Source organism: Pholis gunnellus (genome assembly GCF_910591455.1).
Source record: "Pholis gunnellus genome assembly, chromosome: 2".
Taxonomy (NCBI): domain Eukaryota; kingdom Metazoa; phylum Chordata; class Actinopteri; order Perciformes; family Pholidae; genus Pholis; species Pholis gunnellus.
The window spans coordinates 15,265,388-15,326,335 of NC_136536.1; the positions used below are offsets into that span (position 1 = coordinate 15,265,388).

Below are 60,948 nucleotides of genomic sequence, written 5' to 3' on the forward strand. Positions count from 1 at the left end.
GGGGGGGGGTGAAAGGGAGAACTTTAATACACTGGAAAAAGTGCTTGAAGCTGAGAGGAAAACGCACCTGGCCAATGTGGCCACGGATTGTATAAATAAAAAGGTAAATTCATTTGATCTGCGTGAGAGAGAAAGCGAGTGATTTTGAGAGGAAGTCCTAATGAAGATTAACATATTCTTCAACCTGCAGTACGTTTCTTCATATTCCCCGACCTCTTTAAGTTTCTCCGCCATCAAAACAAGGTATAACCAAGTTCCCTCGCTTTCTCCTTTATTGAGGTGTAGGCCCACTGGGAGTGGAATTGAACAATTGATACACAAAAGGAAGCGAGGATCCTTCCATATTCTCCTTTCACTCAGGCAATCTGTTAGTGACATTAACCCCTGAGCACATTTCCCAGGCTCATGAATAGGGTTTAAGACTTCTTAAAGCTCCCGCTGCATACAGGATGAGACCCCTTTCAAACTTTTAATTACCTTTATAGCAATAGGAAAATACACCCCCATTGTCCGCTGGACCATTCTCCAGCGGGCCAGATGTAAGGAGCTACCGCCAAACTGGTGACAAGGTGGCCACTTATACCTTGGTAGATTAATTGATAGGAGTTCATATTGGGATTATAATCAAAAGATTGCAGCTTCGATTTGGCCTTAGCTATTACTGCTGTGAGTATATTTAAATGTTATATTCCCTAATTTCACCTGTGCCTTTTACGCATGAAATGTGCCTTTTACGCATGGCTTCACAAACTACTAAATTACCCATAATACTCTTAAATAGTATGAATATGGAGATGATAGAAACAGGCTGTAGACAATACATTAATTTCTGAAAAGTAATTTATTTAAACAATGGGCCATCACCCAACTTCATTTTTTCTTTTCAACACAAAACAACAAAGAATATAAAACACAGCTTTGGTATAACAATCAATAACAAATCTGTACAAAACTAAAACCTTTTCATAAAAAGTACTTCATAACAAACAAAATCGTATAAATCTTCCACAAGTACAGCATATTTATCACCGACATCCAAATGTTGGAATCAGATAACAAATTAGAACAAAAAAACTTGTGCCAAGTAAGGCAACCGTTGTTCCATAAAACGAAACAATGAGAACTACTGGGGGGGCATTAAGTGGTTAGAGTTACCGTCCCGTAGCGAAAAAGTCACAGGTTCAACCCCCGCAACAGTTGTCTGTGCAGTCAGTTAAATGTATAAACTGGAAAAGTAATGCAAACATGAGTCTCTTGTCCCTTGCGCTACCAAGGCCTCCACACAGGCTCGTTGCCCTCCGAGCCGGTGCTGACTCCGACCGGACTGACCGCCTGGGACCCCACGGAGAAGGTCGTCATGCCGTGGACCGGAGAAGCTGCAGTCGATGCCGAGCCTCCGTGCACCGGACTGGCGTTGACCGTAACAGGCACTCCTGCGTTTGCGTAAAGGGGGATGACGGGGGCCGTGGTGGAGGCGAAGGCCGGGTTAGGGATTAAAAACGCAAACTGTCCATCGGTTGCAGGCACAAGCTGAAACCCACCAAAGACCTTGGGGGAGATGGCATCGGAAGGACTGAGTTTGCAGCCCATAGCGTTGAGGGGCAGAGTGGATGGGAGCTGCACGTGGAGCGGTTGAGCCAGGTGCGCCTGCTGGGACGCGACTTGCTGCGTGTAGTTCATGGACATCATCTGGCCCATGCAGCTGGACAGGTGGTTGAGGAGCCTCGACCTCACCTCCGTGTTCACCCCCTCGGAGGTGGACAGGAAGCGGGTGACCTCGTTCATGCACTCGTTGAATCCGGCTCTGTATTTGCTCAGGACTGTGGCATCTGCTGAAAGTGCTGCTGGGGGAAAGAGAGAGAGAGAGAGCAGGATATTAGAGACGCATTTGTGACTCTTTCAACAGCTTCCTAAAGCTTTCATAAGTGTTTTAAAAATCCACTTATTTGACTGAACTTACCGCTCATCTGTACACGCTGCAGGTTCCTCAAGTGCTTCACTGTCATTTCCAGGATATCTGCTTTCTCCAACTTGGAGTGTCTGGAGCTCTGCATAGGACAAAACAGGAAAAGTTGAGTCTGTATTCAATTGAAAACGAAATGATCTTTGAAAACAGAATGGAAGTTAAAGGCAGCAAGATGATCTCAACTTACATCTTTTTTAAGTGCGTCCAGGATGAGAGTCTTGAGCTGCCCAAGGCTTTCGTTTATTCTTGCTCTCCGTCGTTTTTCCATGATGGGTTTGGATGACTGCAAAGAATAAACAATTCTACATGAATTTCTTGCTCTCCATTTACACATATCAACTTGCACACTGCACGTCATGTTATAACACACTTGTTAAATGCAATACTAAGAATACATATTGTAAAGTTCTCACTTGAGAATTTAAAAAAAACGTACTTTTCTATGCTCGCTGGCATTTTTCGGTTTGTCCGGTGTGTGTGTTCCGTTTGCAGGGGCACCGGCAATAGGGGATGCCGTCTGCTTTTCCATAGTGTCAGCTGGCATTGTTGACCAAACCAAGGTAAAAGCGTAAAAGAAGTAAATCCTCTTTGGAAGCTCCGGGGGAAATAAAAACGTTGAACGTATACGTTAAGCAGCTGCAGGACATATACGAGATGCCTGGCAGTCCCACCGGTTAGTTTGCGTCACGTCGCTTGTTATCACTGAGCTGTCATCTGAGTTCAGGAGCGTGCGTTGCACCGTACGTGGCGAGTCTCCGCTTCTGCCGCCGACACACGCCGCTGCGGTACTTATAGACGGCTCGCGTGCTCCCAGTTCGTGTGAAACCCTCTCTGCATTCTTTCCCACACTCGCCTCAGCCAATAGCAGAGAGGACTCACCCATTGGGCGCGGGGCAGACCGCTGATTGGACAACACCCCCGCGGGCCGTCAGTCACGCGCTGCTCAATCAGCCCTGCAGGGACAAACAACAAAGCGGAGCGAGCAGCAGCGGCCGGGCTGTGAAGTGATAAGGGAGGGGAATGCGCTGGATGTTTGCTTCTAACTTTGCTCCGTGCACGTCAAAAATGTTATAGGCTACACAGCCTTGTGTGTGTGTGTGTGTGTGTGTGTGTGTGTGTGTGTGTGTGTGTGTGCGTGTGTGTGTATACGGGAAGAATGTAGAGTCTGTATTGACTAAGTCACAGTGCAGCCAGTAGCCTACTTGTGTTTGTAAAGCTTAATTATTTCACTGTTTTATGGCTGCAAATAGATTCATGCTTCTGACAAAATAATTGGTAAAGTGAATGTTTAAGTGTGAATGGTGTAATGTGTGTATGTGTTGCAGGTGCCAAAACCCAGAGTAAATCAAACACATCATTTTTGTTCTCCTATAAATTGTATGTTCTCTTTTCTAAGTTTGTCTGCTGCGACTAATAGCAACAATGTTTATTTATTTGAAGCATAAACATTTTCTTCGCCTTGCATGAAAACAAATACGCATTATCTATTTTTAAGACTCCTCGTGCGCCTCCAAGGAGAAGACCTCGGTAATGGCACGCGAGGCAGTTTGCAGTAGCACGCACCAAGCCAATGACATGCGGCATCTCTATGCAAATAAGCAGACCGCACTCTGATTGGCTGTGTGAACAGCTCCATGTCAATCATCCTGGCGCGGAAGCCGCTCAAAGGGGAAGTGGAGGAGGAGGAAGAGAAGGGGGCACATCTGTCCGCGTGCCATTCGCGCAAAGTCTTCTCCGGTCTACGCGGAGCACGTGCCAAAACTTGCAGATTACAGCATGGAGACCAAGGAGCATGATTTCGAACCTGCGGATCTGGAAATTTAAGTAGAATACAGTGATGGTAATAGCTGACTTGAATACAGTAGAATATGCTCATGTAGGCTAATTCACTACCCTGGATGACATTTAGGTTGTATTATAAATATTTTTGGGTCGCAGGATCTCAGTTTCCTATGAAGAAAAGGCAGGTGTTCCGTAATCCTATAATAACATTTATGGAAAGGAAAATCACCGAAAGATGTCTGTATATATATACAAATAAGATACAACTAAATAATAAAAAACCAACAATGTCATGATGCATGATGCATATTTAAGAAAAAAAAGTTGATGATGCATGTGTAATTATAAAAACATAAAGATATTTCCCCAAACATTTAAGGTAATTATCATTAGAGTTATGTGCGAGTGTTTGAAACGTGGTTTGAGTGACAATGTTTGAAGGAGAAGAGCACCACCTAGCGACTGATGTGTAAAACGTTAATCAATTTAACGTGATGTATCTCATTTAACAAAGTACATCAAGACAGACATTCAAGGTCTAAGCTTTGATACAATAGTTTTAAATGAAGCCTACATCAACAGTAGCCTAATGGAATGGATGTATATGAATGTTTTACATGGGATGTAATGATTATCTTGTCTGTGCTTTGCAAATAATTTCCCTATTCACAGAAGTTATTGTCCTTACAATTTTTAAAACATCTTTTTTGGGGGTGTTTGCTGTGGCATATAAACAAGGAAAAACTGAAACACTTTTTTGGAAGGAACAAAAGTCTTGTATGAGCATTGTATTGAGATGACCACAAGGTGGCACATCTGTGTCCAAATACATGTAGGAAATTAGTAATAAACAAAAACATTTATATATTATTTTATATAGTAATAGTATATATTGCACCTAATGTTATAATCTGGTGAATTTATATTTCTTCTTATATCTGACTAATGGTTATTTAGTCAGACACAAATCAAAGATTGGTCAAATGTGTTTAACCAACAGTTAAAGTTAATATATGAGAAAAGAAAAGGTCATCAAAATGAAAAAAGGAACCACAGAAGGAAACTTTTGGATATACAGTATATTATTTATGTAGACGTTTTATATAAACTATATATCCGAAAAATCTAATGTTTAGCAAACAACAAATGTTTTATTTATATCTATCATGCATTTATTGCATATGTGTGCAAACACTCATACATACACATAAACCCTGTACTCAACCAGCAGGATCTGCATTTGCCTCCAGTTGAAATCTATGTGAATACAAACATACATAAATACACATACATATAAAACTACATCATCAACTATTCAGACATACATACCAATACTTGCATGCCATTTCTAATCAACTTATATATTAAATAAAGTTTATAATGTATGTATGTACTTTATAAGTATCATTTGTAATGCAGCAAGCATCGATTCTGTTACAAACATAAAAGCAGACATGATGTTTACTGTGAGGTATTAACTAACTTAAGCCAGTTTTACAGTTTAGCTTTGAATACATGTAATATGAAGTCTGTGTTTTTCCCAATAATGCAAAAACATATGATATGGTTATTAAACCAAAAGAAGATAAAGTAACACATGAAGTGGCTGATGTGCTTCGTAAAACACAATAGGCCAGTTTCCGGTGACCTTTCATAAGTTTGCAACCATAACACAGATGAAGCCTTTATGTGAGAGAGCAGCAGATTTCCATGTTAAATCAGTGGGTGTACTGCAACAATAGGAGCATTACGAAGTCTAAGGAGGCGTAGATGTCATAGTAATCTTAAAACTGATGACAAAGTCTGTGATCCTCTTTTGGTCAGCAGTCTATTGAAACAGGCCAAATGTAATAAAATTTTGCTAAGCCCTGCTTCAGTCCAGTCTCTAGTAGAGTATCAGTCATTGTTCAGTGGCTCATGTGTGCCCCCCTTCCCCCATGGGTGAGCTGTGCTGAGGCATGCTGGACCCTTGTTTACCCAGGATCCTGAGTCTCAAGAGCCAGCTGTGTGTGCTTGGGCTCACATCGCTTTTATTTGCTTTCGGATCGGCCCAAATGATGCAGATCTAATTCTACAGAGCTCCGCGCAGATTACACAACTGCTCCCCGCAGCAGTGGAGTTAAAGTGATTTGGGTTTCATAATTCTGTATAGGTGAAGCGGCACCTGCTGAACCTGATCTGAAGTCAGAACAAGTCTGACAACTCTCGGTATTATCCATCAATAATTCCCCCCTCTTCATTCCTAAGTTTCAAAGATCTCGGGCTCAGACAACAAAGAAAGGAGGAATTCCCCTTCAACTGAAAGAAACTTTTTGAGTGACTCCATCATTAGAGCACCATTAAAGCTGATGCCGACATCGCTGGGAATGTAAAATCACCGCTGTGGTATAAGAGACAATCAACATTCACCACAAGAGCCAAAAGTACTTGCTTTTTGACTTAGCTTTATGAGGTGCCGGTCTGCAGGAGGAGATGAAAGGGCCAAAAAGGAGGGAGAAGCTGTGTTTGCAGAGTTCAGTAGTCTGTTGTCCAGATCCGGTGAATGCTGAGCAGCTCCTTTTGAATGCCGCCTTCTTAATTTGTTGTTGTACAATGAGCCTGTGCACTTCTCCAAATCCATGTGCAGAATGCAGAAGGAGAGTCAATTATATCTGTATTAGCTGGTGTCGGCTGGACAATCCCTTTATACACACTCCCCAATCAAGTGCTAGTAGATGTGTTTACCACGATCCCAGACACCAAGCAGTCACAATGCCTGTTTGGGTGGCTTTTGCTTTGTTTCAGATACTGTGGCTATTTCAAAGAGGCGAAGCAGAAAAGTGACCAATCTGGATTCTGCTAAACCTGAGAAAACTGCACTTTGGTGCATACATCTTATTTAAAAAGCTGTCGAATGTGGGTGACACACAGTGGTGGAATACATGTACATTTACTCAAGTACTGTACTTTACTTGAGTATTTCCATAGTTACTGGTTACTTTGTGGATACAAAATAGTTAAATTAAATCCACCTCTACCAACTACAACTGTAAAATACAGCGTACATATTGATGCATCATTAATAATATTCCAATACTATAATATATTGTATTTCTTTTTAGTTCAAATAACTTTTCTTACTCAACAGTAAGGTCTAAATGCCATTTCAAAGCTCAAAATCCAGGTGGAGCAATGCTGGATTATTTATTTATTTACTCAATGATCTAAAACTAGTCAACTTTAAATATGCTAATACATATTTCGTCTAAGTTTCTAATTGTACAATGGTATCTCAGAAAATATAGGACATAACCTCAGTGTCCTCACGGGTAGCTAATAACACATATGTACTCTAAGAAACCTTTTGATTGCTGGTCTTGAACTCATAATGGAGTATAGAGTGATATTTCTTTATCTTTCTTAAGTGAAGAATCTGAATACTTCCTCCACCACTGGTGACACAAAGTAAAATCCAGATACATGATGACGATCAGGACACAACCATGTGATGTTCTGTTTCCACATCAGAGATGATAACAGGACTTCAAAGGTCCAGTTAGTACCAGTTAGTGCTGCGAGGTGTCTGAAACAAGTAAGGCCAGAAACCCAACACCAGCAGATCTAAGCTTCTGAGTGAAAGGCCACCTGTGGCTGCTTCATTCACCTCCCACTTTAAGTAGAGGGATTTGCAGAATACCACAAACGCAGGGTTGATGGTTCATTATGGAATCTAATTAAACTAAATATTAACAAATATTTGGGTAAATATGTGTACTCTTTTCCTCACAGACATTGGCAAACGATCTGAAGGGATTTTCCCCTGCCAGGACGAGATATTTCATCTGCATTGTTGCTAGGGATTTCTTACATTTTGGGAGTGGCCAGATGTAATAAAAGGTTTTTTTTACACCCATCAATTGTGCTGGTATTAAAACAGCTATTTTCCTGTTCAACTATTCCGTGTTTGATGTATTACCAGGACTGCAGGGTGCTTTAAAAGAGGTCAGAATTTAAATAAATTAATATGAATTTGGAAATATTTCTCATGGTATTACAGGGGCGGGTGTGTTCAGTCAAAGGCTTCAAAGCTGCATGTTTGCACCACAAACGTGAGGGAAAGTGGTATTTTTCATGCACTTTCACTTTATTCTTCCTTAATCTCATTACTCCCTCGGCTGTTTTCATACCTGCAGAAAAAAACCCTGAGATCAATTATATTTGCCTCACTTTTCAAGCGGCTTGTTGTCATTTTGCCATCTGCAGACCAGCATGTCCAGTACAATGTGGTGTATTCACGGAGCCTCTTTGGCTTTCTGAACAGAGAGGGACCCTTTTCTCTTGCTTCTCGCCCCAATTCAGGGCTTTCTTCTCCCTTTTAAGTGGGCTGTTGATGAGGTTAGTCTAATCAGATTAAGTCAACTCACATTGGTCTCTGCAGTTTGTTTTCCTTCCAAAGGCGTCCTGACATCTCCTATACTATTTCTTTATCCTCCTCTTTGCACTTTTCATCCAGGCTTCCACCCAAAAAAACCCTTTCAGCAGAGGTCCCAATGGACTCCTTTATAAACCACAGATCCCCAATGATATAGGTTATTTAGAATGGGTCACTAGACTGCTATGCATGGGAAAAGGCCTTTAAAGTTGTGCAGTGACGCATTTGGACATTTCCACTGGTGTCTGTGTGAATGCAAGAGATTAGGTAAACACAAAGCACTAAATCAATTTTTGGAAATTGCTGGAACCTTTAATTTGATTCCTAAATAAATGTTTTCGGGAGGTTTTGTAAACTACAACGCTAATGCAATCTACACTTTTATCTAGAAACTTGGATGAGAGTAGAGTTTTCACGGGCAACATGTTAAATAGATTTTAAGTGGAATAAATACACTTTTATTGCTTAGATTTAATAAGATGTGAGTGTTACACACAGTGGCTAAAAAAACAGTAATTACCCGGTTAAATCATCAGATCCAATTAGTTGTTTTCCTTGAAAAAATCCTAAAAATCTCTACTGTCAAATGAAAAGATTACATGTTGTTGTGACCATATTTTCCATTCGCAACGAACTATGTTTTGGAGACAATATCCAGAAACGGTGGCATTAAAATATGAATATATATATTTTTTATTATATGGGGAGAGACGTGTGTAAAATTTTACAAGATGTCAATACATTTGAGTTGATTTTGTTATTACTATTCCCACACATCCCACACTCATCATTCAGATGATCAAAAACAACGTAGTGACACAAATTGATAACTACATTTAATTATAACTGCGTACTTCTTCAAAAATAACTTGAAAAAAATAACTTTTAAACAGATTTAATAATTGGAGGAAGTCATTAAAGGAGGAAAAAGTTTGGAGAGTTCTTGACCCCGTGGTGAAATCAATTATTTTTCTTCAAATTTGATTTGATTAATACGCACAGATGCCCAGTTAAGAATAAACCCCCCACCTGTAACTATAAAATCTCTGAAGTTCTCATCAGTGGTGTGCCGTAACTTGATTCCCCCACTAATAACAGGCTTACAAAGACAATGAGCACAATGAGTACAGAGGAGGTCTTTTCAGATGACTTCAGAGCCCCCCTTGAGAAAAGACATGGCAGCCCACTGACTGAATGGGAGCTGTAGAACCATTTCAAGCTAATGGATCTGAGAGACTGTCCACATAATTACATTACAGCATTTCAGCAGCCCTTTGAGCTCCACACTTGCAGCCTGGGCACACCACAGCACTTCATTCATATCATAGCTCCACAGTGGAATGTGCTATGACAGATATGGCCCTCTTGGGCACTCTTGAACAAGGTTGCGCTCCATGGGACTGGCAACCCCCTCATCCCTGTGCACACAAGTTCTTGGGTTTAAAACAGAGGGTGGGCACTGCGAAGACAAAGGATCAAACGTGGAGGGCAATGAAAATCTAAAAATCGACTTAGTGTCAAAGAAGTGATGTTTGAGTGCAACAATATGCATATGTTCCTGTTAACCTTAATTTGTCCTGTTCATTTTAATTCCGGGCTCGATTTACACACGACATTCAACAGATTTTACAGTTTGTTTTATAAGGTGAACATGTTTATGTTTTGTAAATGATATCATGGAGCCATAGTTTTAATAAAGACAAATGCAAGCTAACTTATATGCAGTGTACATACTATGAGTGTTTTTCATGATTTAACTCCAGAAACACCAACGCTGTGTCCATCCTTTATCGTTTGGTTTTTATTTAGCTGAATCTTTCTTTCCATGTCTTCGCAGCCTACTGAATAAAAAAAATTGTAACTTTGAAAACTACATGTATAAATACTTTTTAAGAAAGCTTCAATATGCTTTATTGAAGTTTTTCACTTCATACCAATTGTCACTGTGATGGAAAATAACCAATATAAACACAGAAAATCAGGCAGAAAATCAGCTTTTTTTCTCCTTTGGTTTAAACTGAATTTGTGTCTATTCCATTCCAGCCAAACCAAACACACGTAAAAGGAGAACAAGACTTTTCACGCGCTGTGGTGAATGCCGCTGAATAAGTCAAACAGACGAACACAGAGCAGAAAAAGACACATTTGTCGCCACATTAACACACCAACTCCTCAATCAGTTTTGATTTATAAAGAATCTCTCCAAGCCTTCACAGGCCTAAGACGGATGTTTTCTCAATTTGTTGCCAAAAGCGTAAATTCAACACAAAAGTCACAGTCTATGCCTGCAGACCAAGTGGAAAATCTCTCAAGCTAATACAACACAAAGCACCAATTTTGAGAATTCCCTCCTTGATAGCCATATTAAAAGATACCATTGATCTTTTTGTTCAATTTGTTGGTTGAAGAAATGCTTTGCTCTCTAGTTTTTCTGGACAAAAAATGACTCCTTTTGTGGAGGAGCAAAATCAATGCAAATTAATCCTTTATTCATTTCCCTGTGAATAACTCAAGTCTTTGCACTTTTGTTTGGAGCCCGTAAGCTAAACAAAATCATAAGAAAAGTGGAGAATGTGAACGTTTATTGGCCAGTGGAAGAGAGAGATGACCCCGCTCATCGGTGACAAAGACTCTTTTATGGCGTTGGTGTGAACCCATGACGCAAGGCTATTCCACTCTGACTGACCAGCACCACAGGAGCTCCAACATGTGCAAAAATGGTGCCCCAATAAAACAAACTCTTTTTACACCCATAATGGAGTTTAGAGAACCGAAAAAACGCTGAGGGACGAGGTGACAGGCCGCAGGCTGTGTGGCAGTCTGTCAGTCACACACAGATTTATTATCAACTTTTTTATTATCAGCTGAGGGAATGTTTCAAAAAGTGGTTAAATTCTTCCATTTGTATCTCTGTGCATAGATTAGTATTATGTATGGCTAACTTGTCTTAAAGGGGAACTCCACTGATTGTATACATAACAATCTGTTTGCAGATCTTGGGGAGTTAAAAAAGTTGTATGAAGCCTTTTGTGGCTCCAGAAGTAGCTGCATGAAATTTGATAGATTTGATAGATTAGAGGAGTTAAAAAGAAGTGATCTTACCAGACCAGACATACAGTATGTAGTCCACTCCTCATCTCTCCATGAGGCTAGCAGCTCAAAGATACATTTTTACTAGCATAACACACCTGAATCTCCAACTGAACTGCAGGCAGTTGAGTTGCTTTGTGGCTAATGTAGGCACCAGGTTTTGACCGTGCAGAACTACTGACCACAACACTTTTTGTAATAACGTTCTTAGATATAACTTTTTAAACCATTTGTACTGTTCAGAGAGTGTGTAGCCAAATCATTTCATTGTCAGCAGTGATTGTTGTTTGTTTGACAAATAAAGACGTTGACGTCTGTCCTCAGAGGCCTGTAATAGTTCCAGACTTTAACTTAACTCCTGATCTCTGGCACAGCCCTCCACTTAGCATCAGGTTGGTTTAAATCTAGTCTTATAACCCAGTTTCACCAAACAGTTAAACACCTAATACAGTTTTCCTTAATAACATAAGAACAGATTTTGCCATGAAAAAGCAGAGAAATCCCTCTTCACCACTTTGAGTGTATGAGATGCTGACTTTGCAAGACGCTGGCGGAGTGACGATCCCTGACTCGATCCTTTATGTCACGGTTTTCTTGCCGAGGCTGAGCTCAGCACATTCCAGAGGTAAAACAAAGGACACAGACTGGCAGGACAAGTTGTTGGGATTTTGTCCAGAGTAAAATGGCAGAGAAAACTATTAAGTCCGTTGGTCATTATAGATTAACCTGAATGTAGCCGTCATACACAACGGTTGAACCAAGGGCCAAAGGTTTCTGGGGTTTCCATGTTTCACCTCGAACATCATCCCATCATCAAAGTCCCCTCTAAACTCAAAACAACGCCACCCTTCCTTTCCCCTCTGATGTGGAGATTCACACACTTCACAGCGCGTACCCTCCCTTTAACTGTTATTTAGGGGCAAACATTGCAGAGGAGACGATTTGTGTCTCTGAAAACATCATGTATCAATCACATCAAAAGCCCAGGAAACAAAAGCGGAGGCTGGCAGCATCAGACAAACACTCCCATTAGTCACTGCAGTCTCTTTCACGTGTATCACATCGCGGACGAAGGAGGGGTTGTTTACTAGAGTATCTCACACTGTAAAGGCAAAGAGAACCTACCGCCTGGCCCATTCAACAAGCACAGAAACAAGAGGACTACTGTGTAGTCAATTACAATAAACACAGATCAAAGAGCACCAAATGGACTTCTGTTTCATAATGCACCATGTGCCACAACCTTTTTCTGTACAAGGCCCTCACACTCAATCTTCCCACACTCATATACAAACTCACCATTAATACGGTCTGAAACGTGTGACTTGTGTTTCTCTTCCTTGTCCCATCCCCAGCCCCCTGCCTGGTGCTGACCCAGCCAGCAGACCCCCTCTGCCCCCTCTGTGGCCCCTCCAACCCTGGGAAGAAGAGGCCCACGCTGGAGCTACGACTGGGGCTCATTAGCAGAGCCCACCTGGAGGCTGGCTGGGGGCTAACAGGGGACCACGGGGGCCGAGTCCTTGATCTGTTGGCTGTGAGCAGCAGTGTGACACACAGCGGGGACAGGGCTGCTGCAGCATAGTGTACAGCGTAGAGCACCATCAGATATACAGTATATGCTCCAACAGTCCTGAGTTGATCAAGCTTTATCTGTTTAATTGTTCCCTTGGCAAAGGCACACCTCTCTCTGTTAACCCACCAGGGGAACCCATTCACAGATCCCTTCTCGTAAAAGTCAGACAGAAAGTTTACAAGTGTTTGTGTTGATTGTATCACCACAGCAGAAACAGTCTGTAAAACAATTATAGTAACGAGTACCTTTGGTTGTACGCTTTCTTTGAAGTCTAGCCATCTAATGCAAATTCAATTCCTCATCTTCATTTTGACTAACAAATCCCACCCTTGTTTTATTTATTCATGGGGGTGATGCTGAGGCATGCTGGTGTGTCTGCGTGCAATACTCCGATAGTCTGGAGCCCCTGAGGTCAGATGTCCTGGGTCTGCGGAGACACAAAGGGATTCCCATGAAGGAATAGCGAGTCTCCTGAGTCATGTGGCTCCAGTCAAGTCGACTGCATCCAGGGAATCATGTCAATGTTTGACATCACTATCCGAACGACACCCTCTCCATTGGAATTTAGCTTTGCAGTAACATAGTGAATTTTTCAAATACTTTCACATGTTGTTGTTGGGAAACTAAATTCTGCTGTCCGACTGAGGATCGCCTGACGTGATTTGCTGAACACATGTGCTCCTTTTAAACAATGAAAAAAACAATTGCACAAATGTGAGTAGTAAAACCCACCCAACCAAAGCATGTGGCAGGCTTTTTAATATAGATAATAGTGTTATTTATAAAATATATTAATATTTGAATGATGTTTACACAATATCCATAAGGAATGATCTTTCAGTCTTCATTCTGATCTGTTGTCAGGGCCATACATTTGCATTTGTGAAGGTTATTGATTGGTAAATTATCAGTTCTGAGCTTTTGTCTAGTTTGTCTGCTTTCAAGACACTGAACAACCACCAACACAGACACAAAATAGTTCATGACTCCAGTAATTGATTTTAGAGGATTAAATTTACATGACAGAAATGTCATATCATCAAGGACATCGGGCACTCTTTCATAGCTGCCATGCTCTTTCTAAAGATTCTTTCCAAAACAAAACTCCCACAAAAAGTCCCTTAAACAACACTTTTGGACAATCAAAACACGCTTGGACTCAAATAGCAGACACGGGAGAATTTGTCCTCATCTAAAGATGACCGGAAACACATTAACGCTGCTTTTTTGAGATTACCTTCAGAATACCTCTCTCAATTACTAGGAACAATAACCTTTGTAGTCATTCTAATTATACTGTACAATATATGGTTCTGCAAATATGTCTGAGAGCAAGGTGGTTTTGTCCACTCATTTATCATGTATTTGCTTTGCAAAATTAGTTTCCATTGAGGATCGCATGTACTGACATTTATGTTGAATGAAACAGTAGGGAGGACATCATGGTTTTATTCAGCTAGTAAAAACAGCAGCTGTAGCCCTTAGGCTCGCTCCTACTTCCGATCTTTGGTCCTAGGCATGCACTGTGTCAGGTGAAAGAAACCCCAGAGGGTTATCACTGGGACCTATAGCCTGTATTAAAATGAATACATTATATCCAATACGAGAATAGATATATGCAGATTCAGGTCATCCTGGTTGCAGAGTTAGAATATGGTTTTATATCTGTTTGTTTAATCTTCTCTGCAATTATTTTTCTGTTGAATGCAAACCCTCTGAAGTAGTGCCAGGTTATAATGAGCATTTGGTTTATCAGATCAAAGAGGAAGACTGGAATATGGACAATGGATTCGTCATGATGACTGGTAAATCTCAGTCACAGGCCACCACATCAAGGACAATTAGCATTAGCTTGACTCTCCAGGCTCACCCCTTAAGCAGGATGAAAAAAGTGACCTGCTGACTAAGCACATTCCACCTGCAGCCTGCAGTTCAAAGGGCTCCCATGATGGTCACCCTCTGCACCTCACCGCTTCACCGCCATCCAGCCACCACCTGCCCTGAGGCAAAGCTCACCCTCCTCTGCACCGCGGGTGACCCGGTGCTCCATCATCAACATCTCAGCCCATTCACAACACATGGAACTGCTCTGACTGCTAGCTGAGGTGCTACCTGCCAGCTAACAGCCTCAGGTGATGTTTGAATGGGCTTCGCTTGAGAATTAGCCACGCCTCTCCCCCCTCAGAGAGAAGGCACGAGGGAGGCAACATATGGCTGGCTCGGATGAATTCCCCTACTGTTTCAAAAGACTCTCAGAGGCCTTCAGGGTGATCGGAACTTCACGCTCCTCTTTACTAGATTAAGTCCAATAATCTCCCAGTAACGAGACTTTAAATCCAGTGCGGTATAACACTGGGCCTCAGGGTTCGCTTACACACAGTGAATGCTGTTTTCCCTTTAACACTTTATTTTATGACTACAAGTAAGAGTTAATGCTCCTCATCAACTTTCCCCTCAAGTATGAGCAAAGAAGAAGATTTGTTGATGGAGATTCTCCAAATGTGGTGACTTGAATCTGTGTGGCATGTTAGAGGACCAAACCGCTGAAGACAGATAAAATAGTCTACATGAGTTTGTGAGTTTGAAGTTAGTTTCCAGTTTATTCCAACTCGAGTCTGACTTTAGTAGTTTCAGCTATCATTTCTAATGGTAGTGATGACATTGTGCTCACCAAAGTAATCACTGAGATCTGGTAACCAAACAAACCAAGACTGCGATCTTTGGTTGTAAACAGCCAACAGTTTAGCCAGATTGTCTAAACCCCTGTAGTTGGAGATAAAACCGACTGAGGTAATAATCCCTTGTTGCAAAGGAAAACGGTATGCAGATCTAAAAGTAAAGAAAAACTATATTTATTTATTATTTATTATTTCTCAGTAGAGTCCTTTCCATAATGTGGCTAAATAAAAACACTTTTAGTGGACATAAATTGTCGGTAAAGAGTTGCCTGAGCGATTATATTGCAGCCCACTTGTTCAATACTGGACTAATTAAAAAAGTTGTAGTCCCCTTTAGTCACTTAGATATAAAAACCTGTGAAAATAGGGTCCAGGTCGAAAAAGACAAAAGTTAAGCTTAGCATTGTCATTGTGAGGATGTTAGCATGCCAATGTTATCACCAAAAGCACTGCAGTGCCTCAGTGCAGCCTCATAGTCCCGCTAGCATGGCTGTAGACTTTAAGCTTTGTTTGAACAATATGAAGAATGGCCACAACTACAAATATAACACCCAATTGTAGTTAGTTAGTCCGATTTTTTTAATTAGCTAGCACAAATGGTTGTTTTACTTTAAAAGGATGTCTTTGCAATGTTGATGACTGCAAGTAAGAAAGGAATACTGCTCATCAACTTTGACAGAGAAGGTGATAGTATCACATGCTCTCACTATAAGAGACTGCAGAGCATTAACAAGATTACACAAAAATGAAATGAGTATTTTTAGCTCCCCTTCTACAATAATAACAGCTGCTTAAATCATATTATATTTCAACACTGTTTTCTTTTATCACCGTCCCTGCCTGAGTAAGCAAGCTCCGTGTTCCATGGTCCGGAAAAAGAAGAAAGAACAAAATGCAATATCATTCACATGATAGGCAGTACGCTGAAAACAATAAGCTCCAGAAGAAACCCTTTTATGCAAGCTTTTATGTAAGTTGTGTGTTTTTTGTAACTTTTATATGACAAACGCTGACAAAAGCAACATCTTGTCTCTTTGAGTATCCCATTATTAAAAACGGCAAGGCAAAATGGCCCCATTGTGAAAGTCAGCAATCCCCAACTCATGCTGACACAAGGTCAAGAAAGCCCCTGGTTACCTCTCTTGGGAATTACTGTTGAGTTCATGATGAAGCAAGAACTCCCACTGGAGTGTTGATTAGGCAGATGCCTTCACTGGGCTACAGGACTGAACGTCAGGCTCGTCTCCTGCCCTCCAGGGACTCAATTCATTCATTGACTGCAATTCATGGCCGACCTCGACACTGCCTGCGATGCGGCACCCTCTCCCCTCTAGAAATCAGTCAAAGGCCTCTTGTGATCATCAAGGTCTTGCTGGAGCTGCTTCATCGGTAGTTTACTCATATTTTGACTGAGAGCGCTGGCCTCCAACCATTTTGTCCTCTTTAGACAAAGCAAGCTCCATGTATAGGAATAGGAATCCAAAATTTGAATCATTCGATAAGTCATAAAAAAATATATGAACATAGTTTAGTTTGGGATAACTTATTCTCTTTTGTTAATAATCTCATGTTCCATCAGATGTATCCCCTTTGTGGAAACCCCAACTCGCAGGTTGGGAACCACTGACTAAAAAAAAGCATTTACCTGGCATACCGTTCTTAATTTCTTGTTTTCAACACTTCTTACCAAAAGATGAGAAGATCGATACCATTCTCTTGTCTGTATGCTAACGCTAAATATGATGCTAGAGCCAGGAGACGATTAGCTCAATTTAGCATGAGGACTGGCAGCAGAGGGAAGCAGCTAGCATGGCTCTGTCCAAAGGTAAAACATGCGCCTACCAGCACCTCTGAACTGTCAAGACATAACTTCTGAGTTTTAGAGATGTCGGTAAACATATGTTTGAACTTTGGACCACTTTGTCATCTCGTCAAAATCTCACTTTGATAACTTGTGTAATTATGCAATTTAATATGGAAAATGATTAAGGGTGCCGTTTTGCAATTTGCACAAACTGGTCCCCCACAAATCCATGAAATGAGCATGACCGGTTAACAGTGCGTTACGTGGTGGTGGCACGTAATTGTGTTAAAATGACATGTCTGCACCATGGAAACAATATAACGTTGTTTAATTCAACACAACAAAACAAACGTGACATTCAGGCAACAAAACCACTTTGTAAAGAACGTCACAAATGTACCGTCACAATAACTCAACAACGCTTTAGGACACAAACACCTCAATCACCGGGCTCGTGTTTTAAAGTCCTGTGATTGTTTTACGTGTGAACACCAAGTAATGCGCTGTTTACAGGTTATGGTCATTTCATGTATTCTGTGAGACCAGATTGGATTTGCATTTTCATATTAAATTATTTCTCTTGAAAATGCAAATGCAATGCTTCAGTTGGCATCTGTGGGTACACTTAAGGCAATGTTAAAAGTGCCAATAAAAAGTGTCACAAATGTAAGCAGGAGGTTATGCCAGACTCGTCTCTGTGGTTATATTGATAGTTGTTGTAGCTCAGAAGCTGGATGTGTCATTGGTTCTGTCTCTGCATCAGGTCAAAATGAGTATGTTTTGGTTCTGCACTGAAACCCTACTGAGGACAATGACATTCCACTCTGGAGACAACCAAAACCTCCTCACCAGGAAAAGGGACCAAAACAAGGTTTCTCGGCTTGACGGTGTCTCTTCCGACCTTATGCCAGACAGCCGACTGGAAATGCCAGGAATGCTAGACTGCTGCTCGATAGGAGACCATGTTCCACTTATTGGCTACTGGTGGGCAGAGCCACGGGGACAATGTCCAAGATGAGTTCCCACACAATAGGAACAGGACATTTATGACTCTTCGGTAACAGGAAAAATTAAAGGTTCACACTCAGGACACTCACGGTTCTCGTACTCCCACTGACACACTGGGAGAGATGCTGCTCTGTGCAGACACCCCTCGCATTTTTGGGCTGTGTCTGAAAAGCTGAAGAAAAGGTCTCCCCTGAATCCAACCAGGCTGTCCCATTTGGGGTGATTTAAATGGCCTGTTATTACCTTTTTCAGCCATTGTCTCTCTACTGGTATGATGCATTTAATTATTTGTTTCACCAGCACTCATTAGACAGGAGCCAGCAGAATCTGGGCTTGGTATTTCACTGGCATGTTAAAATAACTAGCGATAACCCAGGCAACCAAAGTGAGAAATTCACTCACTTAAATCTCGTAAGTTGAGAGGAAAGCTATAATAAGAGGGACCATCTGTGTTTTCGCCCTGCTATGCATTAATTATAGTTTACAAAAAAAATAAGTGACAGCTAGAGATCAGAGTGAAACTCAGAAATATGACGCCAAATAATTTGACTTAACTAAACAATAGTGGTAAAGGTACTCAAGTTACTTACCCAAACTCATAGTCACGTGAAAAGTTAAAGTATTGTATTTAGTTGTTAGGATGTAAGTGTACATCAAGACTAAACATCATTAATAGTCTATTGTATGTATGTATGCATCATTTATGTAAATGATCTAGCGTTTACCCACTTACTCATGCAAAATCTTATTTTGCAATAAACTAGTAACAAAGTCAATAGCTGTGTGAATTAAAATAAAAGAACAGAGGTGTTGACCTACAGCCCATTTGGGTTTTACTTTATCTTTATATTCCTCACATGTTTTTGAGGGTCTTTGTCTTGGGACTGGTTAACATGACTCAGTTTACAGTTAAATACAAATTAGTTATAATGTAAATATACTGATAACCATGCATCAACTATGCAAAAGACTGACACCTGAAATAAACAATATTTACAACACAAGCTAGAAACAAGTTTAAACACCATAAACACTATATTGTTTGTAAATGCTAGTGGATACGGTTTCATTATTTGATTATAGTTTATGTGGCATCGTTCACCCTGCAGCTCTGTGTTGAGAGCTGTGGTTGAGACTAACGGACGCATGTGACCTAATAGCCTTCAGACCTGGAGTGCCACCTACTGGTTCCTCATCAGAAAAGCATGCAAACATAAGTTGTTCGGATGCAGAGTTTAAAATACATTTTAAGCTATCAGGTATAACAAACCAGGTTTCTTTTGTGTTTCGTTTTATCCTTTAGTGTCTGGTAAAGATATGCAATTTTACAATATGCATTTGTTTTGCAATGTTGATTAAATATATTTGTATGCACACTATATAATTCTTTTAATTTAGATTTTCAGTTCTGAATGCTCCTTTTTTTGTTCAATAAGAAGGTGTGTAATTAGTTGCACCTATTAGTAGAAGCCTCTTTTGATGCTCATTACACATTCATACTGCCAATTAGGAGCATGGACATACCAAAACCTTTGAGTCTCTCATTTCCTCCCTGATATCCATTGTGCTCTTCAGCTGGTCCACTGCTATTTGAACCCTCATATCCAGACCTTTCCCAATTAGACCCACCTTCCACTCTGAGGTTTACTTTCTCCAAGACGAGGAAGAAAACAGAGTCCTTTAACAAGTGGGCCCCACTCTCTTGTTCACATGGGGAAGTTTACCCACATCTGTCTCAGCACCTAACCTCTGGAAGAGAGGGGGTCAGTACCAAGGCCAGAGGTCAGCACTTGTCCCATTGTGAGCAAGAACCAACATGAACCCCAATCGAACACTGCGGCCAGCGGGAAACAGTGCCCGGTTGGTTTTTAGGGCCACGGATGTGTGAACTGAACAGGAGCTGTGCTTTGAGGCGGCTTGCCGCACGGAAGCGTTTGAAAGGGACTCTTACGGTTACTTAATTAAGTACAGAACAAATAGTTGTCCTGCTTTGTTGCTTCTTTTCTGCATCATCAATGGCATGGACATAAATAGAAAACAAAGCTGTGGTTTAAGAATTTGCAGGTGTGCATGGATGCGTGTGAAACTATTGGAGGGAGTACTTCCATGCAAAAAAAAAAAATCAAGTTTATGTGGCACTCAAGGGGGAGGTCTGTGTGAGAACAGATCTAGTTAGGAGCGTCACAACAGATCTGACAAAACAGGCGACCAGGTCAGGCCAGACTTACTGCTGTGACCGCGCAGTATTCAACCAAACGATAAAAAAAACAGCAGTCTTGCTCCCTCTCCCTCTTCCTTCCTCATTCTCTTGCTCGATTTCTTTCTCTCTTATCAGCAAGCTACCATCCATAATTGACCTGATTCCCAGATTTCTGTTCCCCTGACCACCCTTGCGGGAGCATAAAAGTGGGCAGCATAGGTGGCAGAGGACCGCCTGGCTGAAGGAAAAAGGATGTAAAAGAAAGTATTCATCTAACGTCTTGAAAGAAAAAGGAAAATCAGCATAAAGACCGTGCTCCCCTACCACACATTCACTCTCTCACGCACACATACACACACACTCCATCTCCGTGCGGGCCCTCCTCCCACTCCCGTCCGCATCCAAATCTTGATTAACCTCCTCTCCCACTCCCCCTTTCCCACCCACTCACATTCACACATACACATGGACACAAAGTGCCTTGGAGGCCCCCTGACAGATGGGGAGAGGGGTTTCGGGGGGTTCCTCTGAACAAATGGCACCCTGGTTTAGTGTGGTGTTGTCAGGGTTTGAATTGATCCCCGGGACTACAGAGGTTTCTCTCTGCCAGTGTGTCACAATGGCAACAAGTGTGTAGAGCTGGGAGCAAGCTTGTACAGGCATGGGACCCATACCTCATGAATGATAGCTTAGCAAATGGCCCTCCTTTCACTGGCTTTCATTGTAGAGCCATCTCTCGTTTTCTTTCATACCCTACTCAAAAAACTTGCCCAGCTTTGTTAGTTTTATTGGGTTTGATTGGTTTGAGATTCTGAAACGTGTTGGTTTTTGTGTGATTTTGTATGTGTGCACTTTGGAGGTGGCCGAGGGAGTGTGTTTGTGTGGGAGTGTGTGTGTGGTGGTGTTTAGAGGGGGGTGGGGGGTGGGGTGGGGGGGGGGGGGGGGGGGGGGGGGGGGGGGGGGGACTATTTTTGTAAATTTTTGCTTGTTAAATTGATGGGAGCTGTGGTCTCACGGTATGGTCTGTGGAATGATGTAAAGCTATCTGTCATTGGCCAAAGCCAGTGAATGTGATTCAGTTTGATATGAATAGCACTTCCTGGGAGGTCGTGAGATAAACACCATGTGGGCAATTTTCACAGCTTTCCATAAATTCATCCTGATACACAGCAATGAATCGTTCACGCAGTTATAACGGCTATATATCCTCTCTTGTCAACTCAGATGCTCTAAGGCTTCCTAAAACTGCGTCACTGCTGCAAGTGACACCCTGTTTGTGCAGAAAAGGTAAAAAAATCCCCTGTCTTTCCTCTTGGCCCCTTAGTTTGAAAGTCATATACTTGTCTAATATGGTCATGTATATCAGCATAATGAGCCTGTCTCATCCAGAAGATAAAGCCGGCTGAAAGTCCACTGCGACCCCTCAGCTGACCCCGGGCAGCACTTTACAGGCTCAGGAACAATCATTCCATTGGTAGATAACAACAGCATCGTCCCTCCAGGCTCATTTCATCCTTGTCCCTCCTCCTCCGTCTGGTTAATGTTTCACTAGTCCTCTGTTTTTTGCTCCTCGGCCTGCAAGAGAGGGGGAGAAGGAAAAAGAAGGCTTGGTTAATCACAAAAGGAAAACAGAAGGAGATCGATTGATTGGTAAACAAACAGGCTGGATAGACAGAGCAGAAGGGACCCATGAGCCGAGCTTCCTTATCTTCCAAATGTGACATCTCCATCCATCATACCTCATTATCCCAGCCGTATCAAGAGGTGTTGACGGGGCTGTGAACCTGCCTGCCATCAAATCTCGAGATGCTAAAAAACAAGGATGACGTTTTTGGTTAAGGGACTCACAAGAGACAGATTACAAAAAAATCTAAGAGGAAGAAGCCAATTTACCCTGACCTTTAGTCTCTAATATGGATCAGGCTCCAAAACACCAGATCCTATAATGCAACTAGATAGCATCTTTAATTAGACCATCCTTGCCTAAATGATCACTACTTTCAAACTGCACACCTCTTGTTAGAAATGCAGGCTTTCTGTTAAAATTGTCTTTGGCCCAAGATAACCCTGATGACATCTTCGTTGTTGTTTTATTAATTTTTAATTTTATTTATTGGAAAGCTAAATAGTAGTCATGGTCAGCTTTATGCATACAATTGGTGTGTTGCTTTAATGTCTTGCTCAAGGATTTGAGCAAGACATTAAAGCTCAAGTCTATTTTTAGACTTTGGTTACATGATAGCAGGTGTTTTATGTGTTCTAGGTAAACCACGACAGGTGGTTTTTCTTTTGCTGCTACATGCCAGTCATATGTCTTCATAAATACTGCATGATGAAAGTGTCTATAATTAGCATTTGCCAATTGCCAAATGTCAGTAAAAGTAGTTTTTGATTGATAAATCAACAGCTGCCTGCCACATCCTGTTTTGGAGAAATTGAATCGTCAAAGCCTTCACTTCATCCAACTCTAGGATGGATTACAAACTTGATCCTGTGAATGCGCAAAAAGCAACATTCAGTACAGTATGAAGCAATAGCTCTGAAATTGGTAGAGATTGCATTTTCGCTGGGGAAAATAATTCATGAGTTCTTCGCTTTCTCTTTTCAGGTGAGCGGAAAGAAAATCCCCGCCTTTCAACTCACACCCCAGGCTAAGGTCTGGTTTGAAGAGCAAAGGTGTCATACATACCTTGGTGTCAGGACGATGTGCTCCCTGGCTCGCTTTTGTGTCGTCCTCTCTGCATAGCAATGGGAAGCACATTGCAATATGTTTGAATTGTTGAGGTGGTGGGGCAAGCGTGCATTGTTGAAGAGGCAAGGTCTGCATATTAAGAAAACACGGAGGTAGAACAGGCGACTGAAAAGGTCTTTGAATGAAAATCAATTAATTTTCATTTACTTCTATTAGCACTGGGCACAGATTTGCATCTGTGAACCCATTGCCAAACTGGCAGTGGCCTTTTTAGTTGAGGGAGAGGGCCACATTAAGCTAATGATGGGGGGCAGAGGGAGAGACAAAGGGCTGTATGTGTGGTAGGGGAGGCCTGGCCGTCCTCTTCGCTCATTAGCACCACAGTGCCCTGCACTGCTGTCACACAGCGAGCCCTCACAGGCTAATCATTAACCGCTAGCTGGGATGTGAAAAATACTCTGACAATTAAAAAAAAAAAATCGTATTCTCAGCTATCGAGCTTACTTACTTACTTTTACTTCGATCAGACCTTGGTCTGAAATGCTGTATATAGAAGCTTAAATACAGATGACAGAAGCGCTGTCATGTTGGAATATTCATCTTAAACATTACCAACTGTGGATTGTAAAAAGGAATATTACATCAACTTTACCCATTATCTCCAGCCATTCTCATTGCCAGGGCGGCAAATACCAACGCTTTGTCAAGCTGATACCGACACACCAAGGCACCCTTTAGCGTCCGTATGAGACGCACCACCTTCGAGTTGTTTAGAAGGGATGTTTGTGACATGTTTAACTTTGTTTATGTAGTTATTTTAAGCCCAACCATGATGTTTTTCCTTAATCTTACTAATCGGTTTTGTTTGAGTTCATAACTTCACAATGTGTTCACCGCGACTGTGAGCTGTGCTACCCAGTGCCTTAGAAAGCGACATCAAGTCGTAATGAGAATGTATTGTGATCACTGCCAGATGCCCCTGAGCAATGCACTAAGCCCCCAGAGATACACAAAAAGACTAATTTCCACTGCAACGACAGTAAACATCGCTTTCTACAACATTTTATAGTGTGCACAATACTGTGAACTAGATTTTTATCTGTATGTGCAACATATTTTGTTTGTAATTATTATTGGTACTCTGCATACAGTGAAATGTACTCCCACAATACACCATTAAAGTTGGCTTCGGCATGATTTAGGGTGCTGCTGTAATCACTGGAAACTCAGAAACGAACAACCATGCTTTTAGGCATCTTGTGGGAGCTCTAACCCAGAGAATGTTTGAAGATTAAGCAGGTAGAGACTCATCATATTATCCAAAGATCAGCAGTTCTGCATCTGCAGACGTATTTCACAATACTATTGTAGGAGTGCATTATTTTATTTTTTTACCCAAAAGAAGATTTAAACACATAAAGAATAATCCTACAAAGATAAATGTTTCCACTATTGATTTTTTTTTCCTCGATAAAAAACTCCCTTCTTACCCAGATATGAGACAAAATTGCAGACCTGAAAATTATTTTCTGTGACTTCTTCAGTTTCGCCACTAGTTCAGTGATGCATTCCAAGATGACAAATCTACTGATTAAACCTACCAAGCATTGTGACTGCCTAATTTACAGCTGTGAGTGTGTAACTGAAGCTGCAGGATCAAAACATGGTAAGAGAATATCACCCAGACCGCACATGTGCAGTCGCATACCTAATGTCTGAAATGTGCCCTGTTTTTCGATGTGGGAAATGGCTGCATGTCTGTGGAGGAGGATCAAATAAAAACGGAATTTGACGTGAGGGTCTTGTTGTCTTATTGCAGTACTAGGATGTAGAGCCTTGTCTCCACATGTAGGGAGGAACCCAGACAGTATGAAATGGAGCGGAAGGTATGAGCAGAGAAGAGGATGAAAGAGAAAACGGGAGAAGGGAGCAGACAGGGTCACAGATGTGACGTTACACTAACAATAGAAGCGGCGGGGGTAAAAGTGTGCAGACATCCCATCTTGGGCAAAGCTGTCTCCCAGCTGTTTGGTTCACCTGTCTATTAAAAGGGAACATATTTCTTGTTGGCTACAGAAAGAGAGACGGGTTTATTGGGCCTACAAGGGGCGGACCTTTAAAGTGGATTGATTATTACACAAGGGACGATAAATCACTTGTCCCGTTGTTTTGGGAGGTCTGACTCTCCACAAGCCTGTTGGGCAGAACAGATATGAATACAATTTGTAAGCTCATCATTAGAGCAGGTCATTCATGAGCAAATTGTCATATCAAGAAGAAATTAATGGGTTATGTCTCATATTTTCGATGGACCTCTTTCTGGGAAGTTTTGTGTAATTGAGGACCACATGGAGGCGTTACATTAAAGCCCAGACTGATATTGATGTGACCCCCAGCCCTTTCCTGTACTCAGGCAGCCCCATTCTAAAACAAAGCGCACATGACAAGAGGAGAGGGGAGAAATCAGATGGCTTAATTGTTCCTTGACAATTAGACCATCACTCAAGCGAACATTGAGGAACCCAGCAAAAGTAGCAAAGGGAAGAGGCAGCTGAAGAAAGGGATGAAAGAAGAGGGCACTAAAACACCCACTGAGTGAGAGGGAGTGAGAGGGAAAGAGGGAGAGGGCCCTGCTATTGAGGGTCCGACAGGGCAAAAGGAGCAGAGAGCAGCTTACAATACTGTACAGCGCTGTTCTGCACCATTAAGCGGCATGGAGGGCAAGGCTGGGACAATAGGCTTCTGTCCCCGAGGAGAAGGCCAGCAGCTCCAGAGGAGTCCTCCTTTTCAGCCCATATGGTTGTGGCCGCCTCACAGGATGCTCCTCTCGCTGCGGCCGCATGCTCAGCATCTGGACACACGAGGTCCACCGTCTCTCCACCGTGAACACTGCAGCATTAGGGAGGGCAACAGGGTCTCCCTGGTAACACTGCAGTGATACGCAAGGATTCCGGGCAGCACTCAAGAGATTAAGGAAAGGAAGTACTTCTGGACGGAGTGAAATCCCAATTTTGTTGGATTTAGAGTCCCACCAGGAATGAAAAAACTGGGACCAGAATTAACCCCATGTGCATAACGAGCTTGGGTTTTTCAAAGAAGCTCACCAATGCATCGATTAAAACCTTTGTAGAAAGTCTTTTTCTATTGTGCTGAAAAAAAATAACTTTTGAATGTCATGTACACAAATTAACACTGTGATATTTAAACAATAAAGTTCCTAACTATAAAGTTCCTTGCACAGTCTACCACAAACACAAGTATGGTTAATGTCAGCATTTTAGAATAATTAGAAATATCATAGATATTGAGCCTCAAAGAGGTCAGTGATTTAACTTTTGGTGATTTTACAAGAGCTTTTGTCCAAGCTTTTTTTTTAAGAAATGTCCAAATGCTTCTAAACACAAGCAGATGCATGTCTAAACCATTTACATTACTTTAGCTAGTGTATTTTCCTCCAAGCTCAGAGCAACTGTGACTCAAGTCTCCTTTGGACCAGTGACAAAGAGCTGTCAGAATGATGGATTATGAAGCTGCTGCCTGAATTTCAAACAAGGGACCTGCCTTAACTCCCGTCCATCCTTAAACAGACCCACAAACCCCCCCAAAAGAGAAAAAAATATAAGCCAAGAGAGAAAAGAAGTTGGGGGTGAGCCTCGAGAAGAAGAATCTTAACAAGTGTTTACCCTCTTTCTGTTGCCAAGCTGTGGAGCAATAACCTACCGTAGCGAAAGGCAGTGCCTGATCCAGGAAGAAAGGCCTCAGCCGGCGGGGTCAGGGGTCACTAACTCTGCCATTGTCTCTGACAGGGCAAGCACACTCCAGCTTTTCTCCGGCTTTCAAAGGCCTGTGATGGGGGTGGAAAGATAGGCCTGAAAACACTGGGTCAGGACCAGGGGCTTTATAATAGTCGGGGAAGAAAGATTTGGACCCCAAAGGTTAAATGAAGAGCGAAAGGGCCCTTCTGTCCAATTACCGAGGGACAAATGCTCTCTGTGACCCACCGGGGTCAGAGTTCAGCCCAGCCATTGGTAGCGGCACACTCTGGCTTTTTGTGGCTCAGATGAGATGAACCTCCGTTGTGTTTATCTAAGTGACACCCTGACCAATAGTAAAAGTATAAATAATGTGGGGACTTTCGTGCTGCCACTTAGCAGAATTAATTTATAGACCAGGGCTGTGGCAGGTCAAGCTTTTTAACACTTGGAGCAATTAATGAAAAGGCTGAGTATGTTGTTCAGAGGCTAAATGAATAAAATCAGCAAAGGGTATACAGTAAAATAATAAATAAAAAGTGTTGTTTTAGTGAGTTCTAATATATTCTGAGACGCAGTCATGGAAAATAGAAGTTGAGCAAAGTTATGCGTTGATGAATGAAAGACACCGCCAGCTCCCCCTTCCCAGAGCTTTCGGCAAAGCCGGTCAGTAGTGCTAATCATGTGCCCATCTCAGTCTCAGGCGGCACTTGTGGTGTTAATACCTGCAGATACAAAGGCCCAGTGGAGCGGCATGGTGAGGGTGTCCCATATCCGGAGATGGCTGGATTAGACTGTTCCTGAACCACTTCCTCCTGAGCCCATGGGCCGCCAGGGATTATGTCAGAGAATTTAATCATCTGCACTTGTTAGGTTAACAAGCAAAGTACAATCACATTACAAGTTTTAGCCAAAGTCCTTTCTTTTTTCAGGCACTTGCACAGCAGCAGACTCAGACCTAGTCCTTAACTCACAGTATTACACTTTTTGTTTCCCGTCTAATAATAATAAAATTAATTGTTCACCTGAAAACAATATTTTTCACCCAGTATTTTTAAAGGTGGCTTGCAAGAGACACAAATTTCAGCAGAACTTCTCAATCATAATTAAGCTAGGTGTATCTTTAACAGACAAGATCAGCTACTTTGCATTCATTCTGCCATTATTTTGATAAATAATTACCAAAGAACTTCCCCTTCACCTTACTCCTCCTGCAAGAAGGTGCCTGGAGAAAAGAAAGCAGCCAAACATTCCAGCAAACTCCACCGCTACAAATGTGGCTGGACCCTTTAAAGATTACATACAGGACATTCACTTAAAACAAAATTGAATCCTGTGTTCATACAAATCTCAGTAAACCCAGGCAGCATTGAATCACAGCCAGGTCCCCACTACAAAATCTCTCAGAAAATCCTGAGTTGAATCTGAGAACAATCCATCAAAGCCCTGAGATGCGGCCGCCTGGAACACACTGAGCGCTATGAAAGCTTTAAATCTCTTCCTCTGCCGAATCCATTTAGCATGGTTCTGCCACACTCCACCAGGGGGGGTGCCTTGGGCTGGGTACCAGGCGTGGTACCACTGGGATAAATTATGCATGTTTGTGTGTGTGTGTATATCTTTGCTTGTGTTTTGTGTGTGTCTGAATGTAAGTCTCTGCTGTGGATGTAGAGGATTTTCCTCTCTCTTGGACTCCTCACTGCAGGTCCTCTCCATCCTTCATGAGCTAGCATAAGCCTGTTGGACACACATCGGATGGGTGAAGGGGAGTCACTGGGAGCGAGCCAGGCTCCCAGGGTCTTACAGGCCTTCAGAAGGAGCAGGATGACCTTTAATCAGGGATCAGGAGCCCGGGCTGCAGCTGGAGGCCCACAGGAACCCCGATTATGCTGGAGCCCCCAGGTCACACTCCCAGCTGGCCGCAACCTTGAGCCAGGACACTGATGCAGCCTTAGGCAGGAGTGGCAGGATGGAGTCTTAACATTAATCTGCAAGATCTTCATCCACACAGTCCGCGGACACAAGTTCTGATCTGCCAGAGATCTGAGTCTCATTAATCAGATCAAGAGCGATAAATCAAATGTTCTGGCTATGATTTCATGAATAACTTTTGGGTGAACTTGCTTTCATTGTTATCATGACTGAAGGTGGTGCCAAGACGGTTGGATGTGTTGGACTGATGAGACGTCACAATGAAGGAATGTGGTGCTCAAAGCTCCACAATTTGGGGGTCAAGATATTTTCCAGACAAATCAGCACTGAATTCAGAAACACTTGGGGTGAGCACTCACACATTTAGTTTTTGCAGTTTTCTTTTATCAAATTATATATCAAAATGTACACCAGAGATTACATTACATTACATTACAGTCATTTAGCAGACGCTTTTATCCAAAGCGACGTGCAATAAGTGTATTCAACATAGGTATTCAAGAGAACTACTAGTCACCGGAAGTCGTAAGTACATCTCCTTTTTTTAAACAAGCATCTAAGATCATAAAGCAGAGCCAAAGTACAGTACAGAAACAAACAAATACAATAAGTGCAACAAACTAATACGACTACAATAAGTGCAACAAACTTGTATGAATACAATAGGTGCTGAGTGGAAGGCTCAGGTACTTCTTGAAGAGGTGAGTTTTCAGCCTGCGCCGAAAGATGGGCAGCGACTCCGCTGTCCTGACGTCAGTGGGGAGTTCATTCCAGCATTGTGGGGCCAGGACAGAAAACAGCCGTGACAGGTCACGGGATGGTTTTTGGCCATTGTCATTTTGTTTTTTTGAATAAGACATTTTTAGGTGACCAAAAAGGTCACAATTATCTTCCGTGAACAGAAAACACACTGTGAAAGGGTTAAATATGTGCGACAACAGATTGGTAAATATTGTGGTAGCAACAAGTTAGCCACGCCCTAAAGCATCCCCTGCTTTACCGTCTATTTTACTCTAAATGGGACCATAATTTACAAATTGAACATCATGCTGTAATGTAGAATACTTTAAGCTAGTGATTGAGACTATAAACTCATGTTTACTGAGGTATAATCAAGTGAAAAAAAGGGTCAGAGACGGAAGTTGCTGCGTCCTGTTTGGGGTTGCAGAACCCTGTCTAAGATTGTGTTTGCTGTTAATTTAGTAACAGACCATGCAAGATGAAAATGTGTGTTTGTATGTGTGTTCACCATTTATCTTTGTTCCTGACTGGTTGGACCCTGTTGAGAAACATTGTTCATTTGGAGAAGATTGTGAGTTGTGAGTCAGCCCTGACATGTCATTCTTTTCTCTTCCAAACTTTTGCAATTTTTTCTTTTTTATCTAATAGAGATAAAAAAGATTTTAAAAGTTGACACCAACTTGCTCTTTCTGTGCCAAGGAACTTTAACCAGGCCCTGCCCACCACACACACACACACACACACACACACACACACACACACACACACACACACACACACACACACACACACACACACACACTTCTGCCATCTAGGGGAATGACACCCCCTCCTCTCGCCCTCTTCTCATCACCCTCCCCAAGAATTAGCCCCCTACCCCCACCTCATACGCACTACCAACCCCTCTTGGCCTATTATCATATTTGATCCACAACTACCCCCCCATTACTTATTCCCCCCCCCCCCCCCCCCCCCCCCCCCCCCCCCCCCCCACATGCACCACCAGCAAGGCATGCCCCCTTTTCTTTGGCCACTCTCAGGGAGAAGAAGAGGAGGATGAAGAGGCAGGGGCTTTCATGGGGAACAATCTGCCAGGGAGATGAAGAATGAGCGGGCACTCAATTAAGGGCTGCCCATTGAGCCTGCGGAGTGAGCCTGAATGTGGGCCCCTCCAAAGGAATGGAGTCCCATGAATAGATTGTGGGCCTTCATGAAATATTAAAGAGCGGACGGATTTCCCACAATATTTGTACACCTCCCTTTGTGGGGATTTCTCCCTCCATTGAGCCTGAAACTGTTAACACATCCGCTCTGAAGCACGGCCCGCAGACTGTGCTAAAGAGCCTCACGGTCCAAGCATCAAACGCACCCCACCCTCACCTCTCCCTCTTCCTGTTGCTCTGTCTGTCTCTTTCTCTTTGTCTTTCTCTCCCTATCTCTCCCTCCTTCCCTTGCTCTCTCTCTCTGTCTTCTTGCCCATGAGGGGATTACAGCAGTTTTAATGACCACCTGTCCTTGCTCTGGCACTGTATTGTGCCATGCCAGACCAAGCAGCAAGCATCCGCATGGTATTAAAGGGTCATATTGCTAACTGGTGACCCTTGTCTCCACCAACACAAGCCTGACAGTCAAAGCCACCCAGACAGGTAACGAGCCCAATCACCACAATCCTTTGTGTGATGAAAACAAAGATGCAGAACAATGAACAAAAGGCTTCAGCTTGCCTAATAAACAACATAAATATATAATTACTATTATTATTATTATTATGAATAGCAACTAAAGTAAAAGTTAACAAAAGCTTCCTCCCACTAAATCTTGTTACTTTTCCCTTTTACTCTCTCTCTCTCTCTCTCTCTCTCGCTCTCTCTCTCTCTCTCTCTCTCTCTCTCTCTCTCTCTCTCTCTAGGCATTACCTTGTCTGCTAATTCTTTCTTAAAAAAAAAAAAATCATATTGACATTGGAATTTTTGGGGTTTTGTTTTCATAGCATATTATTAATTATATTAGATTTGTTATCGACAAACACAAATCTTGAGACACAACTATTGGGGTGATGAATATTCTGTACAACTTTATAATTGAAGTCTTTCAATTTGTTGGGGATAACACATTTTTCTAATTCCTGTAACTATTGCCTCTCAGAGTGGCATCTCATTGGCTCTCTCCCTCTATCTTTTTCACACACACACACACACACACACACACACACACACGCACACACACGCACACACACACACACACACACACACACACCCACCCACACACACACACACACACACACACACGCACACACACTGGGATCAGGTTGAGTGGAGTTGTATAGGGTGTGAGGGCTATGTGGTTAAGTAGGTGGTTAAAGCTGCCATTAGCATCAGAATGGCCACATATTCCAGCCATGAGTCAACATTAGTTCATGTCAGAATTGAGGGGTCGAGTACGAGCCAAAAATTAAATTAAAGCGGTCGCCACAACTAGCAAGTGTTCTCAGTTCACAGTTTGATTCACGGGGTTTAGATGATTTGTAAATGTGTAAAGTGTAAATAAAAGAGCTCAGTTGACGGGTTGGTCCTGTTGCCTCTCAGGGGTTGTATGCGTGATGGTTACATGACATGTCATTTTCATTTTAAGTGAATATGGACCTGTATGTATATTCATATTTCACACAAATATTACTGATATTTGAATTAAAGTTTCACTGACAATGATTCAGAGGGACAATTTTTTACAAATCACATACTGTACTGTATTCTTCTGCATCTGCTTGCGCCTCTTTAAGACGATAATAAAGTTATATTGAGCAAGAAATTGAAATGAAAGCTGTTATTTTTCTTATAGCTGCACTAAAACATCAATGTAAAATCTGTATCTGTATTGCCCTATAAAGGTTTCCTCTGCACCATGTTTAAGTTAAGCTACTGGGGTCACATTCCCTGTATGTGTTCAATTTAGCAGTATTAATTCTGAATTGGCTCATGAAGACTTGGACCTGGATCTAAAAACAGCTCTGATAGGCTATATATCCCTGTAGTGGAGCATTACATAATTCGTAGCTTTGGAAACATTTGGAATTTGGTACCAGAATTATAAAAAACTTTTATAGATTTGACCACTTCTTGTTCATACAAATTGTATGCGTTAGGTCAGTGGGGTTGAAGAGGCTCAAACAATACTGTGCTGTCAACAATATACCTCCGTGCTACTGAACGATAATCACGATTTACTCTATAACGGTGATACACTTTCAATCAAACAAATATTTTCTATGTAAATCGTTGACAGTCTCCTGGACATTAATAGAAAATATATTTCTTTAATGTTTTGAGCACCCTTAACTTCATAGGTTTTGCTCACAGAAGTTTGACATGTCATATTAGGAAAAGTTACTATTGTTGAATTTCATTCAGCTGCTTCCTTGTTGGCTAATTGTCATGGCCTACTGGGACAATAGGACAGATCCATTGTTATTGTTATTAGCAGAAACCTGTGCTTTTCCTAAGATGACAAGTACAAACGCTGTGAAAAGGGCCTGTTGTAACTTTTACTCAAATAATAAGTAATATTAAGGTAACCAAAAGCAATGAGCAACCAGGAGAGTAATCTATCCAGTGATATTCTGATAACTGGAATTGTCTGCTAATAAAAAAAGACATTTTCTATTGGGGAGGTGGTAGAAATCTCAAAAACCAACAGTAACCTCATGACCTGATCTCGCAAGAAGTACGGCTTTTTTCGGCTTATCTTCAACAATCAGGAAGTTTAACATCGTGAGTGAAGAGACAGCATGTGGTTGCATGAAGCTCTACTGCCCACTCCAGCAGACCCCCAGCTGTGGAGCACATTGGAGAGCAGGCCTCTTGGTCTGGCCTCCATATGCTGGGGTCTGTGGTCCAGGCTGTCCGCGTTGCTCCAGCACATGGAGGGCAGTCGGGGGGCACATGGGGTGGGGGTTCTGGGGTGGTAATGGGGGCAGCCCCTCCACCAGCATTGTACCAGGAGGACAAGAGCCGAGCAGCACCCAGCAGGAGAGTAGGGGGCCTTTTCTAAAGAGCGATCAACTGGAGCTCCCTTTCTCACACCCCGCTCACTTTACCCTGCTCTGTATCTCCTCCTTTCCCTCCCTCTTTCCTCTACGCTCCCCCTCCTTTACATGGCAGACTGATACACTGACTGAAATGTGATTTTCTTGTGTCTCTCTTATGAAATTGCATTCTCCCCCTTGTTTCCCCATCCCACCCACTCATCCCACTAACCTATTCTCCACTGGAATTAAGTCGAGCCACGCCGCTTTGTTTTTCAATCATCTTGTCCACATCAAAGTCACTCATGAGAGGACGGTAAAAAGGAGGAAGGGGCCATGGACGAGACAAATCTCTTTAGCTTTTCCCTCGCACAATGCTTCTCATTTGAATTTCCCCATATATTGCTGATCACCATTCTGAATGGTGCCCCTGATGAAGTGTTGTTTTTGTGGTTCCTCACATGAATTCCAAAGACCCTGGGGATACATTTTCCTCTTTTTGTCTTTGACTTCAAAGTTATCTGGAACGGGACGTGTCGGAATGACAAAACTGAGGGGTCACCAGGTCCAGCGCTGGATGTTGTTTACCAACCATCTCACCAAGTCAGGCAACATTTAAACTATGGAGTCACCATGGCGCTGAACAAAACATTTTTCATGCATTTACATTTTTTTAGGGCTGCGATCATGTCATGGGCAAAACATTCTTCCTGCTTTTGCCTGAGTTAAAAGAAGGCCCCTTTGTTTTGATGGTCTTTAAATTCATGGGTTACACCCCACAATGTATCGACATGTAAAGGATTATCCAGCCTACTTAGTCCTTGTTTTTGACGTCTGTGGTTATGGTATGGGGTTGAGAAGGCATAAACCTGTGGATTTTATGCATAAACATAGATTGAAAAACAGGAAAATCTGCCTTATGTATAGTATATCTGTTGTGCACTATTCACTGGTAGGATACAACAAGATGAACCAAAACTACAATAATAGTAATAACAAAATGCATTATAATGACCATTGTTTTTAAGCTTTCTGAATGTTTTAATTTGCTGTTTAGTATTTTTTGGGGGGGAGATATTGTGCAATGTGGTTGAAAACAAGCTTCATGCATTACACTGCAACAGACATTTTACACTATAATTCAACCATATGAAACACATGATCGTGTCAAATAATCCTCACATTCAACATCAACAGGTTTTTACAAAGAAATGAGAAGATTCACACGTTCCTCCTGCAGCCTTCAAGAGTGTCAGTCTGCTGCCCTCTGCTGTCAGAATTTAGAAATACAACAGAAGTAGAACGTCAACACTTAACAATTGAAATTATTCTCTTTTTTTTATTCCATAGAGTTAATATATCTTTGCATGTGATATTGCAGTGATACATGACAGTATTTTTGACGTCAACATGTATAATAGATGTAATATAATATGTTTCATCTATCCCCATCATACTACACTAGTACACATTATGGTGTCTAGTATACTAAACGTTATAAGCACACAATGCCACTCTGATTAGAGACAGTACTACACTAACAGTTCAACAGTTAGGTACAGAAAGGACTGTCGGCTACATTTCTCTTTTTGAGAAAAATATCAATTGCAAAAGATATATGTGTTTTAGAAATATTGATAAGGCAGGGTATGCTAAATGCTGCCTCTGCTCCAAGGAGATGAACTACAGTAACAAGGGCTCACGTGCCCTCTCATCACACTCCCAGACACTGTTCACTGTGATGACCACAGCCAGGGTACTTCCGGTCCCAACAGGGCCCTGAAGTAATGATAGAGAGGGTTAAGGTGCCTGTATCTTCATTTCAGCAGGTTGCTAATGCAGAGGTGTGTATAGATCACAGCTATTACTTTACTCTTCATTCTAATTTAAATAATTGAACTGGATTGAATGCATGTTATTTGCAAATAGAAGATAGGCCACAATTCTAACAGCTTTACAGTAACAGTGGAAGTTAATACAGTAACGGGGTTCAATGAACACTAATCACTTTATTTGTACAGGCGATGGTTCTCGCTACTCTTGCTATCTTTGTTTTTAAATGACAAACTTTTGAAAATGAGACCTCGTTCTCAATGGATTTTGTCTACATAAAAGGTTAATAATAATAATAGATTGAAAAAAACTATCCAGCTGTTCAACCAGAGCTGAAATACTGATTAATAACTGAATAGTAAATTAGTTTTTTGCTTAAAGTAAATGTCTTATCACTTAATTTTCTTCTCAGAGTACACCAGAATGCTACATTTTAAAGATCATATTAAAAATAAAATGATCCCTGCTGTGTCATTGAAAATATAATTATTAAATAATAGTGTATGTATAGGCAACTTGTATTGTTTAAAATAATGTCAGCAGGGACTGTTGGCCATGGCCAACAGTCCCTGCTGACATTATTTGGGCCATTGGGCATCTTCACATTATCAAATCTGGCCCTCTTTGAAAAAAGGTTTGGACACCCCTGCTGTAAGGGGTCAGAAGGGTCAAGTTTAGACCATTTCTTTCTTTGAAAATGTGAGACAAAGTATTTCTTACTCCTCCCAACATGTTTCACCCCATTTCACATACACACACACACACACACACACAAGTGCGGTCTCACTACCGCACCTGTGCGAGAAAGATACTATTTTGGCGGGAACCTTTTATTTTCTCGCGGGAAAACTCCGCCCACACTTAGCAGGAGAGGGGAGAAATATACGAAAGGGTTGCTTGGGAGTCCTACCAACATTACACTCTGCAGATACATACAACACAGCAGCTTACTGGAGGACAGCATGAGCAGAAACAAAAGGATGACAGCCCTGGAGGCTCTAGAGCACATCCTTGATCACGACAGTGAAATAGAGGAGGATGTGTCTGAAGATGAAGACCATCTTGAGGTCAATTCAGATTATAATGATGCTGATTATGAACCATCAGATGAGGAAACTGATAAACCTGTTCTTCCAAGCGAGACATTTGTGTCAAAAAATTGTGAAATACAGTGGTCATCCTCGCCCAATACACGTCAGCTAAGACTGTCTGCCAAAAATATTATAAAGACAGGGCCAACTTGTATTTGCACAAAGCACACCGTGACGACATGTCACTCGTGTGCTGTGTAGACACAGATACACAGACAAACGCATACAAACACACACAGAGTGAGTGAGCGGGTCAATATGACCCTGAACAGCAGAGGTGTCTCATCTCTATTTATCTACATCACCCCATGAAAAAAATAAAGTTTCAAAATGTAAAAATAATTTAGAGAAAAATACATGTTATGATAGACTAATGCAATTTACATCTAGGTTTTTCCAATGTACCTAAAAAATTATTTGAACATGTATTTTTCATTAAAACGAGTGAGTTATCCTAATTGAACTATGATCTATGGAGGGGGGAATTACTTCATTCCACTAAATACTGATTGAATTGTTGGTAATGGTGTTGGTGATGAGGTACAAACTATATTTATTAGGATTTTTTGGTTTCTGACAACTTTTGGATGATTAAACAGGTCAATATAACCTAAGAAACGAACATAACAGGAGGGTTAAATAGAGGTTTTACCTACCAGGGAATTAAACCATGTAGGATCAACCATATCCTAAGTATTATATCCTAATAAAAGGTGTGTTTTTAATACCGAAATAACAGTAACAAAGCATGAGGGAGCTGAAAAAAATAGAAAATAAAAAATACGCTCATGTGAGAACATAGTGCATCGTGGTTATTCAGGCAAGGTAGGTATTTGGCAGTGTCTTTATCAGATAAACGTGATCTGAACTCAGCCCCATAACTCAGCATGCTAACTGGGAGAGGCTGCGGTGACTTACCCGTACAGAAATAATTTGTCAGTGAGATGTCACAAGCCTCACTGCTATCTGACAGTACTACCAGTTGTTCTGTGGAAAGAGGCAGGAGCATACTTTCGGAAAACTTTGCATAATACGCGTGTGGCAACAGGTTGATCTGGAGGAAACAAGTGAAACTGGTGGATTGTCAGTTTGATTCGGTCCAGTAATAATTGTCTTTTCAGAATAAGTCTCTTTCGATGAGAACATCAGCAAAGAAAAAAACCCATACATTTTGGGACTAAGATACACTGAGGTTTTTAGCATTAATAAAGACGCTGTCATGCAATTTGTCACTGAGGAATCCTTGTTGACTTTATCTTGGCAGAGCTCATATTTTGGCAATTGACAGATTCAGAGAGTAACAATGTTATTTTTTACCTTAAACCTGTGACTGAGACTCTCTGTCTCCACCACGAAAGGTAGTATCAGTCCAAGATTGATAATAGCTATTATAAGATACCTTTTCAGAGAAAATCAGTTTGAAGTCATTCATAAAGAAATGGCTACATTTGAGGATTGTATGTAAAACAACAAAGTGGCCCACACTAACGTGTATCATCTTCTATGAGTTTGGAGTCTCTGTTTGTGTGATAAACTAAATCTAGGAAGCCTAGATTTAACCATAGAGAGGAGGAGGTTGGAGTTCGAAGTTGTTTACTGGAGATGTGGGTTGCAGAGCCGGATTGGCACGGGCGCTGGCTGACAGGCAGTCATGTAGAACCCTGCAAAGAGATGCATTGTGTGAGGAGGCATGTGTCAATGGTATCATGAACTGAACAGGCAACTCGAGCATCTCATCACCTGAGAGAGAGCCGCACCTAGCATGGGAATTCAGCTGACAAGCAGAGTCAGAGGAGTGAAAGAAACGATCACATTTATCGCATGTGGAATGTCCATACAAGCACCCATTTTCTAAGATGAGCATCGTGCTCAGGATGGTGCGGGAATATGAAATGTGGTAAACAACATTTATGCCAAAAAAATAGAACTCGGCCCTTCTTGTTTTGACTCTGGTGTTGACTTTTATTTTTTATCTGTCTGATGCCCGTCACATTAGATCAGGTGTGTTGTTTGTTCTGTCATTAACAGAGGGAAGCCCAATCTGTAATCCATGGATTAGGGAGGTTTGGGAGTGGTGCCTAAAATGACTACTGTAAGTCAAGGAGTCGACTGAGGTCTGCCACATGCACTTGTGTTTAGACAGGAGCCACAACACATACTGGCATTTGCTTTTATCACTGATCGCAGCTTTACAGGTGCCCTGGTGTGTCCGATTTCATACCCACGCCACACTGCAGTCAAACTACACTTTTTTTTTCTGCTTGTTAATTTTGTTCAGTGATCAGTTCCTGGTTTTCTAAGCCAGTGGAACAAAAATAAATAAATTAAATGTTTCAAGTTTGTCAGCTTGTAAAATATATTATAAAGTATAATCCATTATTGAAACGGATTGTTTAGTTCTGTGGCATGTTACAGCAATGCCACAGTAACGTATCACTATTTCAATTTCTTTTTTAATATTACAGTTATTGATGAGATTTCCTCACAATCAATTATAGTATCTTCACAATGAAATCCCTAATAATTACCTGCCACCTTTGCAGAGTATCAGTTACATTATTTCATTTGTGTTCTTTGTCTTTATGAGAGGATGATAGGTAATAAGCCAGCAGACATTTTGACACTTCACAGTAGGAAAAGCACAGGTGTATATCAAAAGGCCTCAGTATTGTGCTTGCTGGCTCGCTGACTAACTGTCATGGCTCACTGGGACAGCTGAATGCAAGGGAGCCACCGTCAATGTTATCGGTAACACCTATGCACTTCCTACTACAAGTCAAAACGTCGGCTGTGAAAAAGGATTACTGTGAAATAATTAGCCAAAAGCAAACTATCTCTCGCAGGAGATGGCATCGCTTTGTTGTAGTGACCCAACATTGATTTGTAATAGAGTGGCATGATTAATCAAGAGGATAAGGAGTGTAATCTGTGTGATTCTTATGAGGCCAGAAGAGCAAACATTTTAAAGCCCGGAGCTGAGAAAATGTCTGCAGCTGGACATCACTCAGCACCTAAAGAGCAAGGTATCCTGTTGCCTCAACAGCACACACACCCTTCAACTTGTCTTCCCTTGACAGCATGCAGGAAGAAGAAGAGGAAGAAGAGAAGCAGAGGTGTTGTTGAGCCACCTGATCTGTTAAGAGGAGTTCTGGACTAGTGCAGCTGTGTAGACACCATCTGTGCATAAAAGGTATTCGTGGTATGATTGCAGGGAACTTCCTGATTGTTGCAGGTCCAGAGTCAATGTTTTTTTTCTTTTAAGTGCTCATCCTGACTGCTGGTAACTGAAGCAATACTTGATTGTAAAAATTAATCATTACAAGCAAAAGCACGCAGAATATACTTACTTTCTTTGCATGTATAAACAACAAATGTACCTCTAGAATAAATTAAAAGTGTACATCAAAAAGAAGGATGCGTTGAGTTATGAGTGTCATTACAATGTTGGCTCAGGTGGCCTCGTTAGCTACTTTAAATACACAACATTTCTAAACGTACAGTGTACTGTCAGACAGTAATAGAGAGCAATCTTTTTAGCAAAAGATACTTTCTCTGCCAGGAAACAATGAAAAATGTCCTCTTTTTCAAACTTAGAACAAAAAGAAACGTATCCCACATAAATATATTATCAGAAATGAATGTGTTACTGTGTACAGTTATATTTATCATTTTAATATTCCAGTAATAACAATCCGCATTTCATTGTGTAATGATTAGTAACACATTTCATATTCATTTGAAATGTGTTTGAGGTTACTTAATGTTTTCATAGTAACATTATTTCTGTTCAAATAATGATTTCAATGTTATTGGGTTTCAGGACATTATCGAGAACTCCTTGAAATCTACTCAGTCAAATACTGATCTCATCTCAAACATGATCTTTAAACATATTCAGTTAATTCTCCTCCAACACGAAATAGTTTACACTCTCGTAGTCAAAGTTACATAATATCTCCAAATACCTCACAATACTCCTGTCAATGTAATAATAACAGAATAATCATTCTAAGATAATGTTATATCAATGACGTGTAACTTTATGCTAATGTCATTGTGTAGTGATTGGAGTATTACTCCGTTAACTGTACTTTTACATTAATGGCTTATTGAAAAGTCATTACATTAAAGGTATTGGAATTGACTTAGAGTACGGCATTATTTTTTTACAGGTGCTTTTAATAATGCCATTTCATTAATACACAATATCTAGAGATGTTTACCAATAAACAGCATTTAAAACAGCCCTCAAGGAGCTGCACATATCAGCTTTGTCAAGTTCTCATTTTTCATATTTCTTATCAATCTGACCAGTTACTTACATTTGGATATTTTCAAATTATTGTTTTGTTTGTTAGTCAGACACAAGTAAATCATCGACATCATCAAGTTATATTTTACTGATACTTTGAGTTTCCATCCTTCCAAGCAATAGCAACAGTGTGGCATGTTTAATAGTTCTCCATTAAAGAGAAATAGAGACAAACTTGTCCTTAAAAATCTATTAATCTGTTGATTTTAGAGATGTTCTTGAGGGCCTTAATTGACGTAGGAATACAGCGAGAATGATGCATATTCATAAATGCACAATATTGAAAATAAATAAGAAATATCTTAAAATTCTTGACGCTTTAAATGGAAGTATGTTTTGAACAGATCGCATCAATTATATTTGATCATAAACTTAAGTTTATCACTCTGAATCGATGCTGATCAATGCTGTCTATAAAAGATATACTTGAATAAAGCCATGACGTCTTTTTTTCTGTTCTGGGTCAGACTTTAGGGCTGTTTGAGGATTTTTGAGGACTGCATCTCCTCATTTCTTCCGTTGTCTAAACCTGGCATTCATGATCTTTGTTTTTGGCAGTTTTGCTGCATTCTTCTTTAGTCTCAGATAGCTTAAACTACACAGATAGTGTTTAGCCTGGCGCCGCGCTTCACTCATATGACATCAGGAGGTAAATCTAGCTTTCTCTGTGAGAAATAGGACAGAAGGCTGTCCAGTTTCCGTTTATCATTTTCATTAGTAAAAAACAGAGCAGGGGAGCAGATGAGACATATGAGTCTATCGGAACTCATTCCTGAACCAGTGTGTCAGCAACATTTGCTACAGAGTCAGGACAAGTAACTAATTGACTCTCTCTGGCCATGAAGTCTACATTTAATAAAAGACCCTGCACATGGATAAGAACATCCTGTGATTGACTGTACCATTTTCATCATTTCTACCTGCACTATGCACGAGACAAGCTTTTCACTAACAGTGCAGGGTGGCCTGAAACTTCCCTTGCATAGCATTCTTATATTGACTAATAGTGATTATTTAACTGTCATTCTTTTATGACTGCATCATTAAAGATAAGTAAACACTCCAGATGTTCTGTGTATCATTTTACATGCATTTCTTTATCATTTCAGCATGATATTTTTGATTGTCATTGGAAAACATGGGATGATAGAGTTTTCAAGGTTCTGAGTGAAGATTTTCCGTAAAAATGTAGTTAAAAATGATGAGGTTTGACAAAGTCATGGTCCCCTTAATTCTGTATTGTACTCAACGTTATTCAAAAAACGATCAAGACATTATCTTTGATTTTGATTAATTGCAAAACTTGTATTGTTTAAGAAATGTATTCAGTGTCGCTCTAATTAATACCCTGACAGTGATAACAATGGCCAACCCAAAAGGCCCTCTGATCCTTGCCAAAGACGTAGCTGCTTTTCCACGTGTTCCACTCTTTGAGATCTGTGTTTCCCAATCAGTTCAGGGAGACAGACTGTCTGGTGAAAGCAGGTGATCATTATCTACCATCCTCAGCGGACAGACAGGCCTGCTGTTCATGCCTCACTGTATGTGGGTGGTATGCTGCACTGATAACCTGCAAGTCTCAATACTTCTCTGTAACATATTAATCTGAAAATACCAAACTATCACATGCCTCTGAGTTTGATCTAATGTGTGAAGCTGTTAAAAAAAAGAAGAAAAATAAAAGCTCCTGTGTGCAGTGGTTGAAAGTAACTAAGTACATTTACTCGAGTGCTGTACAAATTTGAGGTGCTTGTACTTTGCTTTAGTATTTTCATTTTCTGCTACTGTACAATTAAGAGCCAAATATTGCACTTTTTACTCCACTAGTATTTGATCATTTTAGTTTCTTTGTGGATTGGATGGTTTATAACAAAAAATTAAATCCAAAAAAGAATTAGGATTTATTATTATAGGCTAGGATAAGATAAGGCGTAATAAATGAACAAGCTACAGTTGTATACAAACTGTGTCAGTCTTTATGCAAATATCACACGGTTAACCAGTTTTGAATATATTTGTCTTCTTTCCAAATCAGTCTAAATGTGACTTCGTAAACTCAAGTTCTTTTAGTGTTTTATCATCCCATGGCTATTATTGTCTTTTGTAGATTTTTCTTTTTGTGAATGTTATTTATATATTTTATTCTTAAAGTACTTTTTCTTTTCTTTTAACTGTAACAGGAATATGTTGATAGCATATTACTGATAATGAAAACCGAATAAATACATTTGGGAGGGATCGAAAAGTTGGTCAAAAAAAGTTCAAGGCTTGTTTTGTTTAAATATATATCTATACATTTTTCTAAAATATATATTATTTGTGATTATCCTTGTTTTGTCGGTAGCAAATCAAATCTGTGAAGTGAAATCATCTTTGAAGTGCATTAACCTGCACTGTAAACTGAACTTAAATAAATACGTTAATAAATGTGTAAATTTGTTACATTGTTCAAAAGACTGCAGTGCGTCCATCTACATCTGTTGAGAATGACTTTTACCACACTGAACACCAAACTCAACGAAACTCAACTTCGTCTTTGATCGCCTCGCTCCAAAGTATATATGTCGATTATTGTTAAAACACAGTCCTGTGACCCCTGTTTCAACCTAAACAGACTGCACACATAGTCGCATACAGTGGCATAAACAGCGTGAGAAACCCGGCGAGATGAAAGATAGCGATAACTGCTGCCCTCTCTACCTGTGGGAGGAGTGTGTGCACCTGCGGACACAATCGTATAGCGCTGCCTGGCTTTGCTCTGCAGATTGCAGCATTTGTATTCCCTCGCAGGACGCACATACGGACACCTGAGCCCATGGATGCAGAGCAGGAATCCCCCGCCGAGCAGGGAGTGCAGCTCCTGGACATCAGCTCCAACTCGCCCCTGTCTGAACCCAAAGGTGAGGACGAGGCCGGCCAGCAGGGGAAGCCGCCGTACTCTTACGTGGCTCTCATTGCCATGGCCATCAAGGACAGCCACGACAAGAGACAAACGCTCAGTGGAATATATGACTACATCATCTCCAAGTTCCCCTACTACGAGAAGAACAAAAAAGGGTGGCAAAATAGCATAAGACACAATTTGTCTCTCAATGAGTGCTTCGTCAAGATTCCCCGGGACTACGGAAGGGACAGGAAAGGCAACTATTGGATGCTGGACCCCGCATTTGAGGATATGTTCGACAAGGGGAACTACCGGCGGCGGAGGAGGGTGAGGAGACCCTACAGAACCCCGAGCGTGCCTTGTCTGAGCGGGACCTCCGTGGACTATCCCGAGCCGCTCTACCTGCAGCCTTACGTGAGCAGCTCCTGGAGCCTGGCCCAGCCGTCCGCATACCCGACACCTCAGGTCATGTCCCCGAGCGGCCCGGTGAGCTCGTACTGCTCGCCCCCCCACTTCCATCACTCTCCCTACGGCGCCTACCACCGCCACCAGCCCGTGCTGATGCCGCACAACGGGTGTCCGTACGGCGCATTGACCCAGCCGGTGAGCCCCGGCGGAGGCACCGTTTCGGTGGCATGTAACTACCAGCAGCTCACCACCTATGCAAGACAAGCGGAGGCGCCGCGAGGTTACTCGTATGATCAGTAGAGTTCTGAGTTATTGACCGTTGACAGCCGGTTAGTTCACTGACTCAAAGTTCATCTTTTTAACGTGGGCTGTCACTCGTTTGGCAGACAACATTGATTGTTTGGTAGTTTGTTAAGGTACATAAATGTGTGAATTAACTGTTTGATAAATTGTTGGATTAAGTTGATCGATAGGCCACAGTTCCAAATGCCAAGGAATATCTGTCAGTGACGTCAACGTTACGCATCGCGTTTTGTTTTTAGAAATATCACCGATCAAGTTTCAGGAAGACAGTTGATTTGAGTCTGAGGCTCAGTTTATGCCTCTTTTGTTGAAGAATTATTTGGAACCAAATAAACGTTTTTGTTTTATTTCGTTTTTACTTATTGCTGTTTTTTTTTTTTTTCCATTTTTTAAATGTTCTTACTTTTGAATAAACCTGTTTGTAATTATGTTATTTATTTTATTTCTCTGGTTTTGTGCAATTCTCCGTGCTGCTATGCAACTGTTGGGGACATTAAAGCACTGATGAGTTATGGTCAAATGTTTGTTAAAATAAAATGTTATTTTTGCATTAACTACTCGTATTGATTGACTTACTCCTTTACTGTATGTGGCTATTCTTCTATTCATTCATTGTTACGCCAGTAGGCTAATATACAAAATTCATTAGAGCGTTCAGCTTTCAAAGTTTTAGCGGTTAACTGATGCAAAGGACTGTCACGTTTATCTCTCAAGATATAAGCTTTGTTGAAATTCTTTAAATAACTGTCCTCAAAAACAGTATCTAGCCATGATCAGTGGTGGAAGAATTAGCCTAGAGCTTTTAATACACTGTTAAAAGTCATGCATTAAAAAAAATATACTTAAAAGTACAAATTCATTAACAGCAAACTTTACCTAAAGAACCAAAAGTAGAATTACTCATCATCCATTATTGCTCAATTGTAAATAATGCATATTATATTGTTGAACTATAATGATACATTGCATCAAGTTGATCAAGTTAATTACTTTAAAAAGACATCTTTATGTATCTTATCATCATACATTTGTTTGTAGATTATATGTATTATTATAATATTAATCTGAATCAGCAAAGAAACTAGTAACTAACGTTATGAAACAAATGTAGTGGAGTAAAATGTACAATATTTGATTCTGAATAGTGGAGTAGAAGTATATTATGTACTTAGTTGCTTTCAACCTCTGGCCATGACATTTGACATTTGGCAGGGTGACGTTAGGTAACAGGATGCAGCTGCACGTTTCAGAAGGTAAGTATTCTTTGACTGCATACAAGTTGATTTTTTTAAGAATCGTAATGCACAGTAGTATTTTGAGTTTTAAACCATGATGAGAGGAAAAATTCTCCTCTCTCACATTCCAACACTGTCACACTCCTCGTTCACTACACTACGCTTTGCTTAGAATCAAACAAAAGTGTGACTGATTTCAATTGGAAAAAAAATACTTCTACCTAAGACACTCAACATATGGTGAAAACATTTAGATTCGTGTAATAGTTTAATCATGGGTGGTTTTAAAGAACGGTGCAGTCAACAAGAAGGACTGAATAACACATATTGGAATGCCTCCAGGCAGTTACGCAGCTTCCGTTTCCGTTTTATGGGCGTGAACAAAAGGAATCGTTTGCCGCGTGCGCTCTCGCGCCGTGTTTTACGATACCGAACCATAGCGTTATATTTCTCGTGTTTTGTTAGCTTTCGTTGCTACTTGCAGCAGAGATGGAGGCGTTAAACCAGCTTCTGGTGGAGTATCCTGAATTAATGTACAGTGGAGTCGGAGCTACGGCGTCTGTCGCGGTTGGAGCGCTGATATACAAAATTGCCACCAGGTAACTTGAAGGTCCTGCATGTGTTTTAGCTAGATTCACCTTAGTGCAAGTTAGCAAACAATTGTCAACATTTGCATTGGTGTTTCAAAATTGTGACATTCGAGAAATAATCTTGCAAACAAAAATGCCCTGATATGTTTCCCATTTCCCGAGAGTCTATATTCTGACGTTACGCTGGACCGAGTGCTAACTTTGCTAGCTGTGTTGCTAACTAACTTAAGATAGTTTTGCGACATTAACGTTAAGATGAATATTGTTTTTCACTATTTTAATGCACATATTTTCTAGTTTTTGGTGTTTGAAAACTATTGTGTGCATACCGTAATCAAATATTTATTAAGTTATTTTTAATTATCATATCAGTTAACGTTATATTGTCACACTTCTCGTGTCACCATTGAAGCTGTCACTGTATACACATTACGTTGATATCTGATCTTATTGTATTTGGTGATCCACCAACATTACGGTTGATCTTTTTTTATTGACCGTGGTGTTTTAATGTTTCCATCAATTAATGTATGTAGGATTTTTGGCTCGCTGTACTCTGCATCATGTAAGAAGTCCACTTCTTTTTTACAGAAAAAAGCCATCCCACGCAGAGGTGAACTGCTGGTTTTGCAATCAGGATTCTGTGGTGCCCTTTGGGAACAGGAACTGCTGGGACTGTCCCAATTGTGATCAATACAATGGCTTCCAGGAGGTTAGTTTCAAAAACTACACGACACCTGTGAATTATGTCAATAAAAGTGCAAGTAAATAGTTTTTTATTTCTTTGTGCCTGTGCTGCAAGATGTGTGTTTTTATGCTATTCTTTTTGTTGCCCTGTCTTGTTTTCAGAATGGGGATTACAACAAACCCATCCCGGCTCAGTACATGGAGCATCTTAACCACGGAGTATCTGGTAGCCTTCCCTCCACAGCCAAGCCACAGCAAGGGGTTAACAGTCAGATGCTCTTGTGCAGAAAGTGCTCTAAGAACCAGACTGTCGTAATAAAGCAGTTGGCCTCATTTGTCCCTCGGGATGATGTATGTACTCTGTTCTTTTCTATTTTCTACAACACTGTCTTTACTGTTACCATTACTGACTGTAAACACTAGATTTATAATTCTTTGTCTTCTTTGTAGGAGAACTACGATGAGGAAATCGAGGCATACAAGCACCACCTGGAGCAGACCTATAAGCTATGCAGGCCGTGTCAGACAGTAGTGGAATACTACATCAAATTTCAAAACCGTCAACTTCGAACCGTGCTCCTAAACCACCCGCTTCGACGCAGCGGAGAATCAGACAAGGGCTTCATAAAGGTCAGTGCAAGGCAAAGGCCAAACGTTGAGCGTGGCATACAGAAACTGTCTATATTTAAAACTGTTTTATGATCTGTTATTGCTTAAACATATTCAAAATAATAAGCGTACAAATCAATTCTTGATTGTCATCATTTATCTAAACTGCTTAACATGTTGCCGCACTTCAAAGAAAGGTCAAAGTTAATTATAACCCAATAGTTTTAATAAAAGTTCATTATAATATTTCCACTATTCTATTGTCCTCACTCTAGTTCAGTATTTATACTGTATATGTTTTTATCTCACTTTATCTTACTTTATGCCACCCCAATGAGCATGTGCTAAGTTTGTTATTATATATATATTTCCATCTTTTTAATACACACATACCCAAAGCTGAACTGATAAACCCGGGGTTGTCAACCTCCTTTGTAACTCCAATACAGCACGATCACATATGACTGCATAGAGTCGCGTTTTTCTTCCGCCACATCAGTAATAATTACACTCCTATGTACTAACTGTTTTTTGGCAATTTAAGCCCCCAGTACTGTATCTGTTTGGGTTTCATTTCATTGGCCTTCACACCCCTGGTGTAGTCTTTGTTCAAAGTGAAAACATGAATCAGATTCACCCTCCATCGTGTCTTGTTGCCTGTTCTTCTTGTTTTATGTCAACATTAGTCTATGCCGAGCTTATTGATTTCTGTATGTCGTGAAAATGTCAGGATTCCCATCAAAAACATCTTCTTTCTCCCACAGAGCTCCCATTCTGTGTCTTCTCCCGCTGGGGTCGTACTGTTACGGACCCTTACCTTCCTGATTTGTACTTTCCTAGTTGCCACGTCTTTGTGTGACTTGCCATACCAGCCTACATCGCTTAGTGGCCCACAGACATTAAGTGGTGGGGTCATTCCCCCAAAGCCCAAACCTCACAATGAGTCCAGCCCCAACAACGACACTAGTGGAGACGTGCCTGTATGGCAGAGTCTGCGGGAGCTGCTCCCAGACGAGGTCATAGATAACGCGAAGCTGGTTTGGCAGCATGGAAAGGACAACCAGTTGGCTGTAGTCTCCGTTGGCCTGCTGACTTGTCTTACTGCTATCTTCTTAGCAGGGTCTGTGAGGTAAGTAGCCACTGCCTCGTTATTTGTCTTTTGGAAAGGTCATCCCAGACGAGTGACATTCAAACAAAACAAACTCTGCGAGCTCATGTGTTGCTCTATTTTCAGGTTGAGGAGAATTGATGCTGTAGCCTCTGTCCTGTGGTTCCTCGTCCTGTGCCTCCACCTGGCTGAGGGCTACTCGACTGACGCCTCGGGCTGGATGGACACCGCCAAGCTCGGTAGCGTCTCCCTCTGTTGCCTAGTCAGCTTTGCCGCTGCTGTGGCAACTCGCAAACCACTGGGTCCAAGAAGAGCCAGATATCGAAGGTCAGAATCTGAGCAGTAATGTTCAAATTGTGTTTAAAATATGGGGTTTTGTAAAGACTCGTGTTTCTATCAGAGCTATGTGTTATTTAGAACCAGTTTGAAACACCATCTATTACCTATATGTATTACATAACGGAACACGCTGTTTTTATTCACTGTCCATTTTTTTTACTCGTAACCTTTTTACTGCTGTGTGCGAATGATTGTGAGGTTATGATGTGAATGGCAAAGGACTGTGTGTGTGGCCCATGATAGGAACAGAACACGAGAACAACTTGCTAAATCACATCAAAGCCTCACCTTCAGCCACATGTGCACATAGTCTACAGGTGTTTGTTGTGTGTGAAATGTCGGAGGCTAACATTGATTGAAGTAGTAAATGGTATTAAAACAAACGATAATGAATAACATGGTAGGGTACGAACAGCTAACAATTCTTAATCCCTCTGGTTTGATTCAATGATAGATTTGTTTCAATGAAAGAAACTGACTAGTCTTTCAGGAATCAATAAATTAAGAAACCAACACTAACACACTTTACAGAATGTGTTTTGTGGGAAATTGTGCCACATTTTCTCTCGATTCAAAAATATGAATCTATGACTGATTACAGTGACAATTCCTTATTTACTACAGCTAATGTGTGATGGACTGACTGTCACAATGTATTTTAAAGAATTTTGAATGTACTCATTTATTTATTAACACTGGCTTAGCTGTGGGTTGAACATCATTTACTTACTACAGCTCATTGCATGGAGTACTAATTTGTGGAGACGCTGCAGGCCAATACTGAAAATATGTTTTTTTAATAATCACGTCACTCCTGTATTGCACGTCGTATACAACTTCTGATTGAAGGACGTTGAATATTTCCAAAAAGTGTTCCATCGTGAGTCGTTTGAAGCCACTGTTTATTTGTAACTAATGTCCGTTAGGAGTCTCTTGGGAAAACAACATCGGTGATGAAACAACGCACCAGCTCTCCGGGCAGAACTAGAAGTTTTTCCGTGATATCTTTGTCGTGATGCGGCTACTATTGCATTTTCATTTGGACAGTACAGATTCTGTGACTCTTGATCAATAGTTGTAACGGTGGCCCTTCTCTCTCTTTTTCTTTTTAAACAATGTGAATGCTAGCACACGGCAGAGTGAGGTTCAAATGCATATTGCCATTTGAAAACCGAAACACATTGCCACCTGGGAAAAGCAATCCGTCGTTCATTAATGTTTTTCCCAAAAGTCGGTCACTGGTTGGAAAGCCCTGCTGCTCTTCTCCTCGTCCCATTTGTTGTCATCTTGTGCTGTGATTCCCATTTTTATTATACTTCAGTTTTTCCCTCTGCCTGGAACTTAAGCACGGACCCAACTGTCAACCGATAATACCCGACATTTATTTTTGCTTTGTATGCTTTTCATTTAATTATGTTTTCGTCACGCTCTGCCGATGCTCAAGAATGGTGCCTACCTGTCAGCTTCTTGGCTCGTCTTGGCTTTTGCTCGAGGTGATCGCGTCTAAGTAAGAGTTTCTGGTGGCACTGTGGTCTCAGTGCCTGAACATGCTGACATCATGGAGCGCAGCAAGCAAGTAAATCAAAGTTATGAGACTCGATATAGTTTGATGTGTGAATTAACTTTATAAGATTTTAATAGTTTTAAAGTAAGTCAAGTGTCCGCTTCTTCATGTTTGCTGGAAATATCCGATTTCTTCTTCTTCTCTTGATCACCTCCGGTAATACTGAACTGTTTGCCAACATTCTAACAAGTTGATGGATTAAAAGCACTGATGGATGTACTAGTTGCATGCGCTAACATTTCGCCTCTGGCCAAATTGGCCCGTTTAGTTTTTCTTGATTGGAATGTGTTGAGTGAAGAGGGATATTTATTTGACGGTAATGTGAAAAGGTTTTACACACTCACAGCTGTAGAATGGGTTCATAGGTTGTATTTGGTGGAGAGAGTACTGTAACTAAAGTTTAGATTGCATGGAGTTGGAGTTGTGTTCTCAAACTTGCACCTTTTGGTGTAGTTGTCTCAAAGCTTTACATTGTTGATAAAAATTGTTTGCAACCAAAGTGCTGCCCAATGTAAGACACTACAGAGACTTTCCTAAAACCTACATAGTAATTTGCAGAAGCTGTGATTTAGCTTTTTTTTAATATATTGCAATGCTATAGTTCTTTAGCGTGGTGCTAAATGTGTTGACTATCGATTCATCATGCATCATACATTTTTTTTACCTTTCATAAATGCATCATGTAACAAACTGACTTTTAAACTCTTGACAAAGATAATAATCATAAAAATAAAAAGCGCATCACTCAACGTTTCTCCACTACACGATGCTTTATTGCATCCGTCCTTCATCCACCCTGATGAAGTCTAGAGATCTGAAAACGTTTTGAATACAATATGATATTTTGATGCACTTGCATTGAAGCTCACATTGGCCCGCACCTCCGCTTTAAGTAAGAAAAGCATAATATTTCAGTAATGGTGTAATTCTACCTTTTTTTTTTTTGTCTTAGTTGTACATGCTGTGCTAGAAGGTTTGAGTTTTGCTGTGATATATATCTGCACAATATCCAGCCCAGTATTTGGCTATTTGTGTGTTTTTAGAGAACTGTATCTACCTGATAAATTGTATGACTGTTAACTTTTCCATGTGGTTAACTCTAGCTTCAAACATTTACGTTAATAATAACTGGAAATGCAACTGTAGCATTATACCATTTCCAAAAACCTATATGTAGTGTTGTTTTAACAGTGATGGCTGTAGAAATGCCTTTTTTACTAATGGAGTTGTGAATGTCGATGTTTTTACTGCACTGTGTCACTATGCATATGTAGTCAACAAGGTTGTGTCATACCGGAATGTTTTTAGTTGTGTGTGTGTGTTTTGCAGAAACACTAAAAGAACTGATACTTTAAAAATGAAAGGTTATAATACCAAATCTTGATGCGTAATAAAACAATTAAAGCAATAATTTGTATAACCTGAATAAGCTAAAGACTCCGTCCATTCTGAAAGGTTTCCTGCATCATACATGAATGAAACGTTTTGGGTGCTCTTATGATGAAACTGGGTGTCTTTCTTTTAATGTAAGGCTCCAATTTGAAGACTTTGTATGAATGCTTGCTTTACATGGAATGTAATAAACGGCTGTTGAAAGGAAATGCCTCCGTTTGTTTTCAGCGCAAACACTTTATTGTTCATTTCTGTATGTTTCTCTCCAGTATTTAAGAAAAGGCCTTATTACACAGCATTGGAGTCGAGGGAAAATATCAACTTAATGTTGGCCTAGACTTTATCAACAGTCTCCATTGCTGAATACAAACTACTGTGACACATAACATGTGTGGGCCACTGACTGACTGTCTGTTGTGGAGATGTGAGAGAGTTGAGCTGTATTGCTGGGCAGCATTTAGAGCTTCTGTTCTTTTGAGCTTTCAGCTGCTTCACGTTGTCCGACAGCTGCAGCAGCATTTCAGGGAGAGCTGCTGTTAATAAAGTGCTCACATGAACATGGCGGAGCTGTGTGGTACAACGATTTGATTTCAGACATGCACTTGTTACGTCATTTAGAGTGTTTATATTTGAATGTCAACAATGACGACATTAGTGTGGAACAGATAAATCACATTTGACGGTTACTTCCTTTACATGAGAAATAAAAAAATTCAAATCCTTTTAAGCACGACTTCTAAAGCACATGATGGAGTCATCTATATATGGAAACAGTACAATTTTCATGTGCTTTATCTGTAGCATTAAAACCTTTTGACAGTTCTGTTAACATTTTGATTTCAGTTAGTAGACTGTTATGTTGCTCTTGTGTTGCAGATTCCTTGCAGGCAGCGCTGCTGACCCCCCCTTCAGCAGCCAGCCTCCTTTGCTCTCTCTGGACTCGTCGGACTCCTTCGTCCTGATGCCGCCCCCCAACCTCTTCAAGCTCATGCACTGCCAACAGAGTCCTCACGAGCGCAAGGCCTCCCCCTCCTCTCTGCCGGGGCGCCTCAGCAGAGCCCTCTGCCTCGGCACCATGCCCTCCATCACCAGGACAGGTAACAATAAAAAGGTCTCATTTAGTTTTGAGTTGACAGACAAAATAGCAATTGATTATACAGGCAGGTCTTTCTATGCCTTTTGGTATAAACTTGTGTGATTTAGATTTAGTACAATGGGGAGTTTTTCCTGTTCCGGGACAGAAGATTATACAGATTGTAAAGCCCTCTGAGGCAAAGTAGTGGTTTGTGGTTTTGGGCTATACAAAATAAATTGAATTGAATTGAACAGGGTAGGTGGGAATATTCAGCCCACTTCTGCTCAGACAAGTTTGATCTTGACTTGCTCCAGCAATGTGCATACAGATTTATAATTGATGAGATTCAGTAGATTTACGTCCAACTGGGTCATGTCACTCCTTCCAAACACGGGAAAGACTCACTGTTTTCTATGAAAGATATGTGTGAAGGAGTGCCGTTTTCCTGTCAGATGCACTATATGGTTCATGCCACGAGGCATTTTCTTATATTATAAAAAAAACAACTTTTTATAGTTTAAATACATCTTGTCATTGCCCTCTGGAGGACAAACTATGTGATGGAGGCATTTTTTTTTTAATGGACCCCCTACAGCAATTTCTTTACTTGTTGGCCAACATAAATGCAGATACAGATTTATCTGCAATAAGCTAATATTGGCGGATCAATATTTCGTTTTAGCTCTGTTTTATATATTGCAGAAATGAAATTTATATTGGAAGTGCTATGATGCTGTACATACATCTACTGAATTTAAAGCTGTTCTAAATACAGCTTTACATTTTATGATTTAATGGTGCATTTAAAACTTAAAATGTTTATTCGATTAATCAATTTGTCGATCCACAGAAAGTTATTCTGCAACTATTTTGATAGTAATTTTCCCAACAAAGTTCCAGCTACAGCAGGATTTGCTGCATTTCTGTGTCTTGTGTGGAGAAGTTAACTGAACATTCTTGCTATAAGTTAATGTCCTTAAATATTCAGTCAGTCGGACAAAACAAGCAATTGGAGATGTCATGATTGGCTTTAAGAAATATTAATTGATATTTTTCAGTATTGTGACATTCTATAAATGAGTGACTCATTGAGAATGTCATTGGCAGATAAATCGGTAATGAAAATAGATAGTTGCAGCTCGAGCTGCATTTACAGTTGTTTTCCACTAGGGGGCTGAATTTGACCAGCACCACATCCCAACTAACTTTTAAAATGACTGTGCCTTCATTTGATAGCAGTAAGTTGCCTACTTTTAGGTAGGCTACTTTTTTTCAGACACAAAACATTGGCTTTTATTTTGAGTTTCTGCATGTTTAAGGAAAGACGCTGGTTCATGGTTGTGGTGAATGGTGTGATTGTTTATTTCTTTATTTTCAGATTCTGGTTACCTGTTTAGTGGAAGCAGACCAGCCTCACAATACAAAGACTCCCCGCCCTCAGGTATTAAAACTCCTGGTGATTTTTGTGATCTCCACTTTATTGTCTTCTTTATTTTATACAATTTCAGAACACTTGGTTGACATTTTTTGCCGCACTTTGGCCCAGATTACTTTTCACTGATGTCTGGGAGCCGCCCGTCATCCCCTGGCCCCTCTCCACCTCCTTCAGTAGCCGAGTCGGTGACATCCAGTTCAGGTTCTGCCAGACAACGGCGCCCCCTCATCAGCCCGGCTCGCCTCAACATCAGTGGTCGGAAACTCCGGCTTTTCTCCACGGAGCCAGAACCCGCACTCATGTCCCCATCAGTGTCTTCGTCACATTTCCATGCAAAGTCGGCCTCTTCCATTTACAGTGGCTGCTTTTCGCCTGACATATCGCCCTTCCAAAGCCAGAATGGTGAGTTAACCTGATACAAGTGAACTGTTCATAGTCTGGGGGTTTTAGCAACATTCGTTGCTTACCTCAGTGTCATTCATGATATTTGCACCAGATGGCATTCTGAAAACCCTACATATAGTGGCTTAACAGAGAGACTTCATGTTCATTAATAACTTAAATGTTACGGTCATTTTATCTATGGATTTATGATTTGGCTTTGCAGATTTGAGCTCTTTTTTGAGGGACGGTAGTGTGATTGAAGAGGAAGAGAGGCGAGGCAGCTCCTCGGAGTCTTCCGCATGCTTAGTCGGCACTACTACGCAGGGACCGGAGAACACTCCTCCTCCTCCTAAAGGTAAGCAGTAACTGTTCCTTCTGTCTATACCGGCCGCAGAGAGATCGTTTCTTAAAGCTATTTCATTGTATGTATGTATGTATGTATACTACAGAGAAGAGTCTAAAAAAATGGTCTGACAGCTAACAATGCATATCGGAGCAAACGCATCGAGCCGTTAGTTTGTTGGCACTGAGGGGCTTTGACAAGACCATTATCAGGAAAAGTGACATGAAGTGTGGTATTAGATAAACAGAAGTATTTAAATTAAATGACTTGAAACAAGGGCATCATTGGGGTGCTATGCTAAAGTGGAAATACAAATTGACTCCAATAAAATAATTAAGAGGAATCATAAAATTACATTTCATCATATTATTTCAGAAAGTATTTTTGTTTATTTAATACCTAACATTTGCATGCAGCGTGGGGTGAGTTATTAGTGAGTGAATCAGAAATGTGTATTTGATGAGTTTGCGTGCTACTGATCCACTTTATAAAGCCAGTATCTGATTGGCTGAGTTTATAGGCAATCTGACTTGTGTGTTAGAGTACCGTGGCACCACCGTGGTTGTCTTCTTTGCTGCAGCCAAGTTTCTCTCTAGAACACGCAATAGTATCGTTCAGAAACTAATTTAGAAGCTTTCGTCTTTGACCCTTGCATGAAAGACATTGGGGGAAGGACTCAAAGATGCTTGGACGGCCACATTCCATTGTGAACACTTCCTAAATGGACGTTGCCTACAATCACCCACCCCGAGTCAAGCTTCTGGGCGTAAGGCGCATCATGAGGGCCAGTTTGCAAACTTTATGGACTCTTATGTAATCTTCCCTGGAGGTCCCTGACGGTCTTCCTCCCCACCATGCTCGTAGGAAGGACCTTGGTCTATGGTCCGTTTGACACTTTCTGAGAATGCCACACTCAATTTGCAGGTTTTGGCCTTGTGTGACGTAGACTAGCAACATTGTAACACACATACCATTCTCTTTCAGGAGTACCTTGCGTTCTTCAAATGGTTTCTCAAGCCGTGGCGTTTTGCTAGTGGATGAGGCCTTTTGTGTATGGGGCTCTGCTTCATTGGGTTCTTCAATCTTCTTAGAAAGCCCATCTGAGTCAGGTCGGCCTGAGAGAGTTCTCTGTGTCTTTCATGGAGTCTCGACTCTTTTGGAAGAAGCATCAACTTGGCCAGAGAGGTTGAAACTTCGATCTTTTAAACTAACAAAATGAACAAAGACAGTGAAAGGAGGATATTATAGATGGAATCAAAAGGAAGACTATTCTCCTGTAGGCCATATGGTAACTTCTGGACTATTTAGTTACCCCATGGTAATTCTAAGCCCCTAATTGAATTTAGAAAAGTTTGACGTCAAGCTCTGTAACTCTCTGTTTGGTCGTTTAATTCCAGCAGACCTGTTATGACGAGCTGCTGGCAAACGACGCACCTGACAAAATCAGTCCTAGTTGAGTTGTCAACCTTTCCTCTGCTGTACCCCTGGCCATTTCGGGAGGAGGTTGATGCACAGGACCTAGTTTTAAGTGTAGATGCCTTCTCTTTCCTCCATAGTGCTTAGGAATGCAGGTTGTCCTGTAAGGGAAGTAGACTGCTTCTTATGTCAGTCATTTCACTGTACTGTCCTCTATGCACGAGCTATGTACTTGTTAAACACCCTTCTTCCACCAAGAACATCAACTTCCTGACCAAAGTGACTTGACATGAGCACATAAGCCGAGTAGCAGAAACGTCCGCCAGGAGGCGCTGAAACAACTGTCAAAACAAAGAACTGTAACATTGTCATGGTGTTATACACGTGCACCTAAATTTAAACTAGCTGAGACTGGTATCAGTCTAAAGGAAAATGAATTTACAGTAAAACATTTTTACATGAAAGGGGAAAACATTCTTTCCACATTAATGATGTGTAATGATGACGATTCTCATCAAATTAATTTGCTTTCGCTGTGACTTCTCCAGGTTTGATAAAACGTCTTATCTGGCCGGGCCTCTTGTTGGTCAGCTTGACATCCAACCTGTGTTTCGTCGGCCTCTACGTGTACTACAACTGGAGATGAACTGTGGATGGGTCTGCTGCTGTTCTCATGTGACCTGCACAGAGTGAGTTGACAACCGAGACGCGTCTGTGGACCCGGAGGTCATTAAGCAATGTCAGAAAAACATCAGATTTCTGCCCGCTACTTGCTGTTTGCCGGTGCTTAGGGAAATACAGACGTCAGCTGTTTTAAACAGCGTACCTCCCATTAGCTTGGAGTTGCGAGAAAACTGTGTGGTCAAAATCAAATATTACGCCTTTTGATTTAATGTGATTAAAGACTGCTTTTTTTAATTTATTTTTTGGGATCTGGCCTTGTTTTGTCTTTTGGTTTGTCACTGCTCCTTACATGAACACAGGCACATGTGTAATTGATTTAAAAGACTCAATTCTTGCACTGATGCTTAAAAAAAATGTGCAATAAACGTACTGTTCAGTTGATGCTGCTTGGACGCAGAGGTTCATGTCTTACCCACTGATACTGATTGTGATGAGTACTTCTCCAAACCGAGTGACATGTCAGGTTCTCTTTAATGGCCAAAACCTAACGTACAACAGCATGTTGTGTTTGTGGCGCATAGTTAGTTCTGCATTTTGGACATTTTTAAAAACTTTTACTTTGTAACATCATCATTTTACAGCACAGATGTTTGTCATTATCAAAGACTGGTGTGTCATTATCCTATTATGTTGTTTTGTAATACAGTTTACAGTCAAAATTTATTCAATTTAGTTTTTTTTATATTTCATACCATGGTGACACACGTCACAATCATTCACTACAGAAATGGTTCTTTCACCAAACCATTTCTTTTTCCATTTATCTCTCTTAGATATCCTGTTTCCAGGTTGTAAGGGGCAACACTCTGACAGTCAAGTGCAATATGTATTTAAAGAAATCACCTTCACAGTTACACGATGTTTGCATAAAGGTGGCACAGAGGTTTAGATTAAAGTTTTACTCCTAACCGAGCTGTGGGCTAATTTATAGAGACGTTTTCTTATAACTTGTAGTCAAACACATATTCAATTTGAATGCGTTTGCACCCGTTTCTTCTGAATTGTATGTCCACTTTTTGTGGTTGGTTGTGTTCTATTTTGAATATGTGATTTAAAATTGCTTTTTTAAAGTTAAAGTGCACAGATGTGTGATTATTGTCTGTGTGTATGTTGAGTTGAGTTACAAAAAGTTGTACATTTTAGACATGTGTAAGATGTTTGTAAACACGTTGGTTAGCTTGTGTTGCTGCTTGTGTAAAAGTGTCAGACGTTCAGGTCTTTATTTTACATGTAAAGTATTGTTGAATGACCCGAACTTGATTTTAGACGGGAATCATTTTGACCACTTTGCGGAATTACTAGGTTATGTGGTTTTTTTCTCAGACAATGTCTAATTTGAATTTGTGTTAATTTAAAATGTGTATTTGAAGTTCTTATCTTGAGCCAAAGTAATAATTAAACTATATTCAAATGATTTTTGGGGTTTTTCAAAAATAACCACAATGTACAGTATATGCCAACATCTGCATCCACCCACCCCGACCCCCTGGGAGTCTGGCCAACACACCAAACAAATACTGATAATAATAATAATAGGAACAAAGAAATTAAATTAAAAAAATACAAAAGAATATAAATAAACAAAGAAGAAAAAGTCATGGTAAAATTAAATAAATAGATGAAATGTAAACTGAGGTTATGGATAAAAGTTACAGGCATCAAGTTGTGGTTCTTGTAGTGAAGATGTTATTTTGGGGCAGGAATGGTTGCTATACTTCAAATGAACCATTACTTCAACCCAGCGGCTATGTATAGCTAGATTATATAGAATGAGACGTCTTACTTAAAGCTACAAGGAAGTAACAGCCCGGGTGCTAGAGAGATTCAGATCTATGAGCAATGCCAAAAACAGACCCGGCTCTGTGGCCTGGTCACAGTCCGTAGCCCAAAATGAACGAATAAAGGTCGCTGAGGTTGGGTAAGTCCACTCCTTGACAGATGCATGCGGCGAAATATTTTAAATTGGATCAAACTGTGTGAGACATACATGGAGGTTATGGTGGATCATTACAATAGACGATTTCCAGATTTCATCAGAGATCTTCTCCCAAAGGTCTTAATTTGAGATGCTCCGAGGAGGGTGAGGCCCCCCGACAGTAAAACATTGTTAATCTGAGTTCTGGTGTTTTGCTCAGTAGGGCCTTTATGAATACAGTCCTCCGAACAGTTTGTAGGAGTTTGACAAGGGAATGTAATTTAGGGAAGTGTGTTGTGTTTTTTTTTTGTTATTGTTTTTTAACAAAGTCTATAAAAAGAGCCGGCTTTTGCACACCAGTAGGTTGACAGGTGCTAGGAGGCATGGCAGTTTTGCTTCATTATGTGTATTTGCATTTTGATCTATTTTTAAGACATTCTTTCTATACGAAATTATGTTTTCATGCTTATAGTGTAGGCCGTTGGTGACATGATGCGATAATTAGGATTCCTTATTGAGTAAGTAATGTCATTTTGTAGTGTCACCTGATTGGTCTACCGACACATTTAAGAAGTGCTCTCCTATTGTCTTGTAAAGTAACCTGATGAAGGTCTATGTCCCTAAACGTCCTCACTAAATATCTCTGAATGTAAGTGAAGCAGACCGTGTGCAGGAGTTTTTTTTGTTCTTTTTAACAGTCTAAAATAGTAACAAATTATAATTGTGGAATGCCAAGTCATCTGTCTGTCACATTGCTCAGGCTATTTCTGGATACTAATTAATTTAACTAATGTTAATGTTAAGTTTCTGAGAAAACAAAACTTGCTACTGAAAGACCTCTAAATGACTTGGAGTTTTCTAAGTTAAGAAAACTGTCTCTGGACAGCCTTACAATGAATACTTTTTATTTTTTTAAAAGGTATTCGAAATTCTGTGTACAGACTCGTGTATTTGTACTTGATGTGTAACCTGGCGTATGTTTCCTCTAAAGAAGGTTCATTCATTGAAGGATCACGTTTATGTTGAAATGCAAATGTTATTTAAACTATATTGAGTTTCCTGAACGAGACGAAACATTTTTTTCAGTTAAAGTTCAAATAATTGAATTTGTATGTAAAATGCATTGAAAGTATATTGTGATTTTTTTTCGGACTTCACATCACTGTTCTGTCAAATCAAAGAATGTCCATTTCAGACTCTTTTACAAGAAGTATATATATTTAGGTTCTCTCACTGTTTGTTATTCCACTGTGTTCAGCGATGCAAATGTTTGTCTGCAACAGCTGTTTGTCTGTGTGTGAATGTAAGGAACAGCATTGGCTTGTTTCATCTGGACCCATATGTTTTTAATAAAGTGTTTACTATTTATCCAGGTTCATAAATCTGTTACTAGGTGTGTGAAAAAGATATCCTCGCTTCTCTGCAGTCACCAGCATATTTTCTTTTACAGGTTTGCTTCGTGTGACGATGAGTGTCCTTGGACATTTAAGTCGGATGGTTGGTTTGGTAATCTTAAAGTTTGCATTAAGCTTACATTGAAGCTTTTGGGGAAGACAAAGTTTCCAAACTCAACTCAGTTCAGTTCGTTTTGTAAATTTGCACTTCTGGAAAATCAGAAAAAAAGATTTTGCTGCTATAAAATGAGTGTATTTTTTAATATAAAAGTATTTGGGAAACTGACCTTCCTGTTA

General features: G+C 40.7%; 3 protein-coding genes across 4 annotated transcripts; 2 read left to right on the forward strand and 1 right to left on the reverse strand.

Moving 5' to 3' along the window:
* Positions 1–822: 822 nt before the first annotated feature.
* her9 (hairy-related 9) lies at positions 823–2,716 on the reverse strand. Of its 2 annotated transcripts, none has more exons than XM_079181164.1 (4): positions 2,403–2,716; positions 2,154–2,249; positions 1,961–2,048; positions 823–1,841 (listed from the first exon to the last, which is right to left on the reverse strand). In XM_079181164.1, exons 1-4 carry the CDS (start codon positions 2,508–2,510, stop codon positions 1,267–1,269), a joined length of 867 nt encoding a protein of 288 aa, XP_079037290.1. In that variant the 5' UTR covers positions 2,511–2,716; the 3' UTR covers positions 823–1,266. The 2 variants fall into 2 exon arrangements, with proteins under 2 accessions (XP_079037290.1, XP_079037289.1); XM_079181163.1 differs by having other exon boundaries at positions 823–1,844.
* Positions 2,717–43,701: 40,985 nt separating this feature from the next.
* foxl2l (forkhead box L2-like) lies at positions 43,702–44,478 on the forward strand (the record flags this gene model as incomplete). The annotated part of the gene is made up of 1 exon (XM_079176192.1): positions 43,702–44,478. One exon carries the CDS (start codon positions 43,702–43,704, stop codon positions 44,476–44,478), a length of 777 nt encoding a protein of 258 aa, XP_079032318.1.
* A 1,709-nt stretch (positions 44,479–46,187) lies between these two features.
* Positions 46,188–60,618, forward strand: tmem201 (transmembrane protein 201). The gene is made up of 11 exons (XM_079174082.1): positions 46,188–46,315; positions 46,898–47,018; positions 47,156–47,344; positions 47,444–47,623; positions 48,367–48,731; positions 48,837–49,037; positions 52,882–53,102; positions 54,459–54,521; positions 54,627–54,917; positions 55,123–55,254; positions 57,207–60,618. Exons 1-11 carry the CDS (start codon positions 46,206–46,208, stop codon positions 57,302–57,304), a joined length of 1,971 nt encoding a protein of 656 aa, XP_079030208.1. The 5' UTR covers positions 46,188–46,205; the 3' UTR covers positions 57,305–60,618.
* The last annotated feature ends 330 nt before the right edge of the window (positions 60,619–60,948 follow it).

Bases quoted from the DNA above. Each gene is read 5' to 3' on its own strand.
- her9 (XM_079181163.1), bottom strand. From the start codon at position 2,510: ATGCCAGCTGACACTATGGAAAAGCAGACGGCATCCCCTATTGCCGGT. The intron at 2,250-2,402 runs GTACGTTTTTTT...TATTCTTTGCAG, and splicing joins ATGCCAGCGAGCATAGAAAA to TCATCCAAACCCATCATGGA. The intron at 1,845-1,960 runs GTAAGTTCAGTC...TCTTTCCCCCAG, and splicing joins GCAGCGTGTACAGATGAGCG to CAGCACTTTCAGCAGATGCC.
- tmem201 (XM_079174082.1), top strand. From the start codon at position 46,206: ATGGAGGCGTTAAACCAGCTTCTGGTGGAGTATCCTGAATTAATGTAC. The intron at 54,522-54,626 runs GTATTAAAACTC...ACTTTGGCCCAG, and splicing joins CAAAGACTCCCCGCCCTCAG to ATTACTTTTCACTGATGTCT. The intron at 54,918-55,122 runs GTGAGTTAACCT...TTGGCTTTGCAG, and splicing joins GCCCTTCCAAAGCCAGAATG to ATTTGAGCTCTTTTTTGAGG.